The sequence below is a fragment of the Micrasema longulum genome, unplaced genomic scaffold (assembly GCF_059751315.1).
Source record: "Micrasema longulum isolate JH-2025_06_02 unplaced genomic scaffold, ASM5975131v1 h1tg001345l, whole genome shotgun sequence".
NCBI classification, from domain to species: domain Eukaryota; kingdom Metazoa; phylum Arthropoda; class Insecta; order Trichoptera; family Brachycentridae; genus Micrasema; species Micrasema longulum.
In genome coordinates this window covers 194,842-266,930 of record NW_028278531.1, presented here as the reverse complement: position 1 = coordinate 266,930, position 72,089 = coordinate 194,842, and the positions used below count along the sequence as shown (strand labels likewise).

Here is a 72,089-nt window from a genome sequence, read left to right as displayed (position 1 = left end):
TCAAAACTCGGAAAATGAATGGATCAGTCATCATCTTTTTGATTGGTCCAATTGTTTCGGATGCATTTTAATATGTGCACTGTATCGAACAAAAAAAATAGTGGCTTGTGTGAATGGACAGGATTTCGATAAACAATACTGAAATGTGACATACAAGATTTATTTATAGGATTGTCAGGATGATCAGTTACGATGCACAAAACATTAAAACCTTGACAACCTCGAAAAAGTTAAACTAAAAAATATATAAAATAAAAATAAAAATTAGAGTTTGAAAAAAATCATTAAGAGAGTGAGAGATGTTTGGTTTTGTCGGGCGCCAGTTATTCGTACAGAATAACAATTAGATTAAGTTGCATTCAGTTTAATTATATCAATGTGGAGGGGTAAGAGAAGAATAAAGATAAGTGAGGAAATAAAATGTATTTAAAATAAATTATAAACAGTACCTAACCTACCTTAGAATAAGCCTTAACCTACTTAAACAATAAACTTAAAATTAACCTTACGCCCTGATGCTACGCGCGGCGTGGTGACGCGAAGGCGGCGTGGGTCCTTGGCGTGCGGCGTGGGCACAGGACGCGATGGGGGCGGCGGCATCTGGCTGCGGCGACAGGGGTAGCTGGGACGGCGGCGTCCAGCTGCGGTGAGGTGTGCGGCGAGGACGGCTCGTCATGAGCGGCGGCGTGGCTTCTTGTCCCATGGCGGGGCATGAAAAGTGACGTCGGGTGCGTGGAGGGACGCACGATGTGGGCGGCTCGTCATGGGCGCAGCGGCGTGGGCTGTGTCACCGTGGTGCGGCGACGTGAGCGCGTGGGTTGCGTCGTAGGCGGCAGCGTTGAGGCTGCGGCGTCAGGGCTGGTTAACCAGCGTGGTGGCTTCTCTCCTGGGCTGCTGACTGGGCCACGGGGATGGCAAGGCACCCGCCCGTGACCCTCGAGGACAACTGACGCAGGAGAAGAGAGTCCGGAGAGACAGTTCGGCGAAGAGAGTTCGGCTAGCGGGTCCGCCGAAGAGAGAGAGCCCGTAGAAGAGAGTCCGGGAAGCGGGCGTCACGGTTTTTATCATCTTTTAGACGTCCCCCCTTCCCAGTTGGTCTCGTCGCTCTGATTGGCGGGCGCACGCTTCGGTTGGGGCGGTCTTCCTTTCCCGCCAAATTCCTTCTTTCCCGCCAAATGATGTTCTTAAAATCTAACTTATTCTACTAAACTTAAATATAAAATTAACCTAGTCTTATAATTAACTTATGATAACAATCGGAATAATCGGCGAGCGTGCACGAGAATATGTATGAAGATAGAGGAAGCGAAGTCTATATGCCGAGATAGAGTGACGTGGCGTTCCATCCTCTCTACCTACTTTTACGGGAAACGGCGTGGTTATCGTTATATTTGTTATAAAGACATGGGAATATATAAATATGTTCATGTAAATAAAGTAATTTGGATTTCATGGATTTTAAAATATAAATATTATTTGAAACTATTATTATTCGCATTTTTAAAAGTGTCCTGAGCTTCACAAATATTGACATGTGGCCGGTTATTGGAGGTACCTTCTCAGCAAGAACAATAGGCTCCCGATTGCCTGAGCGGACGGACTTTTATTACATAGCTTCAACAACCCTTGCGAAAGGCGCAATTCGGGTCCTTGTTGCTGACTAATAAATCGAACGGTATTTTTTTTAAGAGAGACGCGTTCACAATAATTATTTTTATAAAAGAAATGATAGAATTGATGGAATTGACACAGCGGTACTTTCGGTCTATATCAACGATTTATAGTCATCATCATTTTCCAAACATAGTTGAGCAAATAATCTCTCATTGAAGGCATTCCTTTTGATGTCATTTAGTGCTCCAATGACATAATGTAGTGATTCATGCAAACGTTCACCAAGGTTTTTTGCGACCAAATGACATCGATTAATGACGCAATGTACCGATAATACATTCGGTAAAGCTTGTTTTAAATATGCCAGAAAGCCTCGGTGCCGTCCTAACGTCGCCGGAGCACCGTCAGTAGCAACGGAGATGATGTTTGTCAAGGGTATAGCTCTTAGACTCTAAAAGAAGATTGGAAACCTTTTACAGTAACCGCTTGCGATCTGTTCGTTAGATATGATGTGATCCATCTGAAAAGATAACTTATAACACAACTCCATAGTTTTTGGAGGAGTATTTTGCGATTCATTTTATCGAAGTCATTTTCCGTATTTTAAAAGTATAAAGCTCGAGAATAGGAAGCGCAAGAGCGCGCGTTGTTAATGTTTGTCCTCGTAATAATATTTAGGGCTGAAAGATAATACTGATTTGAAATCTTTGACCGTTCTTAAAATATATCCTAACGATTTCATTACTCTGTTTGTAATCTCATTAATATGAAGCATAAATGTCAATTTTTGATCAAATACCACAATAGGTACCTAAATCCTTGATTTCAGATACTCCTTGTAAAACATGTTGATTTATACTATACTCAAATAACAAAGGTTGTTTTTTCTTGCCAAAAGTTTGACATTTGCTTATTTTTGCGATGATTTTACTATGATTTGCAAATATTATGAATATTTTTAAGTGCAATTCGTTGTTACAACACCATTTCAATAATTCATTTAGGTTTGTTTGAAGAAAGTAACCATCAATAATTGAAATGGTTTTGAATATCTCGACGTCTTCAGCAAACTGAGGAATTCAACATCGCGAAATATGCTAGTTATATCATTAATAAATGAGGAAAATAAAATTGGTCCCAAATGAGGTTTTCATTCATTTCCATATGAATCTTGGGCACTGCTGATGCGAAAAGAATAACCTGGTCTAGATTGCAAGTTCGCCCGAGGTCATCTGTCGAAATTAATCTTTCGGCGAAGCTGAGCGGGAAATTGGCGAAATCGGGGGCCGTCTTCTTGAGCGCAGCCTCCCGAGCCTTTTCGCGGTGGATTGTTGTCCCGCACCTCTCCCGACACAGCGCCGTCCGCATCGCTCCACTATATCCACTTCATGAATGCCAGGTAGAGAATTGTCTATTCCGGGGATAGCAACTGGTGATGATCGTTCATATTCCTATAAATGTTTTGATCTTAATCAAATATAAACTTTCGCACCGCTTTCGGCTTAAGTATTATGGAATCAAAATCTTTTGTTACCCTCTCCCCCTAGTAGACTGACTAAAGCAAAGTATTATTTTAATTTTCTTATTTTTATTTATTGCTCAAAGTGCGAAAAGCAATTAATAATTTTTCAGAATTCGCAAACCATCTGGTAGAAAATAATGAAAGAGTTTTACCTACCATTAAAACTCATATTATGTTGCCTCTCTTATCCAGAATATGTTTATGTGAGATGCATCTCCTTTCCGGCCGGCGTTTCCTAGTTCCTACCCGCCTCTAAATTCCGTCCTTTTTCTATGGCAACCCTTTTGTCTCTTATGTTGGTATTACAGCTGTCACTGGCAGGGAATCTATTCTTTTGTTTCAATTGACGTCGAATTTACCGGAATGTGAAAATAAGCCCGAGAGAGATCGATTTTTGTCATCCAGTCTCCTGGTTGAAGGAAGCCTGGTATTTTGTGATGAGTAATGAGAGAGAAATATCTCGTCATCACATGTAAATTCAGGGCTTTTAAGTTGAAAATAGGGCGGTCGGAACCGTCGCCCCTTTTCACAAGAAACATTTGTGACAGGAATCCTGCCGACTTGTCTGTCGGTTTTAGAACACACGACTGTAACATGTTCTTTATTTGAAGAGACATATCGTCGGACGTCTTCGTTTCGTAAGATATTAGTTGATAATTCTCTGGGCTTACCAACGGGGCTTTGAAAGAAAGGGGATGCGATAGCCACGTATCATTTTTAGAATGACCTTGGGAGCATTTAAGTCCTGCCAATTCTGAATCTTTCCCGCTAACTGCCCGGCCCGAAAGTTGTCACTTGTAATAGGCTCGACGACGCAAGGTCTGCCCTCGCGCCGGTTGCCTGTGCTGGAATTTTCTTCTCTGTCCTTCTGAGGTGAGGTGACTGACGGTTGGAGGTCCCGTCCAGGGTCAGCCCTCTGAGCACGAAAGGGCTTATCTTTCGGGACCGCAACCGTGCGTTTTCCAGAAACTTGCTTCGGAAAAGCGAATTCTCCATCTCGGTTACCGGAATGGGACGAGACCAGTTGACCAGTCGAGATGGAAGGCATCCTGAAGGCTCCCCCAAGCCTCTGCAGCTCGGAAGAGAAAGCTGCTTCCTCGAACAGGAAGGACGCACTGGGGGGAATTTTAGCGAGGGGCTGGATATCGTGCTTATTTTTCACGAGTTTGAGAAAGCGGTTACGCCGCGTTTCTATTACCTCAGCCCTCTTACCGCAGGCCATCTGCAAAAGGTCATCAGAGACGCAATTACAGAGATTCTGACCCCCAAAGAGATTGAAATCTTCATCTGCAGAGTCTCAGGGGACAGAGGCGTTTCCCCATCGTAGCCCCAGTTAATCAACTCTTGCAGTGAAGACTGCATGAGTTCTCTTTCCTTTAGAGCAGCGTGGGTGATGGCGGCCAGCACTCAGTTGCACCACTCCGCGGATCCGAAGAGTTGGATGCGTTTCAGCATACTGAGGATGGCAGTGGGCGGCCGGGGTATCTTTGGTTCCACCAGCTCAGTTGTAGGGGAAGGCATTCTGAACCCTGAAGACTGGGGAACCATTTCAACGTCCTCAGCAACGCCGATAATCGAAGGAGTGCGCGAGGCGGCGCTGCTATCTCTAAAGATAAAATTTTGGAGATTGTTCAATTGCTTGGACAACCTCTCTGATCGCGTCCTCCGCTTTCTTTGTCCTCCTTTGTTCTTAGACGACGCGCTGGAAGCGGCGTCGCTCGAACCACTTGACATTCCGTCACTATAAGCACTTGAGACAGAGCACAATCGATTTTGCCGGTTTTCTCCGATAAGCGGCGGTTTTTCGATATTTTTAGAAGACATTTCTATTGGGACGGTTTCAATGTTTAATTTTTGCAAAAATAACTTTTTGAAAATATTCCAAAAAACACAAACAAAACAAGATGCAGCAGGTAGGTGGTAAACGCGACGGATAAGAGACGGCACTACATAATAATAATTTCACTAAAGGCACTGGATTAAAAGTACTCATAAACATCTGTCGGCTACCAGTGGAGATGGCGGCACATTGTGAATAGATGACTCATTATTCATGTGTTTGTGTAATTATACCAATCAACCATTGTACTTAAACATAAGGAATAAACAGTTCAAATGTAATTAGCCAATAATTGAGTCCATTATTTTGGTATTATTCAATTTGGACCTTTGCGTTTCAATGTCTATGAGCATGATCGAGACAAGCGCGCTGAGAAGCATACTCGTTTCAAGCATGCTCCACAATATGCATGCTCAAAGCAAACACTCCAACACACGTCATTTAATAGCAGGCTCTCTCAAGTGTAGAGGAAAACATGAAAAAACCAAGTGGCTATCCGCAAAGAACTGAACAAAATCATCATTTTGCTTCCAATGCTGTAACGACAGATCGATACTAGCATGCTAATAAGCTAACGCGTTCAAACTTGCTAATTAGCGTTCCCCCTTCCACCCCCGGCTCAGGTAGCACACTCTATACTAGCAATGTTTTCCACACACATGCCACTAGGTAGCGATTGCTAAATAATACCTTATAAACGGGAATTTGGCGAAAAAATGCAAAATTTCAATTTTTAATATTTTTTTGCGACGATACATTGATGCCAACGCTGAATCCAATTGTCCGTGCACTTTTCATAGGCCTGCAAAGGTTATGGCCTTTTAGCTCTCGCAGGGAAATCTCTTATGGCATCAATCATCTCAAAACGTGTTCCTCTTAAGAGCAATTTTAATCTTGGGAAAAGAAAAAAGTCAGACGGGGCCTGGTCTGGAGAATACGGTGCTTGGCTGATGACATTTGTCGAATTTTTTCCCAAAAACTCAACTTCACAGAAGTCAACAGATGGAAGAGTTGAGGAAATGTGGATGTTTAAACATGGGCAGAATGGTGAATTTACACAGTGTGTAAAGTGGCCACTTAAACCAGCCATTGGCAGGTCATAAGCCCTGTAAATGCCTAGACTTCCATATTCCCTTCTCAATAATGTTTTTCCCTCTCTGTTGCAATAATTTTAAAAATGAATAACTTCCTAGGGAGGAAATCCAGCCAGCCTTTAAGATTAATTTATATGAACATTGAGATGTAATATGGAATGAGTGGCAACAAAAAATGATATGTATTTATTATAAAACCTTTTATGCGCTGTGATCTCTTTAAAATAAATGAAAAAGAAAAAAAAGGATGTTTTATTTATTAAATTTTTTTATCAACCCTTTTCATGTGTATGCATCACACGGAACCACTGTGACATCATTTGCCCTGTCCACATCCGGTGGTGTATAGAGCATCCCATCGGTATTTTTGTTTCAGAGAAGGTAAGGTGATCAGTCTTATGCTCTAGGTGCCAGTCCCAGGAACAATGAAATATTGCGGCTTAGAACCACTTTTAAAATCGATATTTCATGTCGACATTGTCGGGAATCGAACTCGGGATCTCCAGCATCAACCACTACACTATGAGGCATACTTTTCTTCGCTCGATTACTTTTTTCAGGACTTTTGCAATGAGGAAGTTCAGTGGTTTTTTTACGTTTGTTAATATTAATTTATGTTTTGTAAATTTGAATTTACTATGCCCGTGACGTCACAAGTTGTCGTCGATGAGTTGCGCTGACGTTTGAAAGTAGAGCCCCGCAGCATCAAAATACACTAAATGTAAAAAAATGCCCACGTCCAGGTACCGTCCAAACCGGAAGTCTATCACAACACTCAACAAAGCTGTAATTGATTGGTTGATACACAAGAACTTGTGACAGTTCATTTTTATACATTTTTGAGAAACTTTACCTTACAATCAAATGCTCTAATTTTTGTAAAAGGCATTTTTGCCGTATATGCCAACAAAATAAATAAATATTATGTATTAAAAAATATATGTAAACAAAAAAATTGTAAATAAAAAATATCCAATTTCTTATAGCACTGAACTTCCTTATTGATACTGTATTCTTTTTTTACATTATACGCCGTGTACAACGCCACACATTTATATAAGCCTTTGATTGTATTGTTGACTTATCTCAGATTTCTGATAAAGTGCTTTTTCTGTGCCCAATAACAAGAAGTATTACAAAATGACTTAAATTGGTATGTAAATGTATAATACCATATAAATACCGAAAATGTAAACCCAATATTAATTATATTTGTAGAGATATTATTTATTAGATGCAATGCGTATTAGCTTCGAATCACCAGGAAGGGAGGGTTAAAAATACATCTTATTTTTGAGGCACATTTGAAAATTCAAAATAACATCTTTTCATATTTCGATTTATAAAACAATACAAAAACACATTATCAATACATAAATCATAAGTAAATTTAACCTACTTACATAATTTAAACAGTAAATCATTTAAAATGATATTCAATATTACGTTAAACAGCATCACAAAACATATTTTAACTAAAATAAAATTTTTATTTTATAATATCAAACATGAAATAATTACATTATTTCTAAACAAAGAAAAGTATCTAAGTATATTGTAGCCCTTGTATTTGTGGGGTTATTTTTGGTTCATTTTATACTGAGGTATATAATAAATAATGTATTTGAAACTTTAATCTGAAAGAATGAGAACAAAAATAAATACAAATTTGAAACTTTCGTTAATTAATGTCAAGATAATCGTGGCTAGATTCTATAACTTTAATTGTTATAGGATGGGTTAAGTTAAAATAAAATTGTTAAAATAATTTGCATTCTTGGTGAAACTGCGTTTCCATTACAATAACAAAAATGCTGTATTTAATTTTATTCCACGATTCTGTTAATCGGTGAGAATCGACTGCCGGGAATATTTCTCTCAGAGAATTACCATCGACCGTCTCTTTGGAAGATTCTCGATGCGTACGGTATTCCTCCCGAGAATATTGCTGTTATAAAGGCCCCCCGCATAGACAGCAATCGTCGAGAGAATCGGCAGCTCTTCGACTGATCGGTTCGGGGTCTCCACTGGAGTGAGGCAGGGCTGCGTCCTTGCACCCTCCTTATTCATCGTATTGATGGATTTTATTTTATGCAAATCAATATCACCCAATCGAGGTATCAATTGTGTGACTTGGAGTATGCTGACGATACGGTTCTTTTTGAAAAGTCTGTTGGTGATTTTCAAGAAATTGTCGACAAACTGCAGGAAAACTCTTTTCGTCTGGGTTTAATAATATTAATATCAAAAAGACTCTGATTATGTAAGACATAGAGTTGTTGGAGAAAATCCAGAGAAGAGCAACTAAAATGGTAGTTTCTCTAAGAAATAAATCATATGAGGACCGCTTAAGGGAGCTCGGGTTAAGTTCACTGGAAGAGTGGAGCCAGCGTGGTGACTCAATTGAAACATTCAAAATCTTAACTGAGCAATATAATGTACCCAAGTTGAAATCAATGTTCACTATGAATGAAAACCGCCATCTCAGAGGTCATTCATCGAAACTCAACACTACCTCCTTCTCATCCAACCCCGGGAAGAACTTCCCGACAAACCGAGTTGTGGAGAAATGGAATGGCCTTCCCGAGAAAGTGATTGGTGCTAGTTCAGTGAATGTTAACTAGATGCACACAGCAATGTATAATGTTTAATAACCATGTACACTTGATATACACCACAAATCCTGCCCTGATTCTGATCAGCCTCTCTACAATAATGGGCAGAGGATCACATAACTGAGGATGGAAGCATGCGCAAAGAGCTTGCAACCCGGCAACATGATGAGCTCTAGTCTATACTCAGTCAGAACGAAATGCCGATTATTTGACTCTTGTATAATGCCAGTAGTCCTATATGGGTGTGAATCTGGCACCTTACCGAAAGTTCAAATCACCAAACTACCGAGTTTTGAGAGTAAGTCCTCGAGTATTAGGCATAAGGTGGTTCGATTTCATAACTAACTTGAAGTCCGAGAATGGACTTAGAAGCGTATTGAGGATGTGGCGGTGGACCTGACTCGGACACGCGATGCGCATGCCTCGAGAGAACCTAAACCCGAGTTGGCTCTTCTTGAAACCTGCGAGCTCACGCCGTCCTGGAAAGCCGTCGATGACGATCTTTCAACATTATTCGGCGAAAATTCTGGTGATGTCCACATGCTCCAGTCAGGAGCGGACATGGAAAAGAAGAAAAAGAGAATATCCTATCAGTATACCCCCTCCCCAATTACTTTTTATTATAAAACTCTTATAATTATTATTACACTATACTTCAATTCATATAATTTAAACTAGTTTTTTCCCTTAATATTTATATAAAGTCATAATTGACAACCCCACTTATAAATATATGACAAAAGATTTGTTAGTCTTCCACCAGCCTGACGATGCCGGTCACCGGTGAAAATTATAAAAAATAAAAGTGGAATAAAACTAAATACACTATTTTTATTAACATATTACAACAAAGATGAAGAACATTTAAGAGAAGGTAGTATAGAAGTCTAGGCATCTACAGGGCTTACGACCTTGACCTGTCAATGGCTGGTTTAAGTGGCCACTTTACACACTGTGTAACATTCACCATTCTGCCTATATTTGAACATCTATAGCCCTTCAATTCTTTCATCTGTTGATGTTTGTGAAGTTAAAGAGCTGAAACCTTTATTTATGCGGGTGAGATTCATCTAATTGAATTATTTCACCTACATACTAGGCAACGCCTGAAAATGTAATTTTTTCAATTTCTATACTTCTTCATGGACCAGGTGGATTTATCAACAATATTTTGAGTTTGTCCAAATTTCTGTAGACAAGGACTGGTTTCGACTCCCTGGGGAGCTGTTTATATTAACATATTACAACAGAGATGAAGAACGTTTAAGAGAAGGTAATATAGAAGTCTAGGCATCTACAGGGCTTATGACCTGTCAATGGCTGGTTTAAGTGGCCACTTTACACTATTTTTATTATTATAATTAAAATAATATTAAAAATAAAAATAAATTGTAATCCTAAGACAACATTAGTTTTGCGGGAACAATAATACTGTTTTATGAGACATACCTTGAAAATAAATAAAATACAGTCTGCTTTACAAAACAAATAAGAAGTAAAGACAATAGGTTCATCCTTTTCAATTTTACAAACATTTATATTTTAAAGTTTATATTTTATGTTACTAACCAATAAAATTGTGACTTGTGAGCATTTTGGGCATCAGTTCGGGTGTCATCATTTTTGAGGGCTCAGGGCCCGTCTGCGTATTATCGGTCGAAGCTTGTGTCCGTTGACACGAGGGAATTACAAGCAAACTTAGAAATCTCCACCAAAAACGGAAATTGAGTTATTGATGCCAAAATAAGGTATACATAAAACCTACCTACCTAAATAATAGCGTAATTCAAAACCGTCTCTGAATCTTGCAAAAACAGATTTCAATTATACTACTTGACACCGCAAACTCCGCATTCTCCATTGAGTTGGTGAAGCATAATTACAAATCGCAAATGACTCCTTCAATGGAGATTTGTAAGTGTGTGCAGAAGCACTACCCCCCTCATGTTTATTAATATTTTTAACATTACTATTTTAATTGCTTAATATTGTGTTACGGACTTGAGAAAAAGGCACAATCGCTTAGTGTACTAAATCTTTTGCCTAAACAGTGATATAAAAGAACATACTTATGAATTATTTTGTCAACTGAAAATTAATAAATTAAAATTAAATGTTAACAAAACTAAATATATGAATATAGGAAACAAAAGAATAGAAATTACACCATCAATTGTAATAGAAAATGAAAAACTTAATGAAGTCACTGAAATTAAATATTTAGGTGTAATGTTGGATTCAAAACTTACATTTCACCAAAACGCTAAGATGGTAATAAATAAGATTGCAAAAAAATATCAATTTTGGGAAGGATCAGAAGATTTATTGATAAGGACTCCTGCAAAACTATTTACAAAGCAATTATTGAACCACACGTTAACTACTGTAGTAGCATTTTATTTTTATCAAACAAAGAAAACATAGATAAACTAACTGTATTACAAAATAAAGCCTTTAGAATCATTTTGAAAAAAAACAGATATACGAGGGTAAAGTCGATGGTAAATGAAATGAAATTATTAACATATAAACAAAGAATATTTTACAATACAATGATATTTGTTCATAAAATTATAAACTCTAATAAAAAAACAGAATTTTGGAAAAAAATTGATCGGAACCAGCATGAACACGATCACAATACTAGAGAAAAGAACAAAATTAGACTTCCATTTAGGAAAAAGGCAAAGTCACAAAATTCAATTTTATTTAAAGCAATTAAAAAGTATTACGAAATGGAAAAAAATATTTATGAAGAAAAAAACATATCAAAATTTAAAATAATGGTCAAGACATATGTGATAAACAATTTATAAATTAAATATATTTGCAATGTTATTATTAGAACACACATAACAATATGTATGATATGTGTGCCCTACTTTAAGATTTAAATAAAAATAAAAAAAACTTTCAGGAAAGTAAGATCTAAAATGACATAAAAACATTGAAATTGAACGACGTTTAAGATTGCCTGGTAAGTATAAGCCGTAGGGGCTGCAGTCTGATAAAAAGTAAGAAAATCATACAATTTTGCTCTTTTAAAATGCTGCCCTTTCAAAATCGCGTCATTGAAAAGAATTAAATAAATAAACATTAGATAAAAATAATCGTTTTCTAAGGAATTTCTTAAAAATATACTTCAAAGTTTTATGTAACTAAAATAAAATAACTTTTCAACTAGCAGATTACGTCTCTTGAAATTTAGACTAAACTTTGGTTCGGAGGGAAAATATTTTTGAGAAGGGAATATGGAAGTTAGGTATTTACAGGGCTTATGACCTGCCGTTGGCTGGTTTAAGTGGCCACAACAGATGGAAGAGTTGAGGAAATGTTGATGTTTAAACATAGGGAGAATGTAATGAAAGTGAGCGCTCAAACCAGCTAATGACAGGGCACACGCCCTGTAAATGCCTAGACTTCCATATTCCCTTCTCAAAAATGTTTTCCCTCTGTTGCAACAAAAGCATTTTAAATCACACAAAGTCTGGTATTTTTCTTAAATTTTAGGTTAAATTATACCTGCAATAATCCTTTGAAAAAAGTTAAATAATTCAGAAATACCTTAGGAAATGTTTGTTTGAACGTTTATTTACTTTATTTTTTTAACAGCGCGATTTTTTAATGGTGTTAACTTTTTTCTTTTTTTTGTACCACAACATGTCAGGAGGCCCAATTACAGTGGTGAATTACATCACAACACCCAGGCTTGAGAAAAATCACATTTAATTTTGGTGTTCTCACCGGGGATCGAACCCGTAACCTTGACACTTGACTTGACATTGACATTACACCGGAACCTCGACATTACACCACGAAGGCCGCCAAGAACGGCGTTTTTAAATGGCAAAATCAACATGATTTCCTTACTTTTTATTAAACTACAGCCTCAGTAGAATTAATATTATGAATGCATTTAAGTAATATGAAAATTTAAGTTATTTTTCACTACAATTTTAAACTGACAGGTAGTAAAAAAATAAGAGCATTTAATTATACGGCGAAGAAAATGCAAATATATATTTTATATTATAGTCTTTATTCAATAATATACACATATTATTAAAATATTAATACATAATGTATTAAAACATATTTGTCCCAATAACGATTAATGAATTATTTGCAAAGGCTACTTGTGCTAATGATCTGGTGTTTATTCATTTTGTATTTTCTAGATCTTTTGTATGCTGACATACATACATGTATGTTTCGTGTTTCAATATTGTTTTTTAGTTTTTAATTTTTGTATGTCTAACTAACTCATTATATTGTTATATTGTAAAAGGCACTTGTGCTGTTTAATAAATAAATAAATAATTCGTGAAAAAGTGGTAATTATTTGTGAAATAGAATGTGGCTCAAAAAGTCTTGAGGTGTGTAAAAAATCTCCTTAACCACATTGTAAATATTGTAGAAGAATAAGAATGTTTATTTATTTGCATTTTAAATTTAGAAAGTACATAGTATGTTTGTAAACATTTATTAAAATTTTCCTTATAAAACTATTATTTTTTTAATAATCTGTATGAACTATACATATATTTATTTGTTTACTTATTGACAATATGCAATGGCGATTGGATTAAAAAAAAACCTTTCTCTGGTTATAACAAGCAAAGTCAGTCAGTCCCGTCTTCCTCGTGGTAACCAAGTTCGACTCTACGCATTTAATTATTGTAATTTAAATGCAGTTCCACCAAGAAATGTCGGTTGAAAAACTCAATCTATTTTGAATACTATTTTCTGTTGAACTCATTCAGGGTTAAAAAAATGGCATCTCAAAAATCGAGAAAATGCAATGAGCCCATTTTTCCCGTGCGCCCTTCAAATATGGTGAATTACATAACTATTAACACCAATATAAAAATAACATCTTATAATTAAGTACACAAGTAAGTAAACAGTAATATAAAATAACACAATCACAATACTATAAGTATATAATAAGGACATTGAAATATACTAATGATTATAGTATGTGAGGACCCTAGTATCAAAGTCGGACAATTGCCATTTTTTCAAAATGGGTTTTTTTTATAGAAAAAATGATTTTCTTGACAAAAAAATTAAAGATACATATCAAGAGCGGAAATTTACTCCTATCTCCGCGTCAAAAGCGGACATTCCATACAATGTGGGCGCTCAAGTGTCACGGCGGCCGTTATTTTGTCTTCTTTTGACGGTTTAAAATCAGCCACCGAAGCGGGAGCGTCTTTGCCATTTTTAGAGTTTAGGAAGTGTTACTATGCAGTAAAAGTATTTAAAAAAATGTATTTTTATACACTGAACAATAAACCCCAGTTTATCATTATTTTATGAATCTTGACCATAGTAAACATCCTTTTAAAAACGGACACTCGCATTTCTATGGGTTTCAAAAATGGACAAAGACATTTTCAAATCGTGTGTTTTCTATTTAAACAATACGTATCTTAGATGTTCGAAGTGCACAAGATGAATCTCTACCCATTTATTTAACTAAGGTATAAAAATATATTTAATATTAGTTTCTTGTATATCCGTAACAGAAAATCATCTCTGCTGAAAAATTACGAAAATAGTTATTGTCCCACTAAGGTCCTCGTGTATAGTATTAGTGGTAAAAACTGGTTTGGTATATTAATATATCAATAAGTAGGCACTGATTATCAGCATGTGTATACCACACTCAACAAAAATGGCAGTCGGTAGCTCCTAGAACAACGCTCACAAGTAGGCTCAATTCTGTAGTCATTTTAACTTGGAACATAACAGGTTTTAGCTCTTTAACCTCAAAAAAGTCAACAGATGAAAGAATTGAAGAAATATGGATGTTTGAACAGGGACGGAATTGCGAATGTTACAGTGTTTACACACTTTACAGTGGCCGCTTAAACCAGCCAATGACAGGTCATGAGCCTCGTAAATCCCTCTCTAAAATTTTCTCCATCTCTATCGTAGTATGTTAATCGTAATAACTCCCTAGTGGGTGAAATACCTGGGAGTATTTGTTACGGAAAATGGCAGCTTTCAAAAAGACCCGGGAGTGCGGATAGGAATAGCAGAAATTCCGAGTTTCCAGAATAGACGTCTCGGAAGAATCTCGGGTATGCGGTGGTTTGACTTTGTAAGGGAAGGAATAAGAGAACGGACGGAACAAACTCCGGTGACAACTGTCATCAAGCGGAGGCGATACCGTCGACTTGGCCGTGTGCTGCGGATGCCTCCCGAGAGCCTTAACCACGCTTGCCTACTTTACGAGACATCGGGTTCTCGATGTCCTGGACGTCCACCGCTGACTGTTCGTAGGCAGTTTGTGTCAGAACTGCGGGATGCGAACCTAATTTGGAAGGATGCTCGGAGGATCTTTGAGGACACCATATGCTCCAACCAGGGAGCGAGAATGATGATGAGTGGGTAAAAATTTGGACAGTCTCAAAACATTGTTCAAAATTTCAATCTCTACGGCGCCTATCACGCACCAATGTGTAAATATAAAATATTTTATAAAAAATATAAACAGACGTCATAGAGGTGAATTCGAAAGAAAAAAATGCCATTCCTCATTTTTCACAGCAGACTGAGAATCAATCTGTGAAATCTAGCTTCTAAAATGACAATGAACATACAAAAATCAATGGTATTTTCGATTCTCACGTGAAATCAAATAAAAAGAAACCGTAACATCTTTCTAGCATAAGCCTGAGTTAAGACAATGTTCAAAACGTTACTAGAGAAGAGTGTCAAAACATTACTAGAGAAGAGTGTCAAAACTTTACTAGAGAAGAGTGTCAAAAACTGCGATTGTGCTGACGCATATTGGTTCACTTAGGTAATAGATTGGTTCAAATTTATAAATATATACATATATGGTATATACCAGGGGCGAATTGTCCAAATAAGCGATTATGCACAGCTTACCATTATATTTGACTTTCTATAATAATGTTTTATAGTAAATATGTTTATGGGAAAATAAATAATATAATAATTATTTATTATAAATCACAACCACCGTTCTTCCTACAACAAAAAATCTAAAGTGCGTCCAGCGCCCAGCCCGTTCTTAGTGAACGATGAAACTAGCTGATTACCTCAGCTTATTCCTCCGTACAAAAAAATACACCATATTTTACATCTTTAACCTAGTTGCGTTTTTTCACTAATAAAGCAATTCTGCAAATTACAAATATTATTCGAAGATTCTCTATTTGGAAACTAGTATTTCGAACATTATTTCCAAAGGACTATTTTCTTTGATAGGATACCGTTGACATATTATGTATCACATAGGACATGTGGCGTTCGAAGTGGCCGTTTTTGGCATTATTCATTTTAAAAGGAATCGGCCACTGCTCAGTGTTGACATTTCAATCATAATGGAAATATCTGCTGAATGTCATTGTGGTATTTTTTAATGAATTTTTGTACAAGTGTTGCATGAAAATAGTGTAGAATAAAGCTACGTATATCGCGAAGTTATCAATAATTGTTGTTTGGGTTGATTTCCACAAAACTACAGAAAAATAGCCATTTATAATATAAATATTATGTTCTTATATGTAGGCACAAATGAATGAACATTGTTTGTAGATTACCTATAAAATAAATCACCGCTCGCCACTGGTATATACTAATATATGTATACTTAGATTTAAAATGTTAACTCTTTTACAGGTACCCGAAGATAACAAGCTTTGGGTCTGATTTGTAGATGTCTCTTTTTCCTTTGAATGACCATTTTTGAGGTTAATTAAGAAAAGTATAACTATATATAAGCAAGAGGTTCGATTGTATCATTGATACATTGTATCAAAATGATCGAATAGAAAATGGTATTGAGAACAGCACAACACGGTCAGAATCCCAAGTCTCGGTTAGTTCTAGTGCTACAGAGCTCGAAGCCACCACTTTTGTATCGTATGGCGACATCGACAATGGTTAATAAAATAATAAATAATGATAGAATGTTTAAATGAAGTAGTTTATGGTTTTATTCGCTTTTGGTTCTACCCTGTTGCAGATCGCTCCTTTCTTTCCTCTGCCTTTCGTAGCACTGAAAAATAAAAATAAAACTGGTTTAGTCAAAATACAATCAATAAAAATCATCATCATTATTCTAACGCGATGGTACATAGAAAACTGAATTGGAACAATAAATGCAGTGTATCTCGGTCATGTTTTACAGGAAAGTAAGGTGATCACTATTATCAGCCTTAACAAACTAGGTCATCCTGGACAAATCAATTTAATCTTACTTAACTGACTAGGTCATTCTGTACAAACTAGGTCATTCTGGACAAATCAATTTAATCTTACTTAACTGACTAGGTCATTCTGGACAAATCAATTTAATCCTTCTTAACTGACTAGGTCATTCTGGACAAACCAAGTTATCCTTAACAAATCAAGTCATCCACAACAAATTAGATAATTCTTAGAAAACCAGCACCGGGATAATGAACGCTATCTTCGTCGGTACATATCGAGATGGTTTAAACTAACATCAATATTTATAGGTGCGTAGCATGCATATTTATAAGTATCTTCTTCAGTATTCAGTAACCTGAAATCGAACATATTTAGAAAAAAGAAATTGTAAACATGTTCTATTTTTCATACAGAAAACTCAATTTTTCTTTGAAGATAAAATTGAAGATAAATTTTAACTTCCCATTAGAATACGGACCTAGGCCATCCTTAACAAACTAGGTCATCTTGGACAAATCAAGTCATCCTGGAAAAACTAAGTTAACCTTAACAAACAAGGTCATTCTGAACAAACCAAGTTATCCTTAACATACTAGATAATTTTTATGTGGCATCCATTAAAAAACACAGTAAATTTTCTGCAATTTATATTATATATATTAAATATTTACTAATCAAAAATATAAAAGACATTGTTGTAAGACGTCACTCCCTTTATGTACGCAAGATTTGTTTTTTCTTTTACGTAGTGGGAAATGTTAATATTAATATTGAATCCATATGAAATTATATTTCCTTGTAATAATTTATATATACTGAAGAAACTAAATTCTGCGGAAACTAATTCCATCCTTAACCAACTTAGTTATCCTTAACAAACCAGGTCATTCTTAACACACTAATTTTCACTCTAAGTTTAACAGGTCATCCTTAACAAGCTACGTCACGCTTAACTGAACAGGTCATCAAATAAAATGATCGGACAAACCTGATGGGCTATCTTCATCAGTGTCTCACTCATGTTCTTCCCGGTCTGGTTCACCATACTTCGGAATACTCCACCCTCATTCTGCAGCAGGATGTGTGGGTGGTCAAACTCCACAGCTTTACCCGCATCCATCACCAGCACCTGGGAGAAAATTGATTTACAAGTTGTTGAAAACAAGGGAACTGATAAAAGGGTACTCGCAAAGGTTTGCCTTCGACCTAATGAAGCTCAGCCTCATCAAGTGATGGTTATCACTAGAGCCCGCCCAGGGCACTGCAGATTGAACAAACACCGCGCTAGAATGAACCTTTCCCAAACATCTAGATGTAGGTTCTGCAGTGCAGATGAGAAAACACCTATACACATCTTATGGGAATGTGATGCTTTATATCATAAAAAGAGCCTTATCCTAGGGGGACCACTGGTTAAACCTGAGGATGTTAAAGAGCTGGCCCCCTACCTAATAGCCCGATACTTTACGGATCTGGGCTCGGAGGGGGAGATTTAACAAAATGTAAACTCTCGCCTTCCACGCAGTAGCCAGGCTCTTTATAGACCCGGGCTCGGAGGGCGAGAACTATTCAGGGTGACCCGTCACAATAGATCTTCACAGGTCGCAGTGACGTCAGGAGCTCGAATAGCACTGACCCCCACCTCTGAGAATAAGGCTAAGACAAGCATTGTCGACAAAATGCAGAAAGGAGTGTTGCGTTGGTTTGGACGTTGAAAGAGAATCTCGATGGATGCACAAAACGAGGAAGGCCGAGAAAGACACGGCATGACCAAATTCAACAAATAATTAAAGATAGACATGTCAAAAGTCAGAATAATAGTCGAGCGTATAAGAAAAGATGTAGAGGAAGCGAGTTCTGTATGCAAAGACTGTGTGATGACAGTATGGTGTTATATCCTCCCTGCTTGCCCCCACGGGTAAATCTGGGATTATATACACATACCAAAAATAATATTGTGTAAACAAGATCTGGTCAAAAATTAAGTAAAAATAAATTGCAGAGTCATCTGCAGGCGATTACTAGAAATTAATTTAACTCGGATAGAGTCTTAGCTACATAAATAAAGTAATTTGCTTTAATACTTAACCTCAATATCAAATACATAGATGGCGCTCCAAACGCGCTAGCGAAAGCTTTCCTTGTTTCATGACATATATACAAAAACCAAAAATGTCACCGATATGGATATTCGCTAATAAGCGGAATGGGGAATGTTGTAGAATTCTACATAAAAGTGGCCACTTGAACCCAACCTATGACAGGTCATAAGCCCTGTAAACGCTCGAATATCCATAATCTTGAAACAAAAATACTACCCATCTCTGTAGTGATATAAATAATAATATAAATCTGGGATTGTTTGTTCTGTTATTAAACCCTCTTAAAATAGTACAAAGATTAATTATTAAAGTACTTCTAAAGAAAGCCTCAACATTCAATACGGAAAGTCTATATTAAATATTTAAGGTTCATACAGTAGACACTCTTTATAAAGTAAATTCTGTTATACAAATTTGTAATGAAGAAAAAATAAAAGAATTTGAGATAAATAAGTCACTCAGATACCAACATCATATGAAAATGCCTAAATTCCACACAAGTCATAATCAAAATAGCTTTGTCTTTAAAGGTGTAAAAAATTATAATAATCTTCCCAATGAACTAAAAACTGTTAAAAAATATACATCAATAGATAAATTTAAAGTAAATCTAAAGACATTTTTTGAACACGTGTAAAAACTACATTAAATTTTAATTAGTATGAATGTATTATTGTTTTATGATTTTTTTTTTTATACATCTAATGTTCTTTTTTTTTTTCTCATACTCGTATTTAAAATTATATAAACTCTTATAAATAAACAACTACAACAGTGTAAGTCCCTCTCCAAGCACAAGAGTTAGTCCCTTTTTTTGGAAAGTTACAGTGATAACATTTACTAGATGTGTAAAAGTAAATATGTATAGAATTTTTTTAAAACATGTACCTTTTATGAAATTTATTAATAAAAAATAAAATCTATCAATCTTAACCAAATAAATTCATATGTGGAGAGACTGGAACCTTTCGATCTCACAACGCTGCAGGAATGGCGAGAAGGGGTGACCCGATGGAGACATACAAGATCCTCAACAGCCACTATGGCTGCCCAAATTTGGATCCCACATTGGAGCTTTAACAAGATGCTCGTCTTCGAGGCCATAGTCTCAGGCTGGAGAAAACGAGATTCAATCCAAATCCACGGAAGCATTTCCCGAGCAATAGGGTTGTTGATGGTTGGAATTTATGTTGGGTTTTATTCCCCGAACTGGAAGGGTTTTTGAGAATCCCCGTACACTCAGAATTTTGTACAACTCGTTGGTTCGCTCGAGGCTTGAGAGTGCATCGGTGATATGGAGTCCGCACGAAGCGAGATACTCCCTCATGTTGGAGAGGGTTCAGAAAAAATTTCTGAGGTATCTCTACATGAGAGAGTATGGTAGTTATCCGTGGCTCTATCCCACTGGGTTCCTCTTGGGTATGCTTGGGACCAATAGGGATGGGTCTGCACTGACCCATTTTTTCAGACTGTTAAGGGGTTTTATTTAACTCGGCCATTTTAGAGAGTATCAATTTTTATGTTCCTGATGGCTATCTCCGACAGCGTCAGCACAGACTGTTTTACCTCCCGGTTTCCAGAACCAACCTGCCTCTGGTCATGCCGATTGGAAGAGCAGCCAAGCAGCTGAACATTATCACTTTGGAGATCGACACCTTTCACATTAGTGAAACTATGTTGAAGAGGCAAATACTCTTGCTATTAGAGAGTATTATACCTTAATAATGTCGAACCATTGCTCAAGGGTTCTTGGTTTGATATAAAGCTCCAATTTAACGTCTTAAATCCTTTGTTATTTGTTATGTTACTTTGCAAATAAATAAATTCGAATTTGAATTTGGAATAAGCTGCCACTAGAGGTGATCTCAATGTGTAGTCTCAATGGGTTCAAAAATGGACTAGATTTGTTTCAGAAAAATTAAAGCGCGCCAAAAACTAACTTTTGTTAGACTAGATTTGAGCATATCAGCTTTAAGCTGCTCGCTTAAAATTAATATGATAATAATAATAATTATAAATTCCCCCAGTTCAGTTCGCATCTAAAAACATTTGGGCTTATTTAAAATAATGTTCTTTTAATTTCTGATCATTTGATTAGTAAATTATTTCAATTATTATTTAATAATTGCAATCAATTATATCTCGGGTAAAAAATGACTTACTTTATCAGAATCCATAACGGTGTGTAGCCGATGAGCGATGGTCAACACCGTACAGTCTGAGAACTTCTTTCTTATTGTGGTCTGTATGAGAGCATCAGTTCTGTAAACAAAATATTGGAAATTTCTTAAATTTCATTGAAAAAAGATAAAATTGTTATTAAACGGTCACAAACAAAGATCAAAATTTAACCGAATCGTGACATATTATAGTCCTTAAAATATAGCTTGATTAGAATGACAGTTGTCAGCAAAAGTGACGACATAACTTTGTAGTGACGTCTAAAGAATGATTTATACTGACACACGAAATATCATTTGTATCTGGTATGTTAATTTTTTTTTTTTATGACATTAGTTTGGCAGCTGTCTTTTAATCAAGCTACATTTAAGGACGATAGGGGCCCGGCCAATGCAATAGACCGTTTTCAGTAAAATTAAAAATTATAAACTTAACAATATTTTTTATGCTATTTACTAATTTATAATTGTAAAAAAACGTGATTTTTCCCTATTCTTTCGTGTCATTGTACTCACTGGGGGTCCACATTGGCTGTGGCCTCGTCCATCACGAGGATCTTGTTTCTGCGGACAATGGCGCGCGCGAGACACACGAGCTGACGCTGCCCCACGCTGAAGTTGGATCCGCCCTCCGACATCTTGGAGTTCAGTCCTCCCTCCAGCTCAAGCACGGCCTCCTTGATCTCCACCTGAAGAAGAGAAACGGCCGGTACGCATCATCCGAGTCAGTGAGAGATTACAGGAGAGACGCATGCCGTGCAGGGCAGTATCGAGTAAAAATATGGGATACAAAGAAACGGGGATTCGTTGCAACGTTAACATGGAGATCATCAGACATCTTGAGACATGGTGCCTTACCGAAAGAAATAAAAAAGGAAAAGAGGCCTTTGAGATGTGGTGAAACAGAAGAATATTAGGAATTTCCTGGAGAGAAAGAGAGCTGTAAAAGCATATGTGTATGGAGTAGAAGGACGGACTCTCAGAATCTCCACGGTTAATAAAATTGAACAACATTTTGAGTTTGTCCAAATTTTTCTAGACGAGGAATGGATTCAACTCCCTGGGGAGCTATTTATCTTAACATATTACAACAGAGAATTTGAATTTGAATACAGTCCTTGTCTACAAAAATTTGGACAAACTCAAAATATTGTTGATAAATCCACCTGGTCCATGAAGAAGTATAGAAATTGAAAAAATAACATTTTCGGGCGTTGCCTAGTATGTAGGTGAAATAATTCAATTAGATGAATCTCACCCGCATAAATAAAGGTTTCAGCTTTTTAACTTCACAAACATCAACAGATGAAAGAATATAAGGAATATAGATGTTCAAATATGGGCAGAATGGTGAATGTTACACAGTGTGTGAAGTGAATAAATGCCTAGACTTCCATATTCCCGTCTCGAAAATGTTTTCCCTCTCTCTTGAAATAAATTTAAGGTTATTTTTATTTTATGGATGTTTTTTAGAACAAAACTTTGACCAACTCTACATTTGACCAGTCTGTTTTTTGGTTGGCTGGAAGATATTGCCTTTAGCAACAAGTCGGCCAAAGTACTTAATCTTAGGGGGTAGACGATGTATGGGGAGTAAAACATCGAGGCTTAGGAATCTTCGACGGTGGTTTGGAACACAAGAAGCGGCAATCCTCGTCAGAATGGCCCAGAGTAGAGAGAAGTTTCAAGTGATGGTCGCCAACTTCAGAAGAAGAAAAAGATTGACTATAATGTTGCATGCTATTGATATTCACCTCTTCTAGAGCTTTCCACAGCACCTCGTCGGAGTACTGGCTGAAGGGATCCAGGTTCTTCCTCATGGTCCCTGAGAACAGAACTGGCTCCTGAGGTATGATGGAGATCTTCCCGCGAAGGTCGTGCAGACCCAATGTCCCTGTGTCCACTCCATCAATGATAATTTTACCTTCAACATATGCCAACCTGGAATTATAAATGACAAACTCATCAACACCAAAATACCCGTGGTCGTCGTTTGTTGTGCTGTGTATAAATTCTTATTTTTGCCAATGTTTCGGACGGTATTACAGTGTCCATCAACTTGGCTGATGCGTAACAAATTGGTGTATGTCGGCGAGAAGGAGAAACGATACACTACACAACAACCCAGAAAAACGCAACAAATACACCATTTATGATTAAATTTCTGTTTCTGTACCTGAAGAGGGCCCCTATGATGGAGCTCTTGCCGGCCCCCGTGCGGCCGACTATGCCGAGCTTGTCGCGCGGCTCCAGGTGGAAGTGCAGGCCTCGCAGGGCTGGGTCGCCCTGGGGGGCGTAGCGCAGCCACACGTCCTCGACGTCCAGGGCGCCGTTCTGCGGCCAATCCTCAGCCGGAGCCACGACGCTCTTGAGCGGAGGCTCCGACTCTATATCGTTGTACTCCATCACCCTGCAATTTGGGAAGGGATTCAACGGTGTGCGACAGACCCCTTGTTCGATGCTACAATACGAGGGTCGGTTGATATGCTCCATGCCTGGTCTATCTCTAAGTGAATGAGAAAAAGTTTTGGTAGCATATTTTTTGGCATAGTCCTCCAGGACTTGTATACATTTCTTCCAGCTGTATGAAACAGTACTTATGATTTTCTTGTTGTTTTACTGTAGAATGTTTTATTATTTAAACTTTCTACTGAATATGCTGTATAATTTTTAGGTTAATTTTTTAAATATAAATCTTTTATAATTTTTGGTTTAATTTTTTTTTTATATAAATCTTGGGTATAAGGAAATTCATGTTTTAAAAAAATAAAAATATTAAGCTAAATATGTTAATATTATAAATGTTTGTAAAAGGCAGATTTGCCATTTATGTTTATAAAATAAAAATAATAAAAATGGCGCTAAATAAATTATCCAAATATATATATGGTTGATATGAAATATATTTATTTAAAAGGGTGTTTTTACACCAGAATATTTCATTTTCCATGGACTGGTACCTGAAGCGTAAGACTGATTATCTTACTTTCGTGTAACAAAAATACGGTCAAAATACACTGCGATTGGTGAACAGATGCAGTGCCCTATGCACCATTAGGTGTGGAGAGGGAACGAAGATGAAGAAAAATAAAAAATAAGAGGAAAAAAAATATTTTAACGGATTTAAAACAGAACAGATAAGAAGCAACAAGAAAAGAAATTGAAAGATAAGAAACTTATTGCTTCTTTAGTTCTTGTCAGTTATGTTTCACCGTTCTCGTGTGCATTTCGATCACTCACCGACTAAAACTCGTGACGTCGCAGGGCGGTGTAAATTTCGGTGGGATTTTCAAAATTACAAAATTTTCATAATAATACGACACATGAAAATAAAAATAAAGAATTTTTGGTTTAGTTTGATAGTCTAACAATGAATAAAAAAATTGCTGCGCCTCCTCATTGAATCGGTCGTACCTTTCGACGCTGGTCATCTGGTTCTCCAGCTCCGTGCTCTGTCGCATGCCCCACTGGAACATCCCCGTGAGCCCCATGGCCTGCGTAATGGCCAGACCCACATTACCTCCCAGCACACCTGCGAACACACACAGCGTACGTATAATATAGCACTATTGAAAGGGTAATCCACGAAGATTGGTTCTTTCCGGTCCTTTCATAATCACTGCGATGATGAAATAATCCGAACTCTGCTCGATACAGCAGAGCCGCAAACAGCAGTTATTGCGCGATATACGTAGCTTTATTCTATACTATTTTGATCTAAGCTAAAAGACTTTTTGTGATGTTAGCTATCATATTATATTTATCATATTTTGTAAAGTAGGTTGAATGCTGTCGAAATGCGATCCCTCAGGCGAATGTGTGGTAAAACGATGTATGATAGGTGCACAAATGTCGAGATCCGTGAAGTGTGTAAGGCTGAGACATGCATTATTGACAGAATTAAGAAAGGGGTGCTGCGTTGGTTTGGACATGTAGAGCGAATGGACAGCGAAAGAACGACTAAAAGGATCTACGATGCAAATGTTGATGGATGCAGAAAACGAGGAAGACCGAGAAAGACATGGCACGATCAAGTCCATCAAATACTTGAAGATGGACATGTCAAAAGTAGGAATAATCGGCGTGCGTGCATAAGAAGATGTATGAATGTAGAGGAAGCGAGGTCTGTATGCCAAGATAGAGTGTTATGGCGTTCTATCCTCTCTGCCTACCCCTACGGGGAAACGGCGTGATGGTTTGTTGTTGTTGTAAATGTTATCTACTACTACTACTACCATCACGCCATTTCCCGCCACACAAGTCTCTCCTGGCATACATTCCTAGCTTCCTCCACATTCATACATGCCCTTCGGTTCTGTCTGCTTTTGACATGACCAGACTTAAGATTTTGGTTTATCTGATCATGCCACGTCTTCCTCGGTTGTCCTCGTCTCATGTTGCCGTTCATTTTCGCCATCTATAACTTATATTATATAAAACATACTTTTTTTCTACTGCCTACCCTGTTGTATAGGGCAAATTATTCTAATGTTTTCCATATGTATTTGGGTTTTGTGTCGTTTGATTGATTTGTTTGTATTACTACGTTCTTCTTCCTTTCCGATGCGGGATCTGGAGCGTGCGGCCGCGGTCTCAATTTGGAACTAACACTGTATTCCTCCACTGTAATACTGGGAAATTAGAAAAAGGTGATTGTGCTGACCATGTGTATTTGATTGATCACAAACTGACAATACTGCAGTGAGGGGTACAATGAAAGATTTTAAAGTTTATTTGTTTTGTTATTTTCGCGGTTTGATTGTAAAGAAATATTAAATTTTCGCTTAATTAGTTTAAAAAAAAATTATTGATATTGATATGCGAAACTGAAAAAAGACTCAAGTCTTTATGAACAGTTTCGGGAAAGGGGTGGATGCTTTCATTGTACTGCCTACCCTAGTTAAAAACTCAGTGCACGCGACTGGTCGCAGCCTTACATAATGCACGGATCTCGACATTTGTGCACCTATCACACAGAGATCGCATTTTGACATCATTCTCACCATTGTTTATCCAGTCTCATACTTCGGTCCCATAGATAAGGCTCGGCACCGGAGCTCCATTGTGAACGGCCAATTTTACCTCCTGCGACAAACACTTATTTAAATAACTTACTATCATCGCCCACCAAGAAGAAGCTGAATGTGACGATGCCGATGTACAGCACGCAGACGATGTCCAGCCAGAAGCCGAAGGCCCTGGAGGTGGCGATGAAGAGGAACCAGGCGGAGCTGTGCAAGTCCTGGTGGGCGTCGAACTCCCGCTCCAGGGTTCCCTGGGCTGCGAAGGCGCGGATGGTGGTCATACCCTGCAGGGAGGCGTTCAGGTGGGAGAATACCGGGCTGCGGGCTGTTGGCAAAAAAACAATTGTTTGTGAATATTTATAGAACTTTTCCTACAGTATGAAGAGTTCGGCAGTGACGCGGGATGATTTCAAAATTTAATTACCTTTTAAAGAATGTTTTTTTTAATTAATTATGTCGTTTATTTCTTCTAACTCCGAATCAATTTCAAACAAAACACACAAACACAGATCGCATCAATTGTTTCTCTATCCACCATTTACCCCATTAATTGTACATATAAATACGTGGGGAGGAGCCGCTAGTAATTCACTATGGTGATTACCACCACTGTGCCATCAGAAAGAGAGTAATCTACAACATTTCTGATCAACAATCTCTGATTTTACTAATGCCCGTACAATCAAAACTCTTTATTGCTCAACTGATCGCCCTCTTCTAGAATATGCCTCCTAGAATAGTGGTCTGGTCTCCATTCTATGTGAATCGCATAAATCACATCGAATCAGTCCAACATCGCTTGCTTCGAAAAGTAGCGTGGATGCTTGGACTAAAGAGAGGTAATTATTCTTATGCTGATATAGAGTCAATGTTGAATATTTCTAGTCTACAAAAACGTAGAACTAATATTGATTCCATACTAAATGGTATAATCGATGTTCTATCATTACAGTACAGGACAAGTAAAATTCAATATTCCGACTCGTAGGCTGAGAAACAATGAAGTACTGTTCATCAATCAGCATAGAACAAACTATGGCTTTAAAACTCCAATGACTCGTCTTTGTCATAATGTTAACTCGAGACAAGATCCTGACTTTTTTAAACGAGCACTAAATAAATAGTCCAGATCTTGTCTCGATGTCCCTTGTGTTTGTCGATGCTTCTTTTCTTTTTTAAAAAATATTTTTCTACTACTATCCCTTTATTGTAATATTTAAACCCTATAAATTGTATAAATGGACAATGTTCGTTAATAAATAAATAAACGTAACAGTTGTCTGTACTTACTGACTCCCTCGAGGCGCTTGACACTCCTGGAGGTGGAGAGGTAGTAGATCCGGAGCAGGTAGAAGATGTACCCCACGACCAGAGTGGGGAGGAGCAGCCAGTAGTTCACAATGGTGATCACCACCACTATACCGATCAGGGAGAGACCGATCTACAACATAATGAAACTGAAACTATAGTAAAGAAAAAACAAAATATTCCAAAAAATTGGAGGATCATGGTATTAAAATGTTTGGATAATTTATATAGCGCCATTTTTGTGAAAATCACCTCAAAGGCGCTGTACAATAAATAAATATCCCAACTCGTCTTGCAGCTACAGAGCGCATGGACGGTTGAAATTCTAGACCCCATTTACTAAATTTAGATATTTGATAGTTGATAACATTTACAAAATATGATAAATATAATATGATAGCTAACATCACAAAAAGTCTTGCAGCTTCAAAACGCATCGACCAATGGAATTTCAACAACATAAGAATGATTTTAAAAAGTTAATAATAAAAAATAATTTTAAAAAACGCAATAATAATACATTGAGCAAAGAACTTGTAAGTATGGCAATTAAGTGAACGTGTAACAGCACAAAAAGTAAAATATAAAAAACTAAACAAAGATAGCATTCCTTAACTTATTATTAAGGTTAACAAGACAATAGACAATACTCAAACTCAAACTCGTCCCTGCTTTATGCAGTAAACAGCTTTATGCAGTAAACAGGACCTACCTTAACCTTAACCAAGGGATCACGAATAGTCTTGGCAGCTCCTCCCCAACAAATACAACCGTAACTTATATATATTATATTATATATATTATAAATTAAATTTCTCTTTTGAAATTTTGTATTACTACTAAAATCGCTTTAATGAAATTTTATCGACTTCTCTTGGTTTAAAATCTTCTTCTTATATTGCTTTTTCAAATTTTAAATGATTACTTGCCATACTTGTTATTCCTTCTTTATTTTTTCTTTTTTCTCTGCTGCCATTGGCATGTTTTTATACTTGTTATACTTTTAATTACTTATATTATATATGTTAATAAAATCAATATATTGCTGCTCTTACTATAATGTGTCATTAATTTTGAAGATGTTTTTTAAATTGACCTAAATTTAAATTTACTGTCTTATATTTCACTTAAAGATTCTTCTCATCGTTTATTTGAATCCCTTAAAATAAATGTGTTTATGTTTTTCCTTTTTTAAAAAAAAAATGTTATTACTATTTTATTTTATTTTTACATCTGAGCACGTTTTTCATTCTTTATTTCCATTCTTAATTCTTAATTACTCTTACAAGTTTTCTTCATTTTTAATATTATTTCCATTTGTAAATACTCACTACAAACTACAAACCTTAAAATATTTTTTTTTCACTTAAATTTAAATTTTTAAACAACTTTCATTTGTTTTCTTTTTCCTTCTCTTTTTTATACTTTCATAATTAACATTAGATTTAATTGCTTTTTAATATGGAAACTTCACTGGTCCATTAGAATTAAGTCCAATTGTGTAAAATATTAAACTTTGTAACTGTACTGTATGTTTCCTGAATAAAAGAAAATAAAAAATAAAAAAAATAAATAAAAAGTAACACGTAACCGTACATTGTAACGTCGTAAGAGAGTACTGAAGAGATGTGTAGTGGTCCATGAAACGTGTCCTCCATTTATACGCTGGATTCCTTTGTTCCCTGGTCTCCCGCTACGACGAAGGGAAGGTTATGCCATACACAGTGCATCGAAGAACTCATTACATTTCATCTTAGCATTTCGTGTCGCCCGGCCACCAGCTCTCCGCCAGTGTTCGTTATTTATTTGACGGACTTATGCAGTCCATTCTAACGATGGTAAATACAATTTCTTATAATAAATACAGGCACTAATAAAATAAAATACAACTAAATAATATTAAACCTAGGACAAAAAAAATATAAATTACTACCTCAAGACAAGATCCGGTCTATCTTAGTGAATTTTTAAAACTATAAAGACTTGCACCAAAAAAGTCCAGATCTTGTCTTGAGTTTACAATACGACACAATCGGGACATTGGTGCATGCGAGCCATAGTTTGCGCTGTGCTGATCGAGGAACAGCACATTATTATTTCGCAACCGGCGGATCGGAACATTGAATGCCACTTGTTCCAGTAACGATGGTACATCAATTAAGCATTGAATATTGTAAATTCCTTCTGTACAAAATAATAGGATGTAACTCGTGTGTAACTGCTCAATAAATAACTTCAATTGTAATCCATCTTTCTTATTTAACCTCAAATCAACTCACGCGCACCCGTCCGATAATATCACAAAAGAAGCGGCATCCTCAGGGGGCCGTCGGTTAAACCTGACCATTTTAGAGTGCTCGCCCCCTACTGAGGATCTGGGCTTGGAGGGGGAGATTTAGCAATATGAGTACACCCGCCCTCCGCACAGTAGCCTGGCTCTTTAAAGTCCAAGGCTTGGAGGGCGAGAACTAATTTACTGGGACCGTCACAATAGATCTAAACAGGACGCAGCGACTCCAGCGGCTTATAGAGCACTGACGGCCGTATTTCAGAACAAGAGTAACGTCCGTCATCCTCGCCCTAAACAAACTTTGAGAACCTTGATTACAATCCAAAAACGCATATTACATGAACTAGAAATTCTAATAAGCTAACCTGAAGAACATCAATAACGGCCATTGGCAGCATTTCATCAATGGACCCCATGTCCTTTGAGAATCGGTTCAGGATACGGCCGGAAGGGTTGGTGTGGAAGAATCTCATGCACGCTCTCGTGATGGCTTGGAACATGTTGTCGTGTAGCGAAGTGGACGCGCGCATTGACAGCCAGAAGAACATGAATGAACGGAGCATTGTCAGGACTATCAGAGTCAGGATCAGAGCTGAAATGCAAATGAAAACAATCTGGTAAACGAAAATGCAGAAAAACCGATTTAACATATTATTAAATGAGGAACTTTAGCCCTACGGGAAATTGGACAAAGTAAATGTATTCTTGAGCGCGGTAAAAATTACTACTACTACCATCACACCATTTCTCCGTTGGGGTAGACAGAGAAAATTGACCACCAAACATGTCTATCCTTGACATACATTCCTAGCTTCTTCCACATTCATACATCTCGTCATACATGCCCTTCGGTTCTGTCTGCTTTTGACATGACCAGACTAAAGATTTTGGTTTATCTGATCATGCCACGTCTTCCTCGTCTCACGTTACCGTTCATTTTCGCCATATATACTTGTTTTACCATTCTTTTGTCATCCATTCATTCTACATGACCGAAGCATCTCAGAGACTCTTTCTTAAACTTATCAATTATACTTGACTCAGATTTACACTCTCGCCTGATTTCATCATTCGTAACCCTGTCATACATTGATTTCCCACACATTCGTCGAAGAGATCGCATTTTAACCGCATTCACTCGGCTTTCATCCTTCCTCTGCCAGTTCCATGTTTCACTTCCATACATAAGTGTCGGGACTAAAACTCCGCTGGGCACTGCCAGTTCTTGAAGCATTAAATTACATGGCAAAGTTTTCTAAAAATGTATGAAAAAAATATTTTTTTTAAATGAACTCCTTTGAACGACGTCACTAGTTTATATGAATCAACCAATGGTAAGAGAGTTATGGAAAATTTCCGGTTTGGGCTCTGTGAATGGACTAATGGGCAGAACTGATCGAGAATAACCGGAAGAGAACCTTTGACGTCACACGCGGAGTTATTTCAGAAATACAAAACTCAAAAAAATCATAGCACTGATAATACGATATATAAAAATTGAAAAAAAAAATTTCGAGCTTAGTTAAATAGTCTATTAACAAATATAAAAAACACTGAACTTCCTCATTGTGAACTTAAGAATATTCCGTCTTTTGCTTGTGGTAACACGATTTTACATCACCGCACGCAAAGGAAATATTTACCACAGGCTTTTAAGAGTTAATAGTGAAAGTCTTTACCAGAATAAATGTAGATGAAGTGGGCTCTCGTGAGGAAGCTGCCATTGCCGAGATCTACCAATGGGTGGTCCATGGAAGTACTCAAGGTGTTGTTTTTATTCAAACTCAGCTGGAGTTTGGAACTCACTTCTTCCACATTGACCCTAAAAATGAATAATTTCGATCAAATATAAGTTTATTAGCCTTTATCTAAATACATGTAATAATTTCTTAACATTTTCTGTCTGATTTCTAGGTTAACTTTCGCACCAATCGGCAAAATTAATAAATGTCTATTGGTTTATTGGTAAAGGATAAATTAAATCGACTCGTAAACATTAATTGTATTAGTCAATGAATGTGTAGTTGAATGTCACGCCGATAGATGGCGGGATCGTTTTTCGCTCGGTCGGCAATATCGCCTGATTTGCGGCCGATGGGTGTCGTGTTTTGAAAACGCGCTCTTGATAATTTACGCGGGCGGGGTAAGACAGTTTTTTAGCTCTCAGACTTGTGCTTCAAGGCTGACTTCTTCTTGAAGCCCATCACGCGGCCTGGTGCTCACCAAACAATACAAATCAGGTCAGTTTTCTATATCTTTTTTTTAAAGATGATTGTCATTTGTATGGAACCGCTGGCACATGAACATTCAACACATCGCATTAATAAAGTATAAAAAGACTAAAAAGTTACTATTTACACGCAACGGAGCTTATTATACAGGTATTTATAACAGTACATGGTGACATTTGAAAACGTTTGGTATTTTTTCTGTTTAATAATACGTTTTTTGCAGATTTTAAACTAGATGAGTGTTTCAAAGTTTATTTTCTTGTTCTTTTCCACATTCGCTCCTAAGTGGAGCATGTGGACATTACCAGTTGCCTCCAGGAGACCCTATCGCTGTCACTGACACTGTCGCTTCCTCCGTTCCACCGAATAAAGTCGAAAGATTCTCACCGACAGCCTCCAGGACGGCATGAGCCCGCAGGTTTAAAGAACATACAACTTGGGTTTAGGTTCTCCCGAAGCATGCGTAGCACATGTCCAAGTCAGGTCCACCGTCGCATCTTCAAGAGGCTCGTTATAGGAGGCTGCTGCTTCCGTTCTCCGACATCAATGTAAGTTATAAAATTGAACCATCTTATACCTAATATTCTTCTCAAGCATTTACTCTTTGAATAACTGAAGAGTGCCGAAAATCTTAACCCATGACATCAGCGGGAAGGGAGAGTTAATATCTGCTTGCAATGCCGGTCGAGATTACCAGTAGCTGGTCCAGTAGTCGGACCCCGAGGCGAAGATCTGCGCGAGCACGGCGATGGCGAGCAGGGCGGCCGTGAGCAGACGCGGGCCCGCCGCGCGCACGTACGCGGAATACACGCGCCCCCCCACCGCGCCCTTGCTGCGCTGCTCCTCCTCGTTTTCGGCCGGCGGCAGGTTGCTTTCCTCCACGGAGGTCGTCTGGAAACAGAAAATGGTTCGGACGTGGCGATGGAGATGTAGGGAGAGTACACGGCGAAAGAATGGCCAAAAAAGATGTACAATGCGAATATTGATGGCGCAGTGAATGAGGAAAACTAAGAGACACATGGCATGGCAAAAACGCAATTTGATTTTTCTTCATACAAACGTGTGGAGTTCATAGTCCATTGATCGATGACACACACACACACGTGTAATAATTTCACCTGAAATATACATCAACAAAGTCATCATTTTATATTGAATACAATACAACATATTCTGAAAGACTAACAGTATTGCACAGAAAACGTCCGTCTACATAAGAACAATGTTCTGCAGTACATTCACGCCATGGAGACATGAAGAATAAAGGAATGTGTCCTATAAAGAGACCACAGGGCATCGTACCGCTCAGTCAGCCCAAAGAGTCAACTCAACCGAGTCAGCTCAACGCTGTCACTCAGTTCCAGCATGTAATCCCAGTGCTCATTTCAACTCATCATCGTTATTACTCCCGTTACTTACTATGACTGCCCCCTGCACGCAATGCATCAATTATTTCTCAACACCAATTTGCGGGATCATAACTGGAAGCTCTATCGTCCCCAAATCCACCTCAACCCGAGACAACTTCCTTTCCAGCAGGGTAGTTTCAGACTGGAATAAATTACCAAGCCTAGTTGTCCATTCCACTCCGGTCAACCAGTTCAAAAACCGTTTGGATGCATTTTTGAAGGAAGAACTTGGACAAAAAGCAGTACAAGAGATATAACAAATAAATAATAGGTCTGCAAAGTGGGTGCATTGTTAAATGTGCCAAGTATTCTTGCAACTCACTGAGTTGATGCTAAGATGGCGATGGAACTCTCGGGATCCGGAGTCATCAGCAGCATCCGCCGGCAGTTCTACCTGCTCCTCCTCCTCGGACCCCTTCTTCAGCAGCTCGGCAAAGTCCAGCCCCGAGGCCTGTAGCGCTTCGTACGAACCTTCCGCCGCGATCACGCCGTTCTTGAGGATTATAATCTGGAAGACAAAATTTATAAATAATAAAATAAAGAAATTAAATCAAGACTAGTAGACGTTTTTGAGAATTGATATGCAAGTCTAGGATTTCAACTTTTCCTTCTTGGCGATATGTAGCCAGAAAGCATTGCATCTAATAACTTTAATATCTCTATAAATATATTAAATATTTGGTTCAGATTTTCGGTATTCCTCTGTTACACATTTACGTATCGATTGAAATAATTAATTATTATATAATAAATCATTACTGGGCATAGAAAAAGCATTTTGTAACAAATCAGAGGTGAATTGCTAAAACACTAAAATGTTTATCAATGTGACGTATGTGGTATATAAGAGCACCGAACATTATTTACATCTCACTTTCGAGAGAGACAAATTCACGTGTCACGCAGGCCAGTAGCAAAGTAATCTGTACCACTGCTGCAGTATGCCAGTTTTGCGCAGTTGCTTCCGAGCCTTTGTTAGGACAGTCTCTCTGTTTTTGCTGCGAACGTCAGCCATTTAACTTTTTTTGACTAACTATTGCTTTACAAAATTGTGACAGGAATGGTTGACTGTACAGAGCTGCTTGGTTTAATAACAATACATGTGCCAGCCAGGATTTGTAGACGGTACCACCTGTTTCATGTACCAATAAGTAAAACATCGTATGTTAAAAATGCTTTTTTTCGTAGGACTTTTTCAATGTACAATACAAAATTTAAAAATATAGATTACACAAACATCACTCTGTCAGATTTAAAATTTACACTAAAAATGTATTATGTAACTTAGTAGACATTATAATAATAAATATGTACATTTCCCTCCCCCTCCTTATCCTCTCTTCAAGCATTTTTGTCCTTATCCCGCCCAATTTACAGTAACTTAATGTTCTTAAAATTAATATTTAAAAAATCTCTGATTATTGAGTACATGAAAATAACATTTTTATATGTATAAATTGTATGTATTTATTTGATATGTAATATACATTTTCTTTACTAACTTTGTATACTATGTGGAAATCTGTTATTAGTTCTGAGTTTATACACTATATCTGTTTGTTTACTAAAAATATGTATGTAGAACTGTTGATTTCCCTAATAAAATAAAATAAATAAATAAACCATTGAGGATTCGCCCATGAATATTCATTTTTTGCCTGTGTATTGAATTATATTTTAGTTACATCAAATTTTAATGTACATTTTTTATCAGAAACACCTTAAAAAATTCATGTATATTTTTACTTAATTTTTTTTAATGGCGCTTTTCTGAAAGAACAGCATTTTAAAATGGCAAAATCGTACAATTTCTTTACTTTTTATCAGCTATAAATTATTTTTGATACATTAGATTAATGAACTTACATGGTCCACTTCGTTCAAGTACTGCAGCTGGTGGGTGATGAGTATCCTCGTGGCGGGCCTCAGGAAGCTGGCTATACAGTTGTCGAACAGCTGTCGGCCGACGTGGGCGTCGACAGCCGACAGGGGGTCGTCCAGAAGGAAGATGTCGGCGCGTCGGTAAACGGCGCGGGCCAGGTTGATGCGCGCCCTCTGTCCTGGGAAAAATACCGTCAAACTTTGGAAATTGTAATACGCTACGTCTCTCGCGTTGAAAACCGAATGAAACATCTCGCCACTGTCCGTGGCCCTTTTATAGGTCCTGAATGGATGAATTTCAAGGCTATATAAAAACTGAGAGCCAGAGGAACTTAAGAGACATTTAAGTAGTTTTTGGGGTTTTATTTCATTTAACTATATACCGAAAATATATAATGAAAACCATGGTTAGTTCTATGGTTATTGGTATGAAAGAGTAAATTTTGTCTGAGGTTTCTAGTTAGGATATTGTATTTTATTGAGCTCAGTAGTTCAGGCGCATCAAAGAGTGAGTTGAGAATTTTAAATAGGACTAGAAGGTTAGATTTATTTCGACAGTCTTCAATATATTTAAGCTAGTTTCTAACTCAACAATGTTTTTATTTATATCACTACAGAGATGGGTAGAATTTTTGTTTCAAGATTATGGATATTCGAGCGTTTACAGGGCTTATGACCTGTCATAGGTTGGGTTCAAGTGGCCACTTTTATGTAGATACTACAACATTCCCCATTCCGCTTATTAGCGAATATCCATATCGGTGACATTTTTGGTTTTTTGTATATATGTCATGAAACAAGGAAAGCTTTCGCTAGCGCAAGCTTTCCTTGTTTCATGTTTGATTATGTCCAAATGCTTGCAGACTGGCTGGATTTCCTCCCTAGGGAGTTGTTCATATTTAAATTTATTTCAACAGAGAGGGAAATTTTTTGAGAAGGGGATATGGAAGTCTAGGCATTTAAAGGGCTTATGACCTATCATTGTGAATGTTACACAGTGTGTAAAGTGGCCACTTAAACCAGCCAATGATAGGTCATAAGCCCTGTAAATGCCTAGACTTCCTTATCCCCTTCTCAAAAATTTTCCCTCTCTGTTGAAATAAATTTAAATAGTTTCTAACTCATTATACGTATATTGGTCTCTGGATAAGCCCAACCTCCAGCCTATCTTTCTCAAAAATCGATGTTGAACTGATACAATATTCTTGATGTGAACATCATAATATTGTATGCGATAAAGATAAGGTGATAAACAAACGAGTGCAGACTTTTAGACGCATTATTGCTGAAATGATTGGGAGCGCAATGCGCTCCTTGCGCCTCAGCGAGAACCGTCCCTGTCTCTCTCTCTTCAATCCGTGCCCCATGTCTGAGGATGGTGACTACGCCTGACTCCAGGCATGGCTCGTCTGTGGACAGTCTCCCTCCACCTGGAACGGTCTTGTGCTCATCTGTAGGCATTCGTCGGTGATAATTCTGATAATTCGGTGACTAAGCCGCTCCATCTTGTCCCTCGGACACTTCCCAGGAGAATAGTTTACTCCAAACTATACTAGAGTTCCCCCTGGAAATATGTCCCCGTCTACATGTGTATTAAATTTAGTTGAATGCCAAGAAACTCACCTCCGCTGAGGCTTATTCCCCTCTCTCCCACACCGTCTTGTCCCCGCGGGGGAAGAGGGAGAAGTCCCTCTCCAGAGCGCACTTCCTTATGACCATGTTGTACCGCACCCGCTCCATGGGCGCCCCAAACAATATATTCTGACGGATCGAACCTAAAAGGAAACATTAAAATATGGCGTAAATAAACTACGATGTCAGTCAAGGATGGCGTGAACTCCAGATTATTTAATCAGTGGCGATTTTGCTTTTGACCCCCTCAAATGTAGTACTAACAATCCTTTCACTGCGACTAGATAAAATAAAATACAATTTCGAGTATCGTCTATCATCTTGTTAACCTTAATAATAAGTCAAGGAATGCTATCTTTATTTAGTTTTTTATAGTTTACTTTTTGTGCTGTTACGTGTTCACTTGATTGCCATACTTATTAGTTCTTTACAATATTTGAGTTTGTCCAAACGTTTGTAGACAAAAGACTGGATTTCACCCCCTCGGAGTCATTAAGATTAACAAATTAATTTGTATTAATAATAATAATACTATAATGAAACCAACCGGTCCGAGAAGTTTAAAAATTAGAAAATTATTTTCAGGCGTTGCCTAGTATGTGAAATGATTCAGTCAGATGAATCTCTTCGCAACAATAAAGGTTTCAGCTCTTTAACTTCACTAAAAGAGGACTTCATGGATTTCTGTAAAACGCCAATATCACATAAGCATGAAACGCGCCAAAAAGCGAGAGGAAACTTCATAGAAAGAAGAGCCATAAATGCGTATGGAGAGAGGACCAGGGCGTATATACTCCCTCGCATAGTAAAGAGACTCCCGGACGAAATAAAGAATAGTGATATGAATAAAAACAAAATAAAATTGGTTTTAAAAATCTTTTTCTTAAATTCTAAGTTTAGTGTGTAAAAAAAAAAAAAAAAATTATAAAAAAATGGGGAAACCAAACAATTTAAAACAGTGTCAAAAAAAGTGTTTGTTTATTATTTTTTATATTTTTCGTTATCAAAAAGACTTGATTTACTTGTATTTAATTTTTTTAATATTTTTATGATTTTTTTAAAAATATTTTATGTGAACATTATATGTTGTGTTACAAAAATGTTTAAAGAGAGAAATCCCTGCAAAAAAACTGCTTTTGCAGTTTGGCGGGAATTTAAAAAAATTGTTTAGAATTTAAAAAAGAAAAAAAAAAAAAAAATCAACAAATGGAAGAATTGAAGAAATATGGATGTTTAAACATAGGCAAAATGGTGAATGTTACACAGTGTGCCCCTTGAACCAGCCAAAGACAGGTCATAAGCCCTGTAAATGCCTAGACTTCCACATTCACCTCTTTAAGGTATTCTCCATCCCTGCTGTAATTTGTTAATATTAGTTATTTGCTCGATGTATTATTATTGAGTTGTTTTATTTTTATTGTAAACTTTTTAAAATCATTCTTGTTGCTGAAATTCCACTCGTCGGTCGGTGCGCTTAGAAGCTGCAAGACTTTTTGTAATGATAGCTATCATTTTATAAAAATCATATTATGTAAATGTTATCAACTATCAAATATCTCAATTTACTAAATGAGGTCTAGAATTTCAACAGTACAGCGCCCTTGAGGTGATTTTCACAAAAATGGCGCTATATAAATTATCCAAACATATATAGTTAACAACTTAAAAATTAACCAATCGTGTAACTTTTTTTTTTGTGAAAAGTAATATTTGCGTTCTTATGATTTACCCAAATATTTAATTTTTAGGTCCGTTTTCAACGAGTTGTAAATAACTCACTATTAGAAAATGGAAATCAAGTTGGAGTAGAGTGGGATTCGAACCACGGACCATTGGTCCGTGAGTCGTAGACACTAGCCACAGGACCACAATCCGATTTTAACCTCCTAACCTGCTCCCTTCCTTACCCCCGCCACCACACATTCTGCAACATACATACCGCTAAATATTATTAAACATATTATAACAGAGATGAAGAACATTTAAGAAAAGGTAATATAGAAGTCTAGGCATCTACAGGGCTTATGACCTGTCAATGGCTGGTTTAAGTGGCCACTTTACACACTGTGTAACATTCACCATTCTGCCTATATTCGAACATCTATATTCCTTCAATTCTTTCATCTGTTGATGTTTGTGAAGTTAAAGAGCTGAAACCTTTATTTATGCGGGTGAGTATAATCTAATTGAATTATTTCACCTACATACTAGGCAACGCCTGAAAATGTTATTTTTTCAATTTCTATACTTCTTCATGGACCAGGTAATTTATCAACAATATTTTGAGTTTGTCCAAATTTTAAATTTTTAAACAGCTCCCCAGGGAGTTGAATCCAGTCCTTGTCTACAAAAATTTGGACAAACTCAAAATATTGCTAAATATTATTAACTTAATTTTAGTATATGTTCGTACATGGTGGTGCTTGCGTCAAATTTAACTATGCATGTAATTTATATATATTTTTTGTAAATATTGATGGTCAAACATAGGCAAATATTAACATAGGAACGAGGGCGTGTGAAGCTCTGTTATTGAGAGTTTTCTAACTTACCAACAAACAGCCAAGGTTCTTGCGAAGAGTAGGCTATTTTCCCACTAACTTCGAGTGTTCCACTTCTCAGTGGCAGCTCCTGGAGGATGGCGTTGAACAAGGAACTCTTTCCGGAACCCACCGGACCAATAATGGCCACCAAACTAAAAAAATAATCATATTAAAAAGAAAATGTATTTGAAGTACAAACCATGTGCTTATTCATTATACGTAAAATGAAACAACTTAACTACTTTTTTTCAATTGACCAATTTCGAAGCTATACAAGCTTCATTTCAACAGTGTCTACTAAATTAATATTAAATCTAAACATATGGAGCGAATAAATCCAATCTTTTTGAAAGGTTGTTCTTGCAAAGATAGGAGGTGTGGAGTGAGAGGGATACGATCTTTAACACTTTATAGCATTTGACAATTTAACAACAAAAATTAAAAAACTTGTGTTTGTTTTCAACTCTCTAAGAAACATTCTGGACAAAAAAACTTCAAAAAAAGTGTATTTCTCATTATGCCAAAGTCTTATTGAGTATGGTATTATTGCGTGGGGTGGGGCCAGGAAAAATGCTATTCAAGCATCAGAAATTGCACAAATGTGTGTTCTCGAGGCTCTACTCGGGGTCCCTATCAGGATCAGGACACCTACAGCTGAGGTGCTTGAACGAGTAGGTGTTCTGAATGCCAGGCAACTGTATGCTAAGGCACTTCTCGTTCACACTCATAAACACGGTGGAAATAAAATCTACAATACTAGCTATGAAACGTTAATATATTAACCAGTCGCTTGAAGGGTCATATTTCCAATGTTACCCATAGAAATTTCAAATATTTTACTTCATTACGTTATTATTATAATTATGGATAACTTATATAGCACCATTTTCGTAATATAATACCTCAAGGGCGCTTTACACAGTGATTCTATTGTTAAATTAATTTAATTGAAGCTTTTAAATTTGTAATTTAATTAAAACAATTTATTTTGTTGTCACGTGCTACAGATTTATTTAAATGATTTAGAGAACAAGTGGGTTTTAAGTTTTTTCCGAAACATCACTTCACTTTCACAGCCTCGCACCTCTGCTGGGAGAGCATTCCATGCGACCGCAAATGCGCGTTCACTAAATTTAGTGCGCTGTTTGCGTAGAGGTATAATAACTTTTCCTCTCGCCGTAGACGTAGCTGATCTAAGCGTGAGACGCCTGTCAGCTAGTTCATCTGGAATGCATAGTTCCCTTAGATATTCCGGAGCAGAGTTGTGCAGTGACTTATACATGAGCCAACAGAGTTTGTATTCGACCCTCTGTGGAAAACGTAGCCAGTGTAGTTCCCGAAGTAGTGGAGTGATATGACTGAACTTAGAGATTCCGAAAATAAGTCTCGCTGCGGCATTCAATACAGATTGTAGGCGAGTTAAGTTGTTCTTCCAACCGAGTGAAGTTGGCGCGGTTACCTAGAAACCCATGTGTTTATGGCGTTGTCAAAATGGTTGTAAAAAAATGTAATTACTTACATATATTTATACTCGTATTTGTAATTGCTTATATTCTATAATAAAATTTTAAAAAGAGTATCTGTGTATTTTTACTATATAAATGTATTTTCTAACATGACTCTAAACAGGCTTAAGTAAGCCCTAACAGATTGGCATTAATGTCACGTCAATCAGGACGTCAGGAGTGACAACACCGCTTGCTTCTTGAATGCCTGCCCTTGCTGTAGGAACACATCGATAGTACCGTTTAATGAGATTTCGTTCACTGTTCTGAGGATCCTCGGCAGAGGGGAAAAGAATCCGATGTTGGTTTTATAATTTCCCACAGCAAAGACAGCATTGGTACGCAAGTTACGGTGAGGTACATTGAGGTTAATCTAAGCAAGGCATCTAAACAGTTAGATATTAATTAGTGCAAGAATATCAAACCAGCCAAAATCCTTCTGAATCCTAAACTGAAGATATGAAGGGTCAAAACTATACCGTCAAATAAATAATATTTCAATAAAAAAAAAAAAATACAACTCTGTTTTTAGCCACGTTTTTACAACAATATTTTGAGTTCGTCCAAGTGTTTGTAGACAGAATACCGGATTTTGCCCTCTATGGGATCGTAATTTAATCATATCAGAATATTATACAGGATGTTCTTTAAACCCTGTCACATCCGAAACCATAATGATCAGTATGAGGGAGAAGACATATTGGCACATAAAAATATTTTTTTAGAACGAATAATTTTTTTAAAAATCAAATATTAAAAAGAACAGATGGTTGCTTACTTCTGCAGGGGACAACCGAGGGGGGCGCGGACGCGCGGTTATCGGTGTGCCAGACTCCCCCCTCTCCCCTCCTTGTTTGTTCCCTGCAGAAGTTAGCAACCATTTGTTTTTATAAATATTTTATTTTTTTAAATTTTAATCGTTCTAAAAGTGTATTTTAATGTGCCAATATGTCTTCTTGCTCATACTGATCATCGTGGTTTCGGATGTGACAGGGTTTAAAGAACACCCTGTATAATAATTATAAAAGTCAACAGATGGAAGAAGAGTTGAGGAAATGTTGATGTTTAAACATACGTAAAATGATGTGTAAAGTTGCCACTTGACCAACCAATGACAGGTCACAAGCCTTGTAAATGCCTAGACCTCCATATCCCATTCTCGAAAATGTTTTCCCTCTCGGTTGCAATAAGTTCAGGTGCACAAACCTTCCCGGCTTCACTTTCATCGTGATATTGCTGAGGGTGTCCTCGGATTGCTCTCCCACCCATTTGGCGGTCGCGTTATTCAGCAAGATGGCCGGCCTGTCGCTGCCGCTGCTCACTTTGCGCTTCAAATCGTCCAGCGCCTCCCGCTTCTCCTCCTCGTCCAGGTTGCGGAACTTTCCGACGCCCTTGGCTATGCCGGCCACGCGGGCCTCCAACTCGCTCTCCGACGGGCTGTTGATGAACTTGACGTTGTCTTTCGGCTTCCCGTTTGCGTTGCTCTCGGCCGGCGACTTGTCGTCGTCCGGAGGAGGCAGCGGTTTGGTCGTCTCCTCGTAAAGCATGAACTTCTGTAAGCGACGAATTGATATCGTAGCCTCCGCTATCTGTCCAATTCCTACAAAATAAAACAGACACAAATTTTTAATAAGTGTGTACTAGTAATAAAATGTACAGTGGTTTGGCCGGATATCGGATATCCACCTCACAGGGGCGAATCGTGTATAGAAGCGATTATGCGCAGCTTACCATTATATTTGACTATGCATAATAATGTTTTAAGGTAACTTTATTTAAGTTTATAGCAACTGAGAGGGAAAACATTTTTTAGAAGGGAATATAGAAGTTTAGGCATTTACAGGGCTTATGACCTGTCAGTGGCCACTTTACACACTGTGTAACATTCACCATTCTGCCCATGTTTGAACCTCCACATTTCCTCAACTCTTCCATCTGTTGACTTTTGTGTGTTGACTTAAACCAGCCGATGACAGGTCGTAAGCCCTGTAAATGCCTAGACTTCCATATTCCCTTCTCGAAAATGTTTTCCCTCTCTGTTGCGATAAATTTAAATACGAATAACTCCTTAGGGAGGAAATCCAGCCAGTCTGCAAGCATTTGGACATACTCAAACATTGTTGAATTAATTTTATTTACTGAAAAACGAACTAATAATTATTATGTATTCCTTATAAATCGTTGCCACCATTTTTGGCACGTATTTTTCTCCAAATATAAATAAAAATATTAATAAAACGTGCCCAGCGCCAGCAGTGAGCCAAGAAACTAGCTGATTATTCCAGCTTATTTCTCCACACAAATATGTATACTATTTTTAATATCTTAAACCCAGTGGCAGTTTTATCTCCTAGAGTAAACTTGCTTTAAGATTTTTTTCTTAAAAGCCGATTTAAATAATTTTTTGCCCCACAACAGGCCAGGAGGCCCAATTACAGTGGTGAATTATATCGCTGAACACCCAGGCTTGAGAAAAATCAGAAATAGACTTTTGTGTTCTCACCGGGAATCGAACCCGGAACCTTCCGGGTGTAAGTCAAGCGTCTTGACCACTACACCACGGAGGCCGCCGAATGAGAAATAAGTCGAATTAAATTTTTACGTACGAACAGCTAGATGCAGAGATAATGTGGCTAGATGCTGCCCTATTTAACACAGCAGCATCTAGCAGTTTTAAAATGTAATTATTACATTTTTTCCTATCTTTCTAAGAGCATGTATGGATATAGAGCTGGCTTTGAAATACATATGTAGATGAGATATTCGAAAAGTTAACTATACCATTTTAGGATTGGTAGTTGTCAAAATTATTTCAATATAAAATTTATAAATTACCTTGAATACAAAACCGGTATTTTTTATGTATCTACTCTCACTGCCTCCACCTTCCATGGAATCATTTCTCTACAATACCGCAGAGTGTGTGCGGACCAACTACTGCTTTACAAAATTATGACAGGAAAGGTTGACTGTACAGAGCTGCTTGGTTTAATAACAATACATGTGCCAGCCAGGATTTGTAGACGGTACCACCTGTTTCATGTACCAATAAGTAAAACATCGTATGTTAAAAATGCTTTTTTTCGTAGGACTTTTTCAATGTACAATACAAAATTTAAAAATATAGATTACACAAACATCACTCTGTCAGATTTAAAATTTACACTAAAAATGTATTATGTAACTTAGTAGACATTATAATAATAAATATGTACATCTCCCCTCCCCTCCTTATCCTCTCTTCAAGCATTTTTGTCCTTATCCCGCCCAATTTACAGTAACTTAATGTTCTTAAAATTAATATTTTAAAAATCTTTGATTATTGAGAACATGAAAATAACATTTTGATATGTATAAATTGTATGTATTTATTTGATATGTAATATATTTTCTTTACTAACTTTGTATACTATGTGGAAATCTGTTATTAGGTCTGAGTTTATACACTATATCTGTTTGTTTACTAAAAATATGTATGTAGAACTGTTGATTTCCCTAATAAAATAAAATTAAAATTAAAATATTTGAGAGAGGAAATATCTATTATTTGCATACATTCCAATGTCGCCATATTCGAATTTGCGGTTCAATTGGTGATAAGAATGTACTCGCTCGCAAGTGCGAGACAAGGGGAGCAGATCACTAGCATGATATTAGCAGACGGTTGGTCTCTAGCATAACAGGGTTGAATTGCGAAGATAGCAATACGCCCTGAATAAGCAGGTGAAAGCCAATACACGTAGATACTGGAAGAAATTATACAAAAAATTGATCTTTTGCATTATTCACATGCACGACAGATCGGACTTTTACAATCCCCGGTTAGTAGCTTTCGATTAAAGTTTATTTTGTAATGATTTTTTTAAACAGTTTCTAGAAAAAACTAGATACTAACCTACTACATTCTGCGTCCAGGTAAATGAAGAATACAGTTCCGTGTGTGAAACAGAACCAGAACTTTAAACTAATACTTACGATTCGATGACTACTCTCAGTTCAAAATTCTGAAAGGGGAAATCGAGCGGAGACAGGTCCGCCTCGTAGTGTAGAGGTTGGCGCGTTCCTCAACCGCGCGCCTGAGGTCCCGAGTTCAATTCCTGGCAGGGTCGGCATGAAATATTTATCAACGACGAGGAAGTACTAACCTTGTGGGAAGAATACAGTCATGGTCTGCCTCAGGACGTTGTAGTAGGACGTAATAACAAACACGGTCTCGGCGGTGATGGACTGTTCCATGAGAACATATGTCAAGATACTTAGAAAGAGAGACACTCGCGTCACAAACATGATGAAGGATATAAGGACTCCTTTTATGTACGATGTAGCCCGAATCTCTTTGATCTCACGTCTGCAATGAAAAAAATAAAAATTGATGAATAAAACATTTAGCCATTCGAGGCATGAGACTCAAAAATTTTGAGTTTCGAGACATTTTCAATATCGAGACTCTCGAGATGCTAGAGAGGGCTCATTTAATAATTACCTTAGACAGCGTCAGCATAGACTGTTTCACATTCCAATATACAGGACTAACCTGCCAATGGTTATGCCTGTTGGAAGGGCTATCTCTATGTTGAACAATATTACTTTGGACATTGACATTTTTCACGTCTCTGAGGGAGTTTTTCGTTACAAGATTCTCTTACTTTTTTAACATATTATTATCTGGATATTATATGTGTTACTTTATGTATACCTAATTTAACCTTATTATTTTAATTATTTATAAATTTATGAATTAAGATATTCTATTTTATAATGTACATATATATGAATAAATAGAATTTAAAATTGAAAAAATTTTTTTTTTTTTAAATATGCAAAAAAATTGATTGAGGTAAATACTAATCCAAATATACAGAGATAATTATTATTCTGTTCTAATATTAAATGTTGTTGATACCAAGATAATAAGGCTCAAATTCCTGTGCGCGAATATAAGGGACGGATGCAATCAATCAATTTTGGAGTATTAATATTATAGATAGATAATATTTTCCCTTAATTCTTTAAATTTTACTAGAATTATGTTATTTTGGTTGTGATTTTATTTAAGCTCCTGATGTCTCGCTACGACATTCAATACAGTCTGTAGGCGAGTCATTTTATTCATTCGTAGACCTGCGTAGATACTATTACAATGATCGACTCTAGACACTACAAACGCATTTATTAATTATTAAGCATTGTACCTTCTCGCTAAGCTGACAAGCTGCGCAAAAGGATCCTCCCAAGTGTACATCTTGATGACTTGAATTCCACTGATTATTTCGTTCATCAGGCGAACTCTTTCGTCCGTGCGAAGGGCTGTTCGGAGACGTAGCACAGATGTCCTTTTACCCAGCCACCCTAAAATTTACAGAACATATATTTGAAGATATCGCAACACGATCACAACTGGAATATGCATCGTCAGTCTGAAGCCCTTTGTACAACTGCAACTCTTTTAACTTGGAAAGGGTTCAGCGGAAGTTTTTACGGTACGTACAGTTCAAAAATGACTTGCTTTTTTTGTTTAAAATAATAATATCAATGTTCGATTGTTGTGAACTTATCAATTTGATTAATGTGCGAGTGCCTGGTCGAGTTACCCGATGTAATACTCTGTTCTACTGCGGGCCATCATCGACCAATCACAGCGCGAATTCACCAGTGATGCGGATGCATGTACTCGCGAACCAATATGCTAACAACATCGACGTCTTTAACGTGAGTCTTGTAAATTTCAAATATCAATGTATATGTTCCATATCAAATAGAACTTAATATTCTGTTCATATTGTATTTTATAACATTATGTACCTAGCTGCTTTAAACCTTTAACTGCATTTTTTTAGCTTATTTTTTTTTAAAACCAACTAAACTTCTAAAAACAGTTCTATATGTTATCACTTTATATTGTATTTTTTTAAATTTAAGTAGTTTATATACTCATCTTCTTTTTTTTATACCAACTTTACTTCTAAACACTGTTCTATCTTTTGTTGCTTTATATTGTATTTTTAAAATTTAATGTTGTTTATAGACTCATATTTTATATAACTTTCATGTACGTAAAAGCCTTATGGGCGTGAAAAATTAATAAAATAAAAAGGGTAAACCAATTAATGAAATTTGCTACCAAACTTTGATGTCCGAGTTGAGGTTGCCATCGCTCTCCACCAGAAGGACAATTGCTGACCTCACTCTAATGCACAAAGTGATATGCACCATAATAGATTGCCCAAAATTACTGTCCCTCATAAACTTTCATGTGCCCACAAGGACCACCAGACTCTGACACATGCTCCGGTGTGAGTTGAGTACAATAGGGCAAACTTCACCCACCATTCTCCCCTCCCCTAGTGAGCATCCACAGAACTGCAAATAATTATGCTGAGCTGTTGGACTTGCACCACACCACTCCTGCTGCAATCAAATTAGCTATCCTATCCATCTAATGGCCATCCCCTCAATTCTCCCGCATTTAATGTGTTTCTCCATTCATCTTCACTTTATTTCCTTTTCTTTTTTTTTGGAATGAATACATGTTAAGTGCAATAGTTATGATTTTATTTTTGTTATTTTCCATAATACTTAATGTACTTTAAACTGTATGTTGTAAGAGCCCTCTGGGCGTTTATTGAATAAATAAACAAACAGAGATGGACATGAAAATATAAGTCCGGGCTTGCGCATAACCTGCATTGGCTGTATTTTAAGTATGTCCAAATGTTTTTAGACATTGGGCATTTCCTCCTTAGGGAAGTGTTAAGATGTAAATTGGTTGCAACAGAGAGGTAAAACCTTTTTGAGAATGAACATGGAAGTAATCTAATTGAAAAAGTGAAATAACTCAGCCGGATGAATCTCACACACATCAATATAGGTTTCAGTTCTTTTACATCACAAAAGTTAACAGATGGAATACAGTAGTGTAAAAAAGTATGTTTACTAGGGTGGAATGACTGAGAAAGATATTGAAAGGAGGGTGAGTGCCGGGAACAGAGTCAACGATGCACTTAAATCAACCTTGGCAAATAAATGTTTGTCGCAAGAGGCAAAATTCGCAGTTCACAATGGAGTCCCGGTCCCGACCCCGGTGCATGGGAGCAAAGCATGGACTTGGAAAAACAAAGAATTCGGCTGAATGCTGTCGAAATGCGATCTCTCAGGCGAATGTGTGGTGAAAATCTACGTACGATAGATGCACAAATGTCGAGATCCGTACATTATGTAAGGCTGAGATAAGCATTATCGACAAAATCAAGAAAGGAGCTCGGCGTCGGTTTGAACGTGAGGAGCGAATGGACAGCGAAAGAACGGCTGAAAATATTTACAATGCGAATGTTGATAGAGGCATGACCAAATTAATGTAAATATATTTAAAATTAAATGTAAAAAGTATATATTTGAAAAATATTAGGTAGTATATAGTGTAAATAGTGAATATAATTAATGAAAATGTACATATGAAACAGTTAATATTATAAATTAGGATATTAAGTGTATAATAGTGATAAATAATGTTAGAATAAGTATAGATGTAAATATTGTGTTGTAAATATATATTAGACTATGTTACATAGAACTAAATAAATAAATAAAAAAAAAAAAACCAACAAATTCTTGGAAATGGACATGCTAAAAGTGGGAATAATGGGCGCACATGCATGAGAAGATGTATGAATGTAGAGGAAGCATGATCTGTATGCAAAGATAGTGATGTGGCGTTCTATTTTCTCTGCCGGGGAAATGGCGAGATGGTTTTGTTTGTTTGTTTGTAAAAAAGACTAACTGTCTATGCCAGTTTACTGTGAATTCCAAGCGGTATGTTGCGCCTTATTGCACTGCTTCACATTTACTGACGACAAGTTAAGTCGAATGGAACACAAGACGGGTGTTTAGAGCTGCATCTAGTGTATAATTATATTTCAATGTATAGGACGCGTCTATGTGTATTAATAGGCCGGTGGCCCAGACACAGAGATTAATACAGCCATACTTAATGCAGCAATTTAAATATCCGTAAATTGAAACAATTGTACCTTGTAAAGGAATAAAAAGCAACATGAAGACCACGCCAACAACTGCCGAGTAGCCGATCAGTTGCCACATCATGAAGGTGACGAGCAGAGTCTGCAGGGGGCCGATCCACAGGTAGTGTAGGAAGATTATGGCCACGTCGAATCGGTTCACATCGTTAGACAGAAGGTTCACCACTTGGCCCACTGTGGTCTCTCCCAGAGCAGTTTTTGATAGCTTTAACGCCTAAAATAAATAATAATATCAAAATTTTGTCAATTTTTATAGCACTAGATTTCACAAACAAACAAGTATTTAATTTTATCCTGAAAATTGATTCTGTTGCGCAATTTAAAACTTCTGGAGGTAGAGCATTCCACGCCAAAGGTCCGTCCGGCTATTGCAAAAGCCCTAATTCCAAATTCGGAACTCTGGCTGCATAAATGAGGTTGCATCAGCTTCCCTACAGTGGAACAGGAGGCCGAGCGGAGAATGAGGCGCCTATCTGCCAGCTCGTCCAAAACGCAGGTTCAAAGGTATTGAGGAGCCGTGTTATGCATCGCCTTGTACATTAACCAAGACAGCTTGTACTCGACCCATTCTGGAAAACGTAGCCAGTTAAGGCTTCGAATCAACGGTGTAATGTGATGGTACTTTTTGATCAAAGATCAACCTGGCAGCTGCCTATAGAATGGACTGCAATCGCTCTATTTTATATTTAGGTAAGCCAGCATGTATTTTTTTAAAGGAAAAAAGAGCAATCTTATGATTTACCATTTTCAACGAGTTGTAAATAACTATTAGAAAACGGAAATCTAGTTGCGGTAGAGTGAGGTTCGAACCTTGGACCTCTGATCCTTGAGTCCGCAACACTAGCCACTGGACCACAACCCAATTCATGTTCCATATTCTATTGCAGTTATATGCAGGTAATAGAATGTGAATATTTCTTCTATGCCTGATACTGAGCCAGTGTAGTTGTGTGCGATATTCGGCTATATGGTCGAATGATGTAAAGTATCATATTCACATAGAATGTGCATACGAGGTTTGTTCGGAAAATAATGGGATCTTTTAAATTTCACGGGCATGGAGAGTTCTATTCTCAAATTTAAAAAAGAAGTATGTTCGTATACACGCCCCTAAAGTATGCAAAAATTTTCAGATGTATTCATTGTTTACTTTGTCTGTGGCAGCCGTTACGGTTAGACGTTTTTGGCGTGCTCGGCGATTTTCGTCTTGGCGATCCAAAATGCCTCCACTGGGACGATTGAGCCTTAGTTTTGACGTCATAACCGTAAACCTATGTTTCGTCACCTGTTATAACACGTTTCAGTAATTCTGCATCGTCGTTGACTTCATTCAGTGACACCTGAGCAACTTCCATTCGCCACTGTTTTTGTTCTAAATTCAAAAATTTTGGAACAAATTTTTTGCCACACGTTTCACACCCAAAACATTTCGATGCATGAGCCAATCGATATGCCAACATCATCAGCGACTTCTCTGATTGTGATTCGGCGATCGTTCATAACCATTTCATTCACTTTTTGTTGATGTGCTGGGGCGTCCGGGCCGTTCGTCATCTTCAACGTCTTCACGCCCATCTGAAAAATGCTTATACCACTCGTAAACTCTTGTTTTACTCATAGCAGACTCACCATAGGCCTCTGTTAACATTTCACACACCTTGGTACACTTTATTTCATTTTTTACACAAAGTTTGATATTTTATTTATTTATAAATTTATTGCAAAAAAAAATAAATACATACTTAATAACAGGGAATCTACATAAAACCAATTAATGTAAAATGAAAACGGAGTGTTCTCTGTTTATGATAGTCTCCATCTAACATAGCACAGCCTGTTCTAAGATGGAGATTTTCTATCTTTAGAGCGTAAGTAGTCCTATACTAATAAAACAATAACATAAAAAAGAAAAACTAAAACTACTTAATTATAAATGCCCAGCTAATCAAATGTAAGAAATTAAAAATCATTATTATACAAATATAAAGTATACATATGTGCCAAGAATACATGTTACTTAAACATAAATAATGTAGTATAATATATAATAAAACAAATATAAAGCAATAAAAATATAAATAATATGTGGACCAATTATATAAAGTACTACGTTTATTGATTTACATATATTTTTCAAAAAAATCTTTCGCTACACTATTTATATGTGCAGTTATTTTTATTTTAAAATTTGTTGTACATTTTGAGTCTTTTATATTTGGCAATAAATCATTAAATATTTTTGGAGCAATTACACTGTACTGCTTTTTACCAAAGGCGGTTGATACAAATGGGACAAATGGGACAATACAGTAATTTGTTAATTTGATATAAATTATTTGTTCCATTTTTTTTACAAATGAAAATCGTCGAACTCATAAAAACACGTCTAACCTTGGCGGCTGCCACATACTATTCAATGAAGACAGCTGAAAATTTTAGCATACTTTAGGGTCATGTATACCAACACGATAAAAAAACAATTGGACTCTCCAAACCGGCAAAATTTAAAAATTACGATTATTTTCAGAACACACCTCGTAGGTGTTTCCTCATCTGCACTGCAGATCCTACATCTAGAAGTTTGGGAAAAGTTCATTCTAGCAAGGTGTTTGTTTAATCTGCTGTGCCCTGTAAGGACTTTACTGTTAACCCTCACTTGTTAGTATAGTCAAATCAGTGTTTAATTTAAATATAAAGACACAGCATCATTTTTGTGAAGAAAAAACATTTAAACACGAACCTTTCTATATATCAGGGAGCAGCACGCCACTCTGAATTTCATTCCCATGTGCAGAATGCCCATCATGTACGGATGGACGATGAACACGTTAAACGCCGAGCAGGCGACCACGCCGGAGGCGTACATGTACGCTTCATCGCGGCTTATTTGCGTCTGATTCGGCGTGCTGTACGATATGAGGTAGCCGAGAAAAACGGGCTGGACCAATCTGGAACAAGGGAAACTAGTAAACGCGAATACTTAACCACTTCTATTTTATTTTAGAAACATGCCGTACAATAATTCAATGGGCCGGTGAAGCTTCCATATGCAAAACCTCAGAGTAATAATGCGTAACCTAGAGAGGAGCCCAAACGTAGGAAAACCATTCTATGACTATAGGGTATTAAGTTAGCTACAGTTCGCAGCAAAACAATGGGCCGTACTCAGGTCGAGAATTGCCAAATGATTATTAATTTGCATTGTAATTACTTTTAAATATGTACCTGTGTATTTATCATTGCAGGGTTATTTCAATCTATTTTTCTATAATTCGCCTATATTTATTTTATAAAACTGAAAATACCTGTTTGTGTTTATTTTTTTATTTATTTATTCATTTTATTCACAATATATTTATGTTATATTTATTGAGACATAAATTCCAACTCCATTGAATCAAAGTCCTGAGTTGAATGCGATTTCAAGGTTAACGTTGCTATTTTTTAGTAAAATTTTAATCTACCTATACTCGATAAAAACTCAAACTTTATATAGATGCCTAGTGCGGCTCAGACATACTGCCCATAATCAACTGTCATTATCAACAGTAAACATACTTTAATTCACAAATTTATCCCCTAAATTGAGAAAAAATAGTATCTGAAGTAAATATGTTGATATAAGAAAAGTTTTTAAGCAACACAATGCAAGTGTCGGGACAATAAATGCCGAAAATCAATGTAAATCATGGTAAAATATTCGGAATCAATTACCTGTGAAATCTGACTCCTTAACAACTTTGACGCTCCTACTGCTGCAACCAAACATACTGCAATTCACCATAGTCGATTTTTATTTATTATAATGTAAATATCCAAGCTATTTACAAACAAAGCCAAGCACAGCTACAAAATGGCCAATGTTGTCAAATAAAACAAAATGGCCACGAATTGGTTGCTAACCAACAAACCAACATCGCTTGCGTTCTATGAAACATAGTGATAGGGCTTCTCTCTAGGTTACGCATTATTACTCTGAGTGCAAAACGCATTAAACCACACCAACCTCAAACTGAGATAATAGAGAAATATCACATTCAATTTTATTCTTTAAAATTAATAATTTGCCGGCCTCTTGATGCAATGGTCAGCTCGTTTGTCTACCATGCAAGAGGTTTCGGGTTCGATTCCCGACATGATTGATATGAAATATGTATTTAAAACGGTGTATTCACGCTATAGTATTTTATAGTCCCTAGAGTGGTAACTGAAGTGTAAGACTGATAATTTTACTGTAGCGAAAAATGATAAGGATACGCTGCGATTGGTGTACCAATGCAGTGCCCTATGCACCATTAGGTGCAGAAATGGAATGATGATGATGAAATTAATAAGGGTCTATGAAATACTGTGGGTAAAAAAAATAAAAAATATTTTTTAATTTGTAATTTTTAATTCCCGCGAAAACGGTTCATTGCATCGGCCACGCCCCTAAGACTTTACCATTCGGTTCAATTTTGAACTTTGTGATTTTTTTAAATTTTAACAGAACATCGTCACGAATCTTGACGTCACAATTGTCAAGGTCAAACATGTCGCGTTTCTGAAAAAACATATTTTTTAATAATTTTATTTTCAAAATTTTATGTGAACACATATCTCTACAATATTCACGTGAATTTTGAAAATAAAATTAATTGGTCTACGTCCATTTCACATATTTTTATCGGTATTCGTAGTACGTGATGTTTCCCTATTGCCTCAGGCCGTATGTTCAGGGTCTTTCATTAAGAGCTTCCTATCTTGAAATTGAAATAAAACAAAGCGTGTGTAAGATATCAAAATTTTTGTTTTTCTTATTAAAAAAATATGGACCGATGACGCCGCCAGCCCAAAATCCACACCAAACAGTGACTTTTTCAGGATACATTATACGTTTTTGGATCTCATGTGGTTTGGTATTGTCCCAAATTCGACAATTTTGTTTGTTGACGCATCCATCCATCCAGAAATGGGCCTCATCGCTGTAGATGATTTTTTGATGAAAATTGGGGTCAGTTTCTAACTGCTCCAGAGCCCATTCAGCGAACAGACGTCATTGTCTATGGTCGTTTACCTTCAGCTCCAGGATTATTTAAATTTTGTACGGGTGCAGGCTCAAGTCGCGACGCAAAATTCGCCAAGTTGTGGTCTGCGAAAGGCCGAGTTCTTGTGATTGCCTCGGATTCTCCAGCACACTCTTACGGACAGCGGTGATTTTTTTGGCAGATCTTGCGTTTCGTTGACTAACGGATGTTGGCTGATTGATTACTGAACCAGTAGACTCAAATTTATCTACCAAACTGCGAATAGTCCTCTCTGTAGGACGCCTATGGCGATAGTAAAATGGGTGAAGCGCGCGGAACAGAACACCCATTTTGATAAAACAATTTTATCATTTGGACGTGTTGTTGAACGCTATATCGCTATATCCATGGTGATTTGGCAAAACAGGCTGAACAAATGAAAACCAATTTGATTGATGTCGCTTCAACAAAATGGCCGCTATCAACTGTCAAAGTTCGGAAGTCTCTATTGGAAGACCCTATATAATAACGCTCTAAAGGGATCTCTCATTATTCACCTGAGAAAGCATTCCATGAAGAGAAGAACCAGCCCGAACATACAGCATTGGAATCCGTAGCACCGGAGAATAACTCTTAGAAGACTAGGAGACTTTTTTTTCATCTCTTCATCCCATAACTTCTCGAATTTGTCCCCCAATAGATCTGCAAAAAACAAAGAAATACAATGCCATCTATATCCATCCATCCTTTTTTATATTATTTAGTAACTCTAGAAATGATTGATTAGGTCTGTCCTCCTCTGCCCTTTTCCACACATATATTTACAAATAATTTTAATTACAAAAATACACTTTAAAAAATACATCTAAATATTAAAATTAAGCTATAACATAAATTGGGAAAAATGCCCACAAAGACTTCAACGTCTGAGCGTGGGCCATTCCTTTTTCCATTCATCATTCATTCATTTTTTGCTGTTAGATTGCTCCTAACACCAAAAAATAAATTGTAAGGCTCAAAAGGGTGAAATTTCAGAGTGTCCGAGATTCTAATAATTCAAAAGAGGCCCGCAGGGCCGATAAAGAGAGGCCCCAAGGGCCGAATTCCCTAGCATGTAACAGTCGGCGATAACCATTAGTATTAAGAATAGTGAGTTAAATTCGGGAGTGAGACGAATGCTCAAAGTATGGCTAATGGATTTTTTTTTTGGATGAATGATAGTTTTTAATCTTAAATAATGTAATAAAATGTAATATAATATATGAGAGCCTGCTGACGAGTTGTATGCTTACAATTCAGTAGGACTTTAATTTTAAAACTATTACGCAAAAAAAAATGAAAAAATAAAATAGTACGCAACTGCCGATTTAAACTCAATTACGCTGTGTTGTGTCGTTTCCAAGTGTCGGAATATCGCCGGGATTGAAAGGGAATAGGGTGGGATCACATTTAATAGAATTCACAAATATTTTTATTTTTTTTAAAGAAATATTAGCGCTCTTATAATTTGCCCAAATATTTCAATTTTGGCGGCCACTTTCAACGAGTTGTAAATAACTCACTATTAGAAAATGGAAATCAAGTTGGGGTAGACTGGGGCTCGAACCTCGGACCTCTGATCCGTGAGTCCACAACGCTAGCCACGGGACCACAACCCGACTCAAGATTTAAGAATTCGAGTATTATGCCGTCTGTCAGATCTTGAAATAAAACAAGACGGACATTTTGTTGGTATTGCCAGGGTAATCGAAGTTTTTGCCCGGCTTTCTATTAACAAGCCTTAGTATAACATTAAACTGTATTAATTCAACTTAATTACTAAACGATAATTTAATGTTTTTTTTACGTTGCCTAGTAAGTGAATTGGTTCAGCCGGATAGAGTTAATTTTTTATTTTTATTTTGTTAATCTTTGTTTTTAATTTTTGTATAAAATTGTAAGATTCAATATGTCCATTTATTTATAATTTTCTCAAACTGAACGGTTTGGGTAGGTAGGAAGAAATTGCCTTAAGGCAATATGCCCGCCCTTATATGTATATATATTGTATATGTATATAAAGTGTCAAATAAATAAATAAATCTCATCCACATGATAAAGGTTTCAGCCTTTTAACTTCACAAAAGTCAACAGATGGAAGAGTTGAGGAAATGTGGATGTTTAAACATAAGCAAATGGTGAATGTTACACAGTGTGCAAAGTGGCCACTGAAACCAGCCAATAACAGGTCATAAGCCCTGAAAATACCTAGACTTCCATATTCCCTTCTCAAATTAAAAAAAAAATGTACACAAGACTATGCCGGAACAAACTAAAGGTCGCAGGTCACGCAGCCGAGTACAGCCGAACGTAATCTGACACATCCCGACCCCAGGTTTTGGCTGAGCCGAAGTTCCGACCAGTTTCTGGCTGAAACTGAAACTTCGGTCGATCACTATGTGTAACGCTCACAAAGTCTCGGTTGAAATACAACAAGCTATTTCCTTACTTGATTTGTGATCTTTGAGTGGCTGGTACAGATCTGACACTTCCAAATCTCTTTTGTGTCCGGTCCAAAATAATTGTGAGGTCCATCTAGAAAGAAATATATATTTCAAATATCAGTTTATTATTGTTGGAAGTTGGAATTTGTGGAATATTAGTTAGCTATTTTTATAGATGTTGTCACAGATTGGTTTGAGGTCACCACCGGAGTTCGCCAAGGTTGCGTCCTTGCACCGTTCCTTTTTATAATCCTTATGGACTTCATCCTTAGAAAGTCGATGCCACTGGATCGAGGAATATCCATCTCCATCTCCATCTCCCTCTCCCCAAAAACTATACAACCTAGAGTATGCCGATGATGCGGTTATAATTGACGATTCACTCGAGAGTGGCTCGATGATTTGGGAGCCACATGAACTGAAGTACTCTCTTATGATAGAGAAAATCCAAAAGAAGTTTCTGAGATATCTCTACATGAGAGAGTGCGGATATTATCCTTGGCTCTACCCGACCGAGTTTCTCCAGGGTATGCTCAGCTACAACAGTTTGGAGACTAGAAGGAATGTGTATTGGACTACACATTTTTATCGATTGTTGCGCGGCATGGTCGATAATACTGAGATTATGATGAGCATTGGTTTGTATGTTCCTGATAATTACCTAAGACAGCGTCAGCATAGATTGTTTAATATTCCGATATGCAGGAGCACCCTGCCCGTTGCAAGGGCTACCGCTATGCGAAACAACACCGTTCTGGATGTTGATCTGTTCCGTGTATCTGAAGGGGTTTTCCGGAGCAGGATTCTCCTACTACATTACAAGAGACTCTTTCATATATATTTTTTAAATATGTGCGTCTAAAATTGAAATGAATTTTCATTTGACAGGCGCCGTGGCGCAGTTCGTTCGTTCGAATGCCAACTGTGAAACTGAAAACTGTGAAACAGTTGCAAGAAAAAAATCCAACCAAGATTTTTTTCTCAATTGGTCTGGGTGTTGTGGTGTATTTTTCGTTACCTCCTTCCATATCCCCTCTATTCACCTGCTGACAAGCCTCTAAATAGAGGCCTAGCGGGTTATTCTTTAAAAATAAAATTAAAATCCCTTTTCTCTTATGTCACTCAAATTACATACATTAATATTATTATTATAAATCAAATTTCTCTTTTGAAATTTGTATTACTACTAAAATCGCTTTAATGAAATTTTATCGACTTTTCTTGGTTTAAAATCTTCTCCTTATATTGCTTTTACAAATTTTAAAGATTACTTGCTATACTTGTTATTCCTTCTTTATTTTTTATTTTTTCTCTGCTGCATTGGCATGTTTTTATACTTTTAAACTACTTTTAATTACTTATATTATATATGTAAATAAAATCAATATATTGCTGCTCTTACTATAATGTGTCATTAATTTTGAATTTATTGTCTTAAAGATTCTTCTCATTGTTTCTTTGAATCCCTTAAAATAAATATGTGTATATTTATGTTTTTCCTTTTTTTTAAAAAATGTTATTACTATTACTATTTTATTTTATTTTTACATCAGAGCCTGTTTTTCATTCTTTATTTCAATTCTTAATTTTTAATTACTCTTACAAATTGTCTTCATTTTTAATATTATTTCCATTTGTAAATACTCACTACAAACTACAAACTTTAAAATATTTTTTTTTCACTTAAATTTTAATTTTTAAACAATTTTCATTTACGTTTTTCTTTTTCCTTCTCTTTTTTATACTTTCATAATTAACCTTACATATAATTGCTTTATAATATGGAAACTTCACTGGTTTATTAGAATTAAGTCTAATTGTGTAAAATATTAAACTTTGTAACTGTACTGTATGTTTCCTAAATAAAAGAAAAAAAAAGAAAAAAAAACGGAAAAAAAATCACTTCCTTGGCGAATATCTCGGTGGAAAAATGTATTGATTTTAAAATAAAATAACGAAGCTACGTCCCCATAAACTAACGGATCGTCGTTTTTTGCGTAGCGAAAGTTGGAGGGCCAGCAATCGATACAGGCTACTTTTATCCATATAAAATACACCATTCCATGGGGAAAATTTCTATTGCTAAACGACAAAACTAATAAATAAAGAAATTTCTCCTTAATACCGCGCGAGCGAAGTCGCGGGTAAAAGCTATCATTATAACTGGGTGTTCATTTAGATTCAGATCTTTGTCTTCATTCTTAGGTCAATAAAACGGTAAGTGAGTGGTTTCTTCCATCTCCGACAGATCAAATCCATGCGGAGAAATATTCCTATAGATGCAACTAAAGCTCTTGTAAATGCTTATGTCGTTTCGTGTCTAGATTACTGTAATGGAATATACGCAAATCTTTCAAAATATCAAACTAATAAACTTCAATCTGTTTTCAATGCAGCAGCGAGGCTTATTACGGGAGTAAAAAAATATCCTCACATCTCACATCTTCGAAATTAGCACTGGTTAAAAAGCCCAGAGAGAATAAAGTACAAGCTTTGATGGACAGTATTCAAATCCCTTCATGAAATGGCTCCAAAATACCTATCGGCCCTTTGTATTAGGGAAAATACACGTCGAAGAAAATCTACTCTTAGGTCAGCATTTGATTCAGGAAGAGGAAAACTTGTCGAAATCCGGCGCTCCCCAAACACTAGATTTGGAGATCGCGCTTTTGCCGCCGCCGGCCCCTCTGTCTGGAACCAATTGCCTTCAAACTTACGAATCATCGACAGCCCCAGTCAGTTCAGATCCCAACTAAAATCCCCCTTCTTTAGACTATCATACCCTCAATTTTAAATCTGGAAATATAATACATCACTTTAGTTTAGTTAGAATGTAAGTTTAGGTATACAATTGTAAAGCGCCCTTGAGGTGATTTTTTACAAAAATGGCGCTATATAAATCAGCCAAACATTATTATTATATTTTCAAGATGATAAAGATATCGACAAAATTAGATAAATTTTTATGGTACTGTCGATTCGTAATACGGGCTCAAATTTACAATTGTCATCATGATTTGTTGGTACTGTCGATTCGTAATACGGGCTCAAATTTACAATTGTCATCATGATTTGTTGAAAAACAAACAATTATGATCAATGTCGTAAAAATATACATTTATTGCATATATAAACAATTCTCTTATCGCATTTACGAGACAAAATAAAATAATTACGCAGTAAAGATTAATAGTCTATAGATTCATTCCCATTTTTGTAAGAATGCAAATGTAATGAAGTAATTCAGTTAGCATTACTCACGCTGTCAAAATGCAATATCTCTCAGGGGAATGTGTGGTAAAACTATGTATGTACGATATATGCGTAGCACAAATGTCGAGATCCGTGCATTATGTAAGGCTGAGACAAAGATATATATGCTCTAAGAATATGACGTACTAATTTTTATTTTTCGAAGATATAACAAATACGAGTAGCCTTGTTTTAGGACACGTTACATGACAGTGGAAACCAGGTTTAGATCCACCAAGTGGCTGTCGAGATTTTTTATAAGTATGGGACGTTCAAGGTCGGTATGTAATTCATTTCAAAAATCAAAATTTGTATATCAATTTTTAGAAAGAAAAAATGTTTTGGGCGATAAGACGCATCGGCCCATAAGACGCACCCAATTTTTCTATGAATTTTCAGACGAAAAAAGTGCGTCTTTTGGTCCGAAAAATACGGTACTTTTCACTGTCCAAAGTCCTTGCAATCTACCAACATATAATCAACCATTTAATGATCTGTCGATTTACTTAATTATCGACACTTACGCAAATGTGATGGCGGAAAGAGGATTACTGGTGGCCCCGGGGTTGGGTTTCAACCCCTCTTTTTTCTTGTCTGTATCCATCGCTGCATATGTCTGTAACAAACAACAATATGTTTTTTAAATTTATTTATTTCAAATAAAGCATACTATTTTTTCTTATCTATATTTATTTTATTTTATTTATTTGGATAACCAACAGCTATAATTATCTTATATATATATAACAAAACAAATAACAAATAAGCCAATTACAGGTTTTCACAAGTAGCATTACAGTGAGTTAAAAAAGATTCTCGAACATAAAATGAATAGTAATTTAATGTAAATTTAAAAGAAAAGAAAAAATACTGCGAATTATTTCGAAAGCAAACGCCGTACGTCATTAAGATTATTTGCAAATAAGTCTATGTTAAATGATTTATTTATTACATTAAAATTATTAAAAGTTCACCATAAATATGAATTTTGCCTATAATTAGATGAAACAAGAGGTATTTATTTATTTATTTATTAACGGACATAGTCCATGTATACAATTTATAAGGTTTAAATATTACAATAAAAGAGTAGTTTAAAACATTTAAAGAAAAAAGAAAGAAGCATTGACAAACATAAGGGACATCGAGACAAGATCTGGACTATTTATTTAGTGCTCGTTTAAATCGTTGTAAACTTAAACCAAAAAAGTCCAAATCCTGTCTTGAGTTAACAATACGACAAAGGCGGGTCATTGGAGAATTTAGGCCATAGTTTGTTCTATGCTGATCGATGAACAGTACTTCACTGTTTCTCAATCTACGAGTCGGAATATTGAATTTTACTTGTCCCAGTAATGATGGAACATCGATTATACCATTTAGTATGCCGAACATATATATGGAGTCAATATTAGTTCTACGTTTTTGTAGACTAGAAATATTTAACATTGACTCTATTTCAGCATAAGAATAATTATCTCTCTCTAGTCCAAGCATCCACGCTATTTTTCGAAGCAAGCGATGTTGAACTGATTCAATGTGATTTATGCGATTGACATAGAATGGAGACCAGACCACTGAGGCATATTCAAGAAGAGGGCGAACAGTTGAGCAATAAAGAGTTTTGATTGTACGGACATTAGTAAAATCAGAGGATATTCTGTTAATGAAGCCAAGTAATTTCAGTGATTTATTTACTGTATTATCTATATGCTCGTTGTATGTCAGTTTATAGTCCAAAACAACTCCTAAATCTCTGATGGACTTGACTACATCAATTTTGGAGTTTTCTAATAGGTACTCGAAGGAAATTGGTTGCTTTGTTCTATGAAATGACATTATTTTGCAATTTTTAATATTTAGTTCTAATTTATTGACTTTGCTCCATCGGTTTAAAGAGTTAATGTCTGATTGAAGAAGAAAGCAGTCTTGTAAAGTTTGAATTATTTTGAGAATTTTGTTGTCGTCCGCGAAGAGCCAAAAACGAGAGTAAGAGAATGATTTAGCAACATCATTAGGTATGTGGAGAAGAGGGTTATTTCTTAAAACTTTGGAAGGAACATTGATAGAAAGTTTGCAAAGTAGTTCAGGACAGTCAATTGAACCAGAGGCAATGAGGAAGTTCAGTGGTTTTTAAAAAAAAAAATATTTGTTGATAAACTAAGTCAAAATTAAAAAAAATAAAATTTATGTATCGTATTATCGGCGCTACGATTTTTCAAGTTTTGTATTTCTGAAATAACTCCGCGTGTAACGTCAGAGGTTCATTTCCGCTTATTCTCATTCAGTTCTTCCCATTGGTCCAGAAGCGACAAGCAGACCGGAAATCTTCCATAGCTCTTAGATTATAGGTTGATTCACATGAACCAGTGACGTCATTTAAAGTAGTGCGGTTTTATCAAAATATTTATTATTATTTTTTCTGTACATTTTCAAGAAACTTTGTGTTACAATTTAATGCTCTAATTTTTACCCCGCGTAAGAAAACATTTTTTGTATCCAATTTCCCGTAGGGCTGAAGTTCCTAATTTTAAGTAAATAAATTATATCCGCTATTTCACGACGTTTTTGCAGAGGCAATAGGTGATGTTTTTTACATATATGAATATACTGGTCGGATTTAAACTCAAGTTTCAACCGGAATCACGTGAACTTTACGATTTTTTAAAAAATATTTTCAATGCGTGACATAACACATAACTGGGAACAACCCGTGTCGAGGCATTCATTAACATTATTTTTATATTTTGTTCTAGATTATTTATTTATTTATACTTTTACATTGTGTGTATTATTTTTTATACAGAATAATGTTCCCTCGCTGGGGGGGTGTCCTGTGCCGAGGGAAACATTTTACAAAATGTGAAACATGCCTAAGATTAGCTATTCCACAAAGTTGACATAATAATAACAATAAAAAAACGTAATTAATCCAATTAACCTAATGATCATTAACATAATAAACAATAAAAAAACTAAAATAATCATAAAAAACATAACCAATTTATATATACTAATAGAACAAATTTCATAAACAGTACACACATTTTACCTATTTGGTTGATCCACTCATCGATCCGTGCGCAACCCACCTCCACTATCCATTTCTTAATAGCAATTTTATATTGTGAGAACTTACTAATTGTCCTTATGAATAATGGAAGTAGATTGTACACTTTAACCGAGTAGTAGGCCAATCCTCTTTGACCGAAGGTTGTATTTATTTTTTGCAGCATCAGGGTGGAGTATCCAGTAACTCTTGTATTTGTAACGGAAGGTAGAGAATAGTGTTTACGTGCGTATAGTAACAACGCTTTTACATAAAGTTGTTTTATAGATTTTACATTGTTGGTATCAATAATAATATATGCGCACACATAAGTTAAATACTTAGGACTAACAATAGACAGACAATTAACATGGACAATTAATATCAACAATTTAATTAGCAAAGTGGCGACATTATCGAGTCTTTTTTTAAAAATCAAAAATTTTATTCCAAAAACGGAAAAAATTCTAATGTATGAAGCCTATGTAAAAACTAAAATATGTTATACGCAACTACTATGGGGAGCAGGATATCAAAATGACATAAACAGACTACAAAGACAACAAAATAAAATATTAAAGTTAGTATATGACCTTCCCTATTTAACTGCAACTAGAGAACTTTTTAAACAAACTAAGCAATTAAATATAACTGAACTCTTCCAACTAGAATCATTAAAATTTATTCATAAATTCGCCAGTAATGTAATTGTAGACGAAGAACTAAAACTTGTAAAAAATTGTAGTCAACATGGACATAATACGAGAATATCAGACAAATACCATATACAACTTTCTAAGACAAGGACAATCAAGACTAATGAACCAGGGACTGAAATTATACAATAAACTACCAGACAAAACTAAACAAAAGACTCAGACAAACTTTTCAAAAGATGTAAAAAATATTATTTTGAACAACAGAGTATAAATGAAAAATGTATATATTATTTTATGTAAAATGAATGTAATAATCCGTAAGGGTTTATAAATAAATTTTCAAATAAAAAAAAAATACACATATAAATGTATGCATAGATGATAGATGTACACATGCAACAACAAAAACAACAAACCATCACACCGTTTCCTCGTAGGGGTAGGCAGAGAGGATAGAACGCCACATCGCTCTGTCTTTGTCTAGGATCGCGATCGGTGTGAAATAAGCCAAGACTCTAAAATCATCTCACCTTCACGTAACAGACGATCGAGGCTGCATTTGGTGTTCCAATGCAGTGCCATATGCACCACGGGTTGCTGATAGGGGAAATATGTTAGTCTTAATGCAGTTTCAGAGGCCCGGTTAAAGGGTAATCTAAATATAGAAGGACGGAATGCGCGCTTAATGAGAATAATCAATATGAGTGCCCTTCCGCATATTTCAACGATGTCAATTAACCCCGAATATATCGCATATCAAAATGACACGACAGAGTTCTTTGCCATAAAATGTTGGATATTAGGGAGGGGCACAGGCATAATCGATTAATAAAAGGCTCGGGAAGCAACTCTCAAAAAAACCGTTCCTGATTTTGGTGACTTTCCAATAAGTTTTGCTGAGAGCTCTGGAATGATCGCCATTTAGCAGAACCCACAGAAAAGGTAACAAAAATGTTTTTTCCATTTGCTATTTTATGTTTGTGGATATCTATACAAGCCAAAATAAGTAGAGTAATTAAAATTCAATTAGGGTATACTGAGCATATTAGAGGAATATTTTGGTTATATTGGGGAAAAACCTTCCATTATTTAAAAACATTTGTAAGGGTATGACTTTAAAATTAATGTAATATATAATAAAAATATTGATTTCATTTATACAGGTTTATTTTGAAAATTATTGTTGAAACTCTACATTGGTGTTTTACACTGGTTTCATTCATGTTTAATGTCAACTAAGGTAAAATACATTCAGATTTTATACTATTATTTCATTTTAATTTAATTATTTTTAGAATATAAGGAAACTTTGTAAATATTTAAGTTAGTTTGTTTGAAAATGTCCTAACAAGACGAAACGCGTCACAATATACCCTTTGTATATTTTATAAAAAAGAAAGTAGAATTACAATCCAATAAACTTGTTTTATTTTGGATACATTACCGAATCAACTGTCATTCTAATCATGTTACATTTTAAGGACTATTAACACGATGCAATCGATAAATCAATTCGTTGTCCGACAAGTACTCGAGAAGATAGAAGATTGAATCTCTGATGACTAATGAGAGATGAATCTCCTCTATCTTAATCGCTGGAAACAACACTAATATGAGAACCGAGCGATTTTAAATCGTTCGATTGATTGATACATGTATTTCCCTCTAATCGCTACAGATAAAGCTTGTCTATCACACGAATGTCTAAATCGCCCGATAATTATTAATTGACTAGACACAATCAATAATGCGATAATAAACAATAACAACAAACCATCACGCCGTTTCCCCGTAAGGGTAGGCAGAGAGGATAGAACGCCACATCACCCTATCTTTGCATACAGATCTCGCTACCTCTACATTCATACATCTTCTCATGCACGCGCGACGATTATTCCGACTTTTGACATGTCCATCTTCGAGAATTTGTTGGTTTTGGTCATGCCATGTCTTTCCTCGGTCTTCTAGACCAAACCAGCGCAGAGCTCCTTTCTGACTTTGTCGATAGTGCTTGTCTCAGCCTTACATAATGTACGGATTTCAACATTCGTGCATCTATCGTACATAGTTTTACCACACATTCGCCTGAGAGATCGCATTTCGACAGCATTCAGCCTACTTTCATCCCTGTTTTTCCAGGTCCATACTTCGCTCCCATACATCAGGGTCGGGACCGGGACTCCATTGTGAACTGCTAATGTTGCCTCTTACGACAAACATTTATTTGCCAAGGTGGATTAAAGTGCACCGTTCACTCTGTTCCCGGCACTCACCCTCTTTTCAATATCTTTCTCAGTCATTCTATCCCTAGTGAACATACTTCCCAGATACACAAATTCCTCTACTTGTTTTAGTATAACTTCATTCACAGTGATTTCACATTTAGTCATACTTTCATTTCTTTCAAAAACCATCACATTCAATGTATCGACATTCATCAGCAAAATGGCTTCCCTCGCATACAGCGTAGACCTTTGTTACCACGAATTGCAGTTTACATATATTAAATATAAACTCAAATACGTAGTGTTTAAGACTGTCTGAACCTTTTAATTACCTCTGTATATTAGACATACGACGTATATAGACACAGACACATGAGTATATCACCACAAATATAGGATCAGAAACATATTTTTTTTTTAAATACATATATATATATATATATATATGGCACATCAATATGGTAAACTCAAACATTGGAAAAATCATCAAGGAGTTTCCTACTTAAATCCCTCCTACTAAGGAAAATCCAGTCCTTAACTACTTTCTTGAAAATAGTTTTTATCAATTATTTAAGTTTCTTTGTTTATTCTCACATGTAAAACTATTTTAAAAACTATATTGTTAAGTGTTAAGGTCTAGAATTCCAACTGTCCATGCGCTCAGTAGCTGCAAGACTTGTAATCTAACTTCTATTTTTATAAATTTGTTTTTAAAAATATCTCTTAAACTCTAAATTTCACTGTAAAATAAAAAATAAATTTATTTTTATTTATTTATACTTTTACATAGTTTGCATTCTTTTTTTTTTATACAGAATATTTTATTTTTTTATTTTTTTATTTATTTCTTAAGTTAGCTTATATTAAAACTGATATAAACTATTATGTACATTTACATCATCTATATATATTTACATTTCCTTACAGTAACTTTTACATTTATTTTTAAATTCTTTCAGACACTTTTCATTCTTCATACATTCAGGCATCTCATCATACATTTTTAATCCCTTATACATCAAACAATTTTGCGACTCAGCTCTTTTCAATAATGGTAGTCTTATTTATCATTTTGTCTAGTAGCATATTCATGACAATTTTTGTTTAAGACAACTTTATCCTTAAAATATTTTGGTAATTTATCGTGAAAAAATTTATGTATAAATATCAACATATTAAATTTAAGTCTCCTTCTTACAGATAACCATTTTAGTTCATCTCTCAATTTTTTTACATTGCTATATTTAATAATGTTCCCTTACTGGGGTGTCCCGTGCCGAGGGAAACATTTTACAAAATGTGAAACATGCCTAAGATTAGCTATTTAACAAATTTAACATAATAATAACAATAAAAAAACGCAATTAACCTAATTATCATTAACATAATAAATTAAAATAATGTAAAAATAAGGGCTAGATTTCTTAGTGTCCATGCGCTTCGTAGCTGCAAGACGTGTTGTAATCTACCTCCTTTATATCATAATTGTTATTTATCATAATTGGAGACGAGGAACTAGAATCCCAACCGTCCATGCGCTTTGAAGCAGCAAGACGTGCTGGGATATTTATCTATTGTACAAGGCCCTTGAGATGATTTTCACAAAAATGGAGCTATATAAATTATCCAAACATATATATATATATATATGTCCTTGGCACGGGTAACCCGAGTGAAGTTACTTTATTTTTGTTATTAATCTTTGTTTATGATGAAAAAAATATAATAAAAAAAATATATTACCCGTTTAAATGACATGTATCACACCCGGCCCGGTAAAATTAGGTTGGGTGGAAACTTGTTTGCTAACGTCGTACCTAAAGCGTAAGACTGATCATCTTGCCTTCATGTAACAAAAAGGTCAGAGTATACTGCGATTGGAGTACCAATGGAGTGTCCTATGCACCAGTAGGTGCGGAAAGGGAATGATGATTTTGAGTTTGCCCAAATGTTTGTAGACAAGGACTAGATTCATCGGTATACAGGGTGTTCATTAAACCCTGTCACACCCGAAACCACGATGATCAGTATGAGCAAGAAGACATATTGGCATATTAAAATATTGAAAGGAGGGTGAGTGCCGGGAACAGAGTGAACGGTGCACTTAAATCGACCTTGGCAAATAAATGCTTGTCACAAGAGGCAAAATTGGCAGTTCACAACGGAGTCCTGGTCCCGTCCCTGATGTATGGGAGCGAAGTATGGACTTGGAAAAACAGGGATGAAAGTAGGCTGAATGCTGTCGAAATGCGATCTCTCAGGCGAATGTGTGGTAAAACTATGTACGATAGATGCAAAAATGTTGAGATCCGTACATTATGTAAGGCTGAGACAAGCATTATCGACAAAATCAAGAAAAAAGCTCTGCGCTGGTTTGGACATGTAGAACGAATGGACAGCGAGAGAACGGCTAAGAATATTTACAATGCGAATGTTGATGGATGCAGAAATAGAGGAAGACCGAGAAAGACATGGCATGACCAAATCCAACAAATACTTAAAGATGGACATGTCAAAAGTCGGAATATTCGGCGCGCGTGCATGAGAAGATGTATGAATGTAGAGGAAGCGAGATCTGTATGCAAATATAGAGTGTTGTGGCGTTCTATCCTCTCTGCCTACCCTTACGGGGAAACGGCGTGATGGTTTGTTTGTTTGAAAAAAAATTTTTAGAACGAATAAAATTTTAAAAAATAAAATATTTAAAAAAAGCAAATGGTTGCTAACTTCTGCAGGAAGGGGAGAGTCTGATACTGCACCGCGCTCCCCTTACTTCTCCCCTGCAGAAGTAAGCAACCATTTGTTTTTTTTAATATTTTAACTTTTATTTGTTTTAAATATTTTTTTAAATATGCTAATATGTCTTCTATCTCATACTGATCATCGTGGGATTAAAGAACACCATGTATACCGAGACGGTACAAACTAATATCGATATTTATGTGCGAAAGTGTGTATATTTGTATGAAAATTCAAAGTATCTTCGTCGTTTACCGGTAATTGAACATGTTTAGAAAAAAAAAACATATTATATTTTTCATACGGAAAACTTAATTTTACTTTGTAGATAAAATTGAAGATAAACTTAAATTTCCCATCAGAATACGTACCCAGGGAGCTGTTTAACTTCACAAACATCAACATATGGAAGAATTAAGGAATATAGATGTTCAAATATTGGCAGAATGGTGAATGTTACATAGTGTGTAAAGTGGCCACTAAAACCAGCCAATGACTGGTCCCTGTAGATGCCTAGACTTCTATATTACTTTCTCTAATTTTTTTTCATCTCTGTTGTAATATGTTAATACTAACAGCTTCCCAGGGGGTTGAATCCAGTTCGTGTCTACAAAAATTTGGACAAACTAAAAACATTGTTAAACAGGGTATTTTAATAAAAAGCACTCTCCTTTTTGCTACCCACGCACTTACTACGGCGATACAAGATATGAGTATCAAGTTTAGTATCAATGTTATTAGATCCAATTCAGAGATAAATGCCGTTGATTAATTTGGTTGGCTCAATAACATTGCGGTCGTGAGTGGTCGGCGCTTGAAAATCGAATGTCGGTACTCGCTTTATTATTACTATTAAATAATATATATTTTTTTAAATTTTTAAAAAATAAAAACCGTCATTAGCATAAATAAACAATTAAACAATACATTCAGTAAAAAAATGGAACACTTAAGGCTGAACTTGCCAAAAAAGAGTCTGGCTCTTGTGTTTGGCAAGTTTACAAAATAACATAAAAAAGAAACAAAAAATGCAAAACAAAATAAATAAAAAATTTAACAATTTAAAAAAATTGAGCATCAAAAAATATTAAATAAAAACACAAAATTTATAAACACAGGCACATATTAAACATACATCTCCATTTTCAAAATACAGTTAATGTTAATTATGTCAAGAAGCTTTTCTTTAATTTATCCTTAAATTTTCCGCAATTTATTTCTTGACGTAGATTTTGTTGCAGTTCATGCCGATTGCCTTACCGAAAATAAAGAATTCTGCTCGATATAGTTAACGAGCCTATGAGAAACTATTTTTTCTTGTATTTTGATACGACGGGAAGATTTGAAATAGGGCGAAAACTGGAAAGATCTTCCACATCAAGTTGTGAGTTTTTTAAAAGTGGAGTTACATTTGCTTTCTTTATGGTTCTCGGAACAATGCTGCGCTCCGTGGATGTATTAAATAAATCTGTTAAAAATGGAGCTAATACGTTAATGCATTTTTTCAAAAGCCATGTTGGCATCGGATCTAATTTACATTGTTTGTTGGGTAATGCCGCAACAATCCTTTTTACCTCATTTATAGATGTTGGTTCAAATTTACTGAATTTTTGAAGGGCATTAGCTAAAATTACAAGTTTTTTCGCTGAACTACACGCCAGTCTGATTTTTTAACTTTATTTGTAAAAAAGTCGGCAAAATCAGTAGCAGTAGCACCTGTGTTAGATGTCTCTGCTATACAGTCACCACGAACAGATTGAAGGCTTCGCCAGAGTTGTTTTGGCGTGATAATTTATTTTTTTATACAATGCTTGACACATAAATGTATAAAATCAGCTTTAAAACTAAAAAAAAAACAAAAATAAACCTAATCCAAATATAAAAGACTCAAAATGTAAAACAAATTTTAAAATAAAAATAACTGCACATATAAATAAGTAGCGAGAGATTTTCTTTGAAAAATATATGTAAATCAATAAACGTAGTACTTTATATAATTGGTACACATATTATTTATATTTTTATGTATTTCATTGCTTTATATTTGTTTTATTATACATTATACTATATTATTTATGTTTAGGTAACATGTATTCTTGGCACATATATATACTTTATATTTGTATAATAATGATTTTTAATTTCTTACATTTGATTAGCTCGGCATTTATAATTAAGTAGTTTTAGTTTGTTCTTTTTTATGTTATTGTTTTATTAGTATAGGACTACTTACGCTCTAAAGATAGAAAATCTCCATCTTAGAACAGGCTGAGCCGCGTTAGATGGAGACTATCATAAACAGAGAACACTCCGTTTTCATTTTACATTAATTGGTTTTATGTAGATTCCCTGTTATTAAGTATGTATATTATTTTTTTGCAATAAAATTATAAATAAATAAATAATTACTAACGACGTTCTTACAAAGTTACATCAATTCGCAAAAACGTTAGAGATGGGACAAATTGATTGAAAAAATAAATTAATTTGTTGTTCATGTAAATAAGTATTTAATGTCTTATTTTTTAGTAAATAATTGTCTGAAACACACTATGATAGGCCTGTTTTTGCGTTTTTTTTATCAATTTTCGGAAACAGAGTCTCATGTTTGCATGAAAAAACGGATAAAATCGATTTGATCGGTGGTCAATAGTGACATTAGTTTGACAGCTGTAATTTTAATCAAGCTATATTTTAAGGACTATGGGTTCGGATAATTGACAGCCGATCGAGAAATGCTCGGTAGCAGATTACAAATGATCACCTATAGCGGAAGGCACAGAGCATCAAACCTTGAAAAGCAAATGGCTCACATCCGGCTGCAGATTATATATTATTGTGTACAGTGCAATTATATTAAACGTAAGTGTCCAGTGTTGCTCCGGCTACCACTGGCGTGTCATTACGATACGATAGTAATATGTTACGGTCCGCATTGAAGCTGCGTTTGTAAAGGGTAACACGTGATAATGAGAGTGCTTTTATTTTGTTTGTTAACAGACCATTGAACTAAGCCAATTTTTATGTATCGTATTACCAGCGCGCAGCGCTATGATTTAATGTTTTGTATTTTTGAAATTACTCCGCATGTGACGTCAGAAGTTCTCTTCCGCTTGTTCTCGGTCAGTTATGCCGATAGGTCTATTCGCTATCTTTCATAGCTCTCTTATCATTGGTTGATTCATATGAACTAGTGACGACGTTCAAAGTAGTTCGTTTTTACGCAAATATTTTATTTTATTAATATTTAAAGCCTCGGCCTCGTGGTGCAATGGTCATCGCGTTAGCCTGTCATGCAAGAGGTCTCAGGTTCGATTCCCGACATGGTTGATATAAAATAGATTTAAAAGGGTGTTTTCACACTAGAATATTTCGAAGTCCCTAGACTGGTACCTTCATGTAACAAAAAAAAATGATTAAGATACGCTGCGATCGGTGTACCAATGCAGTGTCCTATGCACAATTAGGTACGGAAAGGGAATGATGATGATGATGATGATATTTAAAGCATTAAATTTGTGGTCAAACATTTTACTAAATGTTATTGAATATTTGTATACAACCACTTACCGACTTTTCTATGTCTACCGGTTTCGAGACGTACCCGTCTCATCATCAGGACACCAATTGAATCAGCATGCAAACCAACATAATGGT

General features: G+C 36.0%; 1 protein-coding gene across 1 annotated transcript; it reads right to left on the bottom strand.

The window, feature by feature from the left end:
- Positions 1-16,089: 16,089 nt before the first annotated feature.
- Positions 16,090-60,364, bottom strand: LOC148275753 (putative multidrug resistance-associated protein lethal(2)03659). The gene is made up of 22 exons (XM_088235252.1): positions 60,285-60,364; positions 51,760-51,967; positions 49,011-49,233; positions 46,176-46,332; positions 45,129-45,331; positions 42,190-42,583; positions 39,496-39,630; positions 36,927-37,078; positions 35,289-35,482; positions 33,745-33,930; positions 32,708-32,904; positions 31,462-31,604; positions 30,148-30,374; positions 27,475-27,625; positions 26,276-26,509; positions 24,575-24,692; positions 23,337-23,570; positions 22,915-23,101; positions 21,677-21,849; positions 21,143-21,242; positions 17,867-18,007; positions 16,090-16,723 (listed from the first exon to the last, which is right to left on the bottom strand). The coding sequence occupies exons 1-22, from the start codon at positions 60,362-60,364 to the stop codon at positions 16,661-16,663; spliced, it is 3,900 nt and encodes a 1,299-aa protein (XP_088091378.1). The 3' UTR covers positions 16,090-16,660.
- Between the last annotated feature and the right edge of the window lie 11,725 nt (positions 60,365-72,089).

What these genes read in the sequence shown, in the direction of transcription:
- LOC148275753 (XM_088235252.1), bottom strand. Translation starts at nt 60,364, where the DNA reads ATGGATACAGACAAGAAAAAAGAGGGGTTGAAACCCAACCCCGGGGCC. An exon ending in GCTTTTTATTCCTTTACAAG is followed by an intron (nt 46,333 to 49,010) that starts GTACAATTGTTT and finishes TGTAAATTTTAG; the next exon opens with GGTGGCTGGGTAAAAGGACA. An exon ending in CCGTTATGGATTCTGATAAA is followed by an intron (nt 18,008 to 21,142) that starts GTAAGTCATTTT and finishes ATTTTCTCCCAG; the next exon opens with GTGCTGGTGATGGATGCGGG.